This window comes from Lagopus leucura, unplaced genomic scaffold (genome assembly GCF_019238085.1).
Source record: "Lagopus leucura isolate 7727_CA_CO unplaced genomic scaffold, USGS_WTPT01 Super-Scaffold_100157, whole genome shotgun sequence".
Taxonomy (NCBI): Eukaryota; Metazoa; Chordata; class Aves; order Galliformes; family Phasianidae; genus Lagopus; species Lagopus leucura.
The window spans coordinates 35,156,829-35,219,890 of NW_024962334.1; the positions used below are offsets into that span (position 1 = coordinate 35,156,829).

At 41.6% G+C, this 63,062-nt stretch overlaps 4 protein-coding genes across 5 annotated transcripts in view; 2 read left to right on the forward strand and 2 right to left on the reverse strand.

The window, feature by feature from the left end:
* Positions 1-5,342, forward strand: part of ACBD5 (acyl-CoA binding domain containing 5) — a 27,314-nt gene extending 21,972 nt beyond the window's left edge. For both annotated transcript variants that reach the window (XM_042888129.1, XM_042888130.1), the window contains 3 exons: positions 331-381; positions 669-778; positions 3,409-5,342. In XM_042888129.1, the coding sequence (XP_042744063.1) occupies positions 331-381; positions 669-778; positions 3,409-3,421 (174 nt within the window). In that variant the 3' untranslated portion in view covers positions 3,422-5,342. The remainder of the gene's footprint in view (positions 1-330; positions 382-668; positions 779-3,408) is intronic.
* A 1,069-nt stretch (positions 5,343-6,411) lies between these two features.
* MASTL (microtubule associated serine/threonine kinase like) lies at positions 6,412-24,597 on the reverse strand. Its single transcript, XM_042888128.1, has 12 exons — positions 24,446-24,597; positions 23,416-23,553; positions 22,121-22,260; positions 20,761-20,849; positions 19,974-20,080; positions 19,464-19,599; positions 18,632-18,804; positions 16,273-17,490; positions 14,543-14,681; positions 10,943-11,056; positions 10,747-10,848; positions 6,412-8,831 (listed from the first exon to the last, which is right to left on the reverse strand). The coding sequence occupies exons 2-12, from the start codon at positions 23,548-23,550 to the stop codon at positions 8,674-8,676; spliced, it is 2,511 nt and encodes an 836-aa protein (XP_042744062.1). The 5' UTR covers positions 23,551-23,553; positions 24,446-24,597; the 3' UTR covers positions 6,412-8,673.
* Positions 24,598-27,528: 2,931 nt separating this feature from the next.
* YME1L1 (YME1 like 1 ATPase) lies at positions 27,529-47,610 on the forward strand. Its single transcript, XM_042888331.1, has 19 exons — positions 27,529-27,643; positions 30,521-30,652; positions 32,269-32,431; positions 33,858-33,956; positions 35,595-35,704; positions 36,637-36,787; positions 36,882-36,989; positions 37,737-37,819; positions 38,679-38,769; positions 39,243-39,395; positions 40,528-40,660; positions 41,104-41,166; positions 41,668-41,780; positions 42,143-42,298; positions 42,929-43,080; positions 43,856-43,982; positions 44,082-44,155; positions 44,613-44,699; positions 45,791-47,610. The coding sequence occupies exons 1-19, from the start codon at positions 27,614-27,616 to the stop codon at positions 45,932-45,934; spliced, it is 2,169 nt and encodes a 722-aa protein (XP_042744265.1). The 5' UTR covers positions 27,529-27,613; the 3' UTR covers positions 45,935-47,610.
* A 3,041-nt stretch (positions 47,611-50,651) lies between these two features.
* PTCHD3 (patched domain containing 3) lies at positions 50,652-59,831 on the reverse strand. The gene is made up of 4 exons (XM_042888330.1): positions 59,094-59,831; positions 58,874-58,995; positions 56,945-57,090; positions 50,652-52,609 (listed from the first exon to the last, which is right to left on the reverse strand). Exons 1-4 carry the CDS (start codon positions 59,829-59,831, stop codon positions 51,030-51,032), a joined length of 2,586 nt encoding a protein of 861 aa, XP_042744264.1. The 3' UTR covers positions 50,652-51,029.
* Between the last annotated feature and the right edge of the window lie 3,231 nt (positions 59,832-63,062).

The window sequence follows — 63,062 nt, forward strand, 5'->3', positions numbered from 1 at the left end:
GTTGCATAGGCAGGGGGAGCCTTGAAAAACTAGAGAGGTTCAGTCAGTGATACAGATTCATATTTTAACATACAGAAATGTGATAAAAATGCTCTGAAGTTTAATGGAAGCATGAGAGGTTAAGTTGGAAACCAAGTGATGGAAGGTGGGTTGCACTGAGTGTAGTACTGCTTTTAACAATGTCAAGGAAAAGCTTCCTTTCAAGAACTGTTCCTCAAGCTGTCAAACAGACTGCAAAGCCACCGTGAAGAACTAAATATTCTCATTTAGTGAAGCAGAAATAGTGTAATTGTTTTTTGACACTTATGAGGTCTTTCTTTGTATTTAAAGGCAAGATCTGCAACACTACAGTCAAATTATCCACCTGCCTCCTCTGTTAAGGTAAATCCCGTTTTTTCCATTTGCAAAAAGCAACGTGAAAGGATGAGATGAATGTTTTGTGTCTGGCTTTTTTTCTATGTGCTTTTCATGTTGTCTCTTCCTTGATGAAGTGATATAAAAATAAATTGTTCCTGAAAAGATTATTGAATAGACAAATATATTTCTTTTCTGGTCTTACCAGTTTTTTCTATTTGGTGTGGTAGCATTTGAAGCATTTGTGAAGTACAGATGTCGTGCTGTATACACACGTGCAGGTTGCTGACTGGACTCTCTTCTGTCTTCCTTAGAAACCATCATGGTGGCCCTTTGAAATTTCTCCTGGCGTTTTAGCTTTTGCTATTGTATGGCCGTTTATTGCCCAGTGGTTGGTGCACGTATATCTTCAAAGAAAGCGAAGGTAAAGATGTGCATTCAATGGCTCATATATACTTTCCTTCACCTGTTGATGATCAGTATGAAGTAGGTTATTTAGACATAAGAAAAACCTGCCTTCGCACGTAAGAATAATGCAAGAGCATGCATGTATATCTGAGCCATGAGTTCCGTGTCAGAACGGGGAGCTTAATGGGTCCTGTTTACTAAGTTGCTTTTTTCAGGACATCTTGCTTAATGTTTTCTTACCTGTATCGGGAACTCATGGCTCTGACAATAGAAAGCTAAAGCAGATTGTGCAGTAGAGTCTGTGATACGGTGACCTTCGGAAGGCGTGTGGTTTATTCCCCAAAACTCATGACAAATGCTCAAGGAGAGATGCTGGAAGCTAGCAGTGCCTTCCAGTAGCTGGGACTTACTTCTAGGAAGAGACACGAAGAGAAAATGTCTCAGTGTTAGAAACTGTTGGTTAATATGACTCTTTATGTAGTATGCTCAGTAGAGACGACTTAGGTTAAATCCATGAAGTGATGCAGAAGAGCAATTTCAGAGAGTGCACAAAAGTAGTCAAGGCTGGATACCTTGGAGGTGTGTCCATGACATTCTGTGACCCTGCCACTCCCAGTATCCTCCTGAGCCATTTTCTTGCTAGGCTCCCTACTTACCTTGTGCCATGAGACAGCTATGTCCTGTCAAATATGTTATGGAGTCTCATGTCACCTATTTCTTATTTTACATTTACAAGCAACTTGCAATGGTATTTTTGTAATGTCTACTTTGGCTTCCTTTAGATGAAGGACAGCTGTATTCTCACCTTACTTTTTCTCAACTTTTTAATCATCATAATATCAAATCAGTGTTCCCTGGTTACTACATACTTTGCACCTGATAATATTGAGTGCTCTTACCTTTTAGTCCTGAGCTTTTTCTTTTCTGCCACTCTGCAGTCTGCGATGTGTCCACCTTACTAGAATTAGCTTAAATTATAACTTCTTAATTATTGAAAGTTTTCGTGGCATAGTGTTCTCTTGAATGGTAAAATCACAGGATCCCAGCATGGCTGAGGCTGGCAGAGACCCCTGGGTCTGCCTGGTCCAACCCCTTTCAAGCAAGGACACCCACAGCAGGGTGCCCAGGCCCACATCCAGACTGCTTCTGAAGATCTTCAAGGAGGACACTCCACTGCCTCTGGGCAGCCCGTGCCAGAGCTGTGTCACCGTGACAGCAAAGGGCTGTATCCTGATGTTAGTGTGGAACATCTTGTGTTTTGCTTTATGCCTTGTCTTGGCGCTGGGCACCACTGAGGTGAGCCTGGCTCCACCCTCTTGGCATCCTCCCTTCAGATCTCCCCTGAGCCTCCTCTTCTCCAAGCTGAACAGTCCCAGCTTTCTCAGCCTTTCCTTATAGAACAGATGCTCCAGTCCCTTTCTCTTCTGTTTGTGAAGAAAGGTTCCTATGTTTGAGGACTGTTTCTGCATCACTTTTCCATCCGGAGTTTCATCTCCTGTAGCTAAGGGGAGGAGGTTGATCAGTACACTTGGAGACAAAATGAAACAAAATGCCTTCTCTGTTGTCACAGTGCCAGTTTCAGCATGTACTCTCTGAAGGTGTGTAAGCTTTTAGGCAATAGCTGTGTACACAGTGCATGTATTGACCATATCGTATACATTTGGTTTTAAAATACACATGCTGTCCTAGAGCAGATGCCAGGTGTCTCTGCTACTCTGTGAGGTAACTCAGCATTAAACTGTGGAGCAGATTCCATGGAAGGAGCAGTGAGAAAGCCTTCTCCAGTCTGCACAAGCTTTGTGCCTCGCTCGTACCCCTGGGGATATCTCAGCTTGCTCTCAGCACTTGGAAAGCAGCTCATGAATGCAAAGTGCTGATGTGGTCTGGTGCTGTCACCCTCCTTTACCACAAGCTCCTCTCCTGTACTCCAGGAGACAATAGTAATGAATGTAACCTGCAGGTCAGAATCCCTAGTGGTATTTTATATACTTTGTCTAAGTTCTGCCAGTTCTGTCAAATTATATGTTGTTCCCTAACTTAAGAATGCATCCAAAGAAAATGCACAAAAATGATGCAAGGGGTAGAACTGCTTCCCTATGAGAGCTGGGGCTGTGCAGCTTGGAGAGAAGGCTCCGGGGGAACCTGAGAGCAGCCTGTCAGTATCTAAAGGGGGCTGTAAGAAAGAAGGGAAAAGATTTTTTAGGAGGGACTGCTGTGATAGGACAAGGGGAAATGGTTTCAAACTTAAAGAGGGATGATTTGGATTGGATATAAGGAAGAGGTTTTTTTTCCACTAAGGGTGGTGAGGCACTGGCACAGGTTGCCCAGAGAGGTGGTGGATGCCCCATCCCTGGGGACATTTCACTGTCAGACTGGACGGGACTCTGAGCACCTGATGTAATGTAGGTGTCCCTGTTCACTGCAGGGGAGTTGGGCCCGGTGACCTTCAAGGGTCCTTTCCAACTCGAACCATTCTGTGATTCTGTGAATCTAAGGCAGACGTTCAGGAATCTTGAATCAGTGTTGTATTTTAAAGGACTGATAATCTTTCTTTCATGTGTGACCTTAATCAATTTCGGTATTTAGACAAATTAAAAACTGTTATGTGAGAGTACATTAACCTAGATTATTTGTTTCCTCTTCTAGAAAGCTGAACTGAGAATTCATGATGTTGTTTAAGACTGCTAGAAGAAGGTGGCCCTGGGAAGTAAAGGAATTCTGAATTCTTAAGAGAACCTCAGGATTTGGGATAATGTTCCTTCTGTTATAGTAATATTTGTTCTACCTTTGAGCTGAACATTTAAGGACTAACACCACTGATACTTGAATGATTTGCTGCTCCTAGGTTACAAATAAAATCTAATAATTTCATCCTTAAAACCACATGAACACTAATTATTTTGGAACCTGTTCGTGGATGGGCCTTTAGGAATTACTAGTCTTGCTGATGCCAGATAACAGAGAAAATGTCATCTTTGTAAAAGAAAAAGCAAAATACGTAAAGCTGTCACTTTAATATAGAAATAAGGTTACAATGAAAATATCCCTACCTGTTTTTCCACAGGTTTATGTACTATGAGATGAAAGCACTAATGAAGTATGAATTAATACATCGTGAACTGTTGAAAAATACAGTGTAGCTCTTAGGAATTCAACTGGTTATTTTTGCTGCTAAACCGATGTGGGACAACTTTCCTTGTAAACTGTTCAGCAGTGAAGTGGGAAGCTTCGGTTATCCTTCAGGATCGTAAATGAGGTATTACAAGTGGTAACATCCTGGAAGTTAGAGCCCTTAGTAACAGAGGACTGGGAAGTATGTATTTGTAAGTAGGTGTGATCCCTCCAAAGCAAGGGATCCATCTGAAAAGGCTGCACCTTATATTTTTAATGTTGATTGATAGCTATATTCTTGTTGGCTACAGCTTGTTGTAACTGAAACCCATACTTGAGGCACAAGGTGCTTTTAAGAAAGCAAGCTCTGTAAGTATATCTCTGAGATTTGACAAAGCTCTGTGCATTGCAAGTTTTCTTTTGTCAGTTTATGTCAAATTAAAATAAGAGCTCCTATCCCTCATCTGTTGTGCACTCTTCCCCACTCGCACTAGGAAAAATGTTGGGTTTGGTATTCCTTTCTCTCCTATCCTTCTGATTTCTTAGAGAACAAAACTTAAATTTTGGTGCCGATTCTTTTTCTTTTATGGAGGATTTATTAACCAAGATACAGCTAGAGATGTGCATGTGTAGGTAGGTAAACATGTATGTCAGTCTTATTTCTACAAAACGGAAGTGTACTAAAATTAATGAGAAAACAAAGACACTTCTTCACCTTAAAGAATTAAGTTATCTCACAACCTGTGCGTAAGATTTGAATCATAGAAATTCACCATATTATTGATGCACTTTCATTCTCCATCCACACCAAATATTACAGATTACTGAGGAAAGCTCTTTTCTGCCCTTCCTGGAAATCTTTTATCGTTTGAAAAGCATTTTTCATACAAGCTATATTGTAAAAAATGTAATCACAGAATTCAATGTTTGTCTTAACTGGGGCAATTTTAATCTTGTTTTAAGCCCCTTTTTTTTTTTTTTTCTTTTTTTTATGAATTATTTTTCCTTCTTATGATTTCCTTATTGTAAAGCTGAATTACAAAATAAAATGATCAGAACATCCTTGAAGACTGTAACAATCAGCTTCCATCTGACAGAGGTCAGTTTTGGCATGAGATGTACCAAAAACTCAGGTCTGAACAAATCTTATGCTGGAGGGGAAGTTCTACTGTGACCTGAAGCCACTGTGCCTGTAGCTTAAAGCCCTTAGAGTGCTTAATTTAATATAAAACAACAGAAAGGATTATACAGGAGCAACACTCTAGCTTGAAGGTAACTTCCAACCTACCCCAGCAGGACGGAGCACCGTGGAGTGCCTCTCCCTGCTGGTAACCATGTCCCATGTGGGTGGCTTCCTTTCAGAGATGGTACAGACATTCCCAAAGGTACCTGTTAACTTCCCACTGAAATAAGCATAGGCATGTGTTATGTGTTATTTATTAATGTTTCAATAAATCAATCCTTTAATATTTTGTATTTAATCTTGCACTTTCTTCATGTTAAGTAAATGCAGCATGCTGGGTGCGGAGGCTGCTCAGAACTTGTGGGCTGAAGCAGCTTCAACCTAAAGGCTGTAATACAAAGCACAGCTTCTACAGTGCTTACTGGTGCCTCCTGATGGGGCCTCAAAGTCCAAGACCAGAGCCTGATAGGACTCAAATTTCCAGTTAGCTGTTACCTCACCTTGAAGGAAAATCGCTGTCATTTGCCAGAGTACAAAGACAGCGCTAACTGGAAGGCAGTGTAAGGAGAACAGTGCTGCCGAGAACTGGCAGCCCCTCTTCCATCTGGGGCTCTCCTCACAAGGCCCTGCAGTCATCACGGGTTTGTGTGGCACTGCAAGCATCCATGGCACTTTTGAAGCAGTGAATCCACCTGCATCTCAGAGCACAGCTTTACAGTGGATGAAACAACAGGGAAGATGCTCCAACTGCAATGAGGTACTCAGCTCAGGGCACAAGAGAAGAGTTGTACTGTCTTTTCCAGACAGTAGCAGACAATACAGTGCAAAGTTGTATTTCTGCCTTCACGCTATTTCCCTTCTGGTAGCAGAGGAACCACTAAGGAGTGCCTTTGTGTAAAAAAAAACAAACACAAACAACACATAAATAAATACACAGGCCTTCCCCCAACACCAGATCAAACGCTCCAGCTGCAAGGGACCAACATCTTTGCCAGCATATGCAAATAGCTGTAGTCAATTACTAATGGGGAGGAAGCTTTAAATCGCTTTCAGTTCCCATGTTTGTAACTTTTTGTTTTTTTGCCTGTAGTATTTCCAGTCAAAAAGTATCCAGGGAAAAGCTGTGGTATGCAGGGTAATAAGGTATCTCTGGGAGATGATTCACGTTGAAGAATGCGGCCAGGATTGATAGCTTTAAACAAAAACCCACACACAGAACAGTCCCTGTCAACTCCGTTTGCCAAGATCAGGATAAATACAAGGTACCAAAGAGAATGGGCTGTTACTTATCCACAGTGCTAACTGTGCAGAGTGTTAACAGTTACAGACAGCCACATACACACAGTGCAGGGACAATGGTTTGCATTAAACACACTGGTTTGTCAGCAGATTCATGGTTCTACAGCATCTGTAGGTTTTGTGCTGCATTATATAACCCATTAAAAGAACCATCGGACGTTAATACAACTCTGTGCCTGGCAGCTGCCCACACCATCCTCTCTCACTCTATGTAATTGCAAAAGCTTTGTATTACCTCAAAGTCAGCTGAACCTTGGGTAGTTCTACAGCTCCTTCAATTGGTTTGGAAAAGCTTAGCAGCTCCTGTGGCGCTGGCAGCTGACTGAGAATGATTTCAAGGAGTTAGAAGCTGTTTATCTTCAAGATGTCAGCCACTGTAACTATCCACCCTCCCCCATGATAGGGAGCACTTCATAACCATTTATAAGGTACTGTACACAACAGCTGCAGTGTTTTATTTGCATCATTTCTGAACACACTTTTATAGAATAGCTTTCTTAGCATGAAACTGATATTCATTCCTGTAAGATCAGTTCTCTTAAACAAGAGTGCAAATAAAGAAAAAGGAATTGTACAGTGAGTGTTTTTTGTTTTAATTTCTATTTTCCAAAGTTCGCAGAGTAAAAATTTGCATTTTTATTAAATTAGTATGGTAAAGAATCTCTGATCATACTCAGTGTTGTCTATGGAAGTGGATTCAATAACTTCACATTTAATTCCTTGCACATTGCTCATGTAACATTGCTTTCCATAAGAATCAACAGTTTAGAAGTCTTCAGAAACTGAAGTCTGTGTCAAACAGAGTGAGGGTCACAGAGTGAGGGTCACTGTGTGTTTTGCAGCTTCCCAAGGTTCTATTCCACCATGAAATGTACCAGCTCTAACAGGGACAAATGTTCTGAGTTAATAAGAATCAGCCCTTCCGTCCCTTCAGAACCTTCCTTTCTCCTACAATACCTTTCCCAAGCTACCTGGAAGGAAAGCACAAGGCCTAGCCAAGTGTTCTCTCAGAACTGCATTGCTAAGACTCATGCCTAGGGCATGGGAGCAGGGCAATGAAGGGACAGCTTCGTTCCCTACATGAAATGCAGAAGTCCCTTAACAGGACCCATCAGCAAAGTGCTCAGCTTCAGGACATGGCCACTAGCTGGAGCCACTGTCTAGCACAAGTGACATCTAGCTAAGCACAAACCTGAAAAATAAAAATCTGCAGCAAGTTGGCTGAGGATATCACAGCTATGCAAGAAAAAAATACTAAAAAAGATAGTTTAACAATTACCCACAAGTAAACCTTTAAGATCTAGCAAACGCAAGCTGTATTGCAGTTTTAAAATACATTTAAATATACTTTCCCCATAATTAGAACACATAATACTGAATGCACATTTGTAACAAATTCCAAACTCTAAAATCTGGCTGTGAATTTACAAAACAACTGTTTCTTTGCAATACATTGTAGTCTTTAGTACATAGCAGCTTCGGTGCTAATGATACCTCCTGCATCAGCCAGCACTCGGGTGTATTTTACTTTCTACCACTGAAAGTTTTACCATTGAAATCTGACACGGCTGAGCACAGACACCCAGCATTTTCTATTTAGAAGCAGTAACCACTGGGATGCAGGCACACTGGTTGGTCTCCTCACAGTGTGAGTGCTTACAATGCAACAATTCAAACACTACATGTCTAGCACAACTGATCCCAGTATACATCCCTGCACCAATGGTCTCCCAGAAGAATTACAGCCAGTCTTTCCTACATTAATGGGCCTTACACAGCAGAGATAATTTGGAAAACCACTGTCTTAAACCTTAAGATGAACAGCATTGCACTGTTTTAATGCTGCATTAAGATTTGTTTTCCACTGTGAATGAAAACATCAGTTTTGCACAGTGGTCAGAAAGGATTATTCCGAAACAAGACAGTCAGTACACTGAACCACCTCTACATGCAGCGAGCATGGACTTTCACCTTTCCCTATTATGTTTAACTATAAAACAACTTCCCACCTGCTAGCTCAATTTGCTCATTGATACTAAGCCCTATTTTTTATTTTTTATTTTTTGCCATGGCAAGTGTCACCTCCTTTAAGAAATACAACACTGGCTCCAGTAAGGTGCAGTACGTGAAATAAGAGTAGCATGAATGCAGCTAAATTTCATACAGTAGTCTCACCTCAGAGTAAAGGATACAATAATAAAAGCAGACTGGGAACTTAAAACATGTTAAATCTGGCAAGGAATCTTCAGAGCGTGTTAGTGTTGTAGAACAACCTGCAGCTGTGCAAAAAACACATCTTGATGTTTTTCATCTTGATGCTATAGGCTAAATCCAGACACAGTCAGGTGCTGTGCATTATTCCTAGCTTCAAAGTAAGAGGTATCAGTTTCATCATCTGGCTGTGGTATGAAAGGCATAGGCTGATTCTGTAGATTATCCCAGTCTACACCATGAAAGAGGGGGTGATGCTTCAGTTCTGCAACAGAAATTGATGCAGAAAGCATTATTACATAAGCATTCAAAACTTACTTCTGTTCATATGTATTTTTTAATTCACAAAAAGGCAAATTGCAATTGTTTTGAGTACACTCAACATCAGTGGGATCAAGCTAGTGCCATGCAAGCTTTCTTCCCCAAGCTGGAGGAATGGTTCCACACAAGACACAAGACAAGACACAAGGAATGGTTCCACACACAGCAGGTCAGATGCTCCTTGGGGGTGAAACAAAGCATTGCTTCAATCTCAGTGTCTAGATATGCCAAAATCCTACACTGCCCTAGACCACCTGTCTTACACTAGCTCATGGAACAGCCTTCTGCTTCATACAGCCCCCAGATCATCTTCCTCCCACTTGGATTTAAGTTTCTATACAGAATCCAAGTCACCTCTACAGCCAAGTTACCACAGACCACCAGATTCCTCTTCCCCAACCTTTTCCCAGGGGAAACCAAGCTACAAGACTCCACAACTTATCTGCTCAGTCTCTTTAGCACGAGGCAAATAAAGACTGATAACCCAGGAACACCAATCCCTGATGGAAGTGGCTTTATTGCTTTGAGATATCACACACGTTAAAAGCTAACAGGAAAAAAATAAACTGGGACAGGCAAGAATCATATCTAGAAGGAAGCAGAAGTTTGTCCAAGGCACCACCACAAATGTAAATGCAAACTGCCTAACACTAAAAGCATGAGGTAAAACATTAACACTTGCTTATTGTTCTTACATTGCCAGATTAAATGACGTAGCACAGTATTAAAGAACAAATAATTATTTTAGACAAAATGAAAGGCAGTTTGTCTTCCAACTCCTCCTAGCCACTTCAACTACTACATGTGCAGCAGGACCACCATATCAGAACTGTATGTGGCTCTGCTCATGGAGTTCCCATGTACTTGGCTGTCTCCAGATGAAAAGATGAGCAGAATGTGTCATCTTCTACAGGAAAGGAAAAACTGTACCATGTTGTAGGTCCTGACAAAGAAGGAATTTTCAAGAACCTCAGAAGGAAATGAACGATTATCACATCTAAGTTTATGTTTATATGCTTTACAGGCAATTAGATTTCACCCTATTATCTAGGATAAAGACTATAATTTGTGTTAAGTAAAACATTAGATGTTTTTCAAGAGACATTAGAAGTCAGAAGTCCCTGTTGCTATCACGATTTTCACTTACAAATCTGTGCCTTCTCTGATTTGAACTGGCTGTGAGCTTCTAACTTTACTCTCAGGGTACCATTTCTGTAATAATTCCTTCCCCAGCAGTTCCTTAAGCAATTCTTCAAGATTTCTTCCCCTTTCTAAAACATCTTACCTCATAGGTTTCCTTCTTTATTATCAAATTTATATGAAATATAGCCCTGCTATAGTAGGAACTATTTAAGACCCCATAAAGGGGAAAAAAAGGATAGACTTTGTAAAGTGTATATTGTAGGTAATTCCTACAAATATTCCCCATACATTCAGCAAAGGCAGACTGATTCTTATGAATAAACTCCTTGGAATTACCGTGTGAAGGAAACTTCTCTCGCAAACTACAGAAACCTTGATTAAAAGCCTATAAATCACTTCTGCCTAGGTCCCCTAAGTACCTGTTACAGCACTCAGTAACAGTGAACTTGACTATGTCAGATGTTAAACACAGAATATTCATAGCAAAACAACATTAAAGCAAAAAAAATTAATAGAAAAACACTTCAACTTCCACCAGAACTCTCCTCATTCAGAAGGGCAAAACTCCTGAGGAAACAGAAGAGACCTTCAACATGCCAGATGTCCCAGCACTATATATAGACCATAAGTAGATTAATAAATTACAATGCCTATGTTTCAAGAGCAGATCAATATCACCTTGGTTGTAATGAACGCAAAAGAAGTTTAATACCAACCCTTCAGTCCAGCTCTCTTTGCACTGTCAAAGGTTAGAAGAATATCTATTGCATTTTGGGCACTGTCAGACAGCTTTTCTTCACCCTCTGGCCAGGGAATATCTATAGACAATGATGCAGATGAGTCAATAAATCAAACCATAAAGCCAACTTTGGGAAAGAAACTCACATTTTCCTTTATTACTGAAATAATTACCTCTTTTCAAAATATTCTGGAAGACTTGTGCTGGTGTTTCATCATTAAAAGGTGGAATTCCTGTTAGAAACTCAAACAGGCAAACTCCAAGAGCCCACCAGTCCACAGCAGAACCTGAGTAAAAAACCCAGACCATTATTATTAAAAACATTACTTCAGTGTATGTGCAAACATACGAGAAAACAATTTGAAAGTGTTTTAATCCTGCAAAACTTCTTGGAAACTAAATGCAAATATGTTGTGCCTGACAATCACACAGAAGACAAAAAATACTGAAGGGCTTTTTTCAAAGTCATCTTGTTCCTTACTTCTATCTTCTACTGACAGAAGAAGGGAGCTATTTCAGTCATCAGCTCCTCTCACAAAGAATCCAGGAGCTCAATTCTCCAAGGGCTTGTTTTTCTTTTTGACAGGAGATGACTGTCTTTAACACATTCTCTACTATCTGGACAAATACTCCACCTTGCCATCCTGTATCTTTCTCTCCCTCAGGTCTTTGAGAATACCCAAAGAACTCACACTTAGAACTTCATTTACCAAAATGTGTGCCAAAAATACTCAAGACAGCCTGCAGAGAGCATCCAGCATGTGAAAAACTGGAATTACTTTCCATGTCATTGAAGCTGATGAGGGCTTCAGTGTAGTTAACAGCGCTCACAACTTTGCTATTTTCATTTTTCCAAGTTTTGGATTTTGCAAAATCTTATTAAACCCCTTAAAAACAAGCAGGCAAAGCAGTCTCAAACACCACTGCATGCACTCTAAACTTTCTTCATCTTCAAGCTATGCCTGTGCCACCGAATAAAGAACAGATGCCACACACTGCAAAAAAGAATTTTGAAACAAAAGGAAATGGTAATTTTTAAGGGTTTTTTAGTATTGAAAAATAAAAGTGTTCCCAGCCATTTCAAAAGGACTATTTAACCAACTTCAGAAAAGCTGCAAGCTGTATAGCTAGTATAATGCACTTATAGCAACCTCTAACAGCAGTAGAGTGCCCCACCAAGCTAAGCATATCAGAGCAGTGAAATCACATCCATCGCTGTTAGAAGTGTTTGGATGCTCAAGTCAAGAACTCCCAGCTTCAGTCAAAATCTAATTAGATCACAACTCCAAACAAAGCAGGAACACAGGGCTCTGCAGCAATTTTAAACCCCTCTCACCTCAAGTTTAACTGAAGTTAACTCCAACCACATCCTGACCAAGTCGGGTCTATCAGTACTTGGAGACCAAGGCAGAAATACCCAGCCTTAAACATCTGACTCTCCTTCACATACACAAACTGATTCAGACTGATTGCATGAAGCAGAAATGAACCAGTAAGGAAAAAAAGCATCTGCATTCCTACTACATATGGCTTTTAAGAACACCAACAGTATCTTGGTGTGCACCAAAATCAGGACAAGGGAGGGCACTGTCCCTCTCCACTCTGCCCTCCTGAGGTCCCACCTAGCACGCTGCATCCAGATCTGCCCCAAGCACGTGGAAGATGCAAAGCCGCTGGAGTGGGTCCAGAGAAGGGTCACAAGGACACTCAGGACTGCAGCACCTCTCCTATGAAGACAAGTTGGGTTTATTCCACCCGGAGAAGTGCTCCAGAGCCTTCACTTACTTAATACTTACTTCACTTACTTAATACTTAAAGGGAACTTATAAACTGGAGGGAAATACACTTTTTACACAGGTAGATAGTGACAGGACAAAAGGAAATGGTTTTATACTAAGAGAGGAGGTGTAAATTAGATATCAAAGGGAACTCTTTCACCAAGAGGGTGATGAAGTCCTGGCACAGGCTGCCCAGAGAAGTTGTGGATGCCCCAGCCCTGGAGGCATTCAAAGCCAGGTTGGTGAGACCCTGGGCATCCTGATCTAGTGGTGGACAACTCCGCCCATGGCAAGGGAGTTGGAATTAGAGAACTAGATGATCTCTGAGGTCCCTTCCAACCCAAGCCATTCTGTGATTCTATTACTCTGATGTCTGATAGCCTCATCAATACTGGTATTTCCTGAATCTCTTGTGGAAGCCCCACATTATTATGTGGAATACACGTTGCACATCTCTTTCTATATAGGCTCTGCTCATCCAAGAGTTCTCATGAATTGTGATCTAATTATACTTTGATTGCTTGCAGTTATGCTGAGCACTCTTTTCTATGCCGTACACAGCAAACTCACCAGAGATCAGAGTCCCTGTATGTGAAGAGACAACGAAGCAAGAAAGCATTACAATTATTGCAAAACCCCTTAACAAATATAAACATTAACAGATACCAAATGTAACTCTGGAAGTACAGGAATACAGATATGTTAAAATCTGGCAACTCAACAGTAAAAATAAAATGGTGCTGTTAAAGCCTAAGCTACTAATAGAACTATAGCTGTGTTACAGAACTACTTTAAGGTCACAGCATTTACAAGTAATTTAACGCCACCAGGAATATTTAGGGAAGGAAAGTTGAGTTTTGAAGCCAGCAAACCCTGGCTTCAATGAAGGTAAAGGGAGCTTTTCCATTTACTGACAGAAAACCCAGATCCTTTGCAAGTTATTAATGAAGGCCTGAAATCCCTCAATAATTGCATGGAAATCATCTTGAAACACAGCAAAATTTGGTTGGAGTACGATTGGTAATATTTTCAGCCACTATCCAATTTTAATATCTGCCAAATAACCATGACTCTTCTAGAGAGGTGAGAACTACCACATCGTTTTGGTAATGTTAGTCCAGTTACACTCAAATTTGTTATGTCTGTTAAACTGTTTCCATGCAGTTAACTGCAGACCAAAGAACTTTACTGTTCTACAGATTAGTCATCATTATTTCTCAATGGATATTTAATAGTAGCATCAATACAATCCTCCTAAGACTATTTACTTTATAATTTTACTTTACAAAAACCTAAAAGTTGTTTTTTGAAATAAAATGTAACTATAAATACAAGGGGTACACTGACTTTTGCTGTCTGAAAATTAACAGGAAAATGTTGGTCTTTCTGTAGAGCTTTTCTTTTGAAGAGCTCAGTATTAGAGTCAAAGAAGTTTACACACTTCAACATCGAGTTGTTTCATTTTATTATAGTATTCTCAACAAGTATTTGATGGCTACCATCCAGTTTTATTGAGGAACCTGTGAGAAATCTCAATTTAAGAATCACTAGTTTTAACGCAGCTTTATAAACTTGTCTTCCTGCGTGCAACACTTCAGCAGATGTGAAATTCATTGAGAACTGGAAGCTTGACCCTTTCATACTGGTTTCATCTCTCTTTTTTTTTTTTTTTTTTTGAATGAGTCTTTATGGAAACTTATAATGAGCAATTTGTGATTCCCAAGCAACAGGAAGGTCCCGGGCTGCCTAAGCACTGTTCCCAATGCATTAGGTTAACAAGTGAGACTACATCAGAGAGCCCAAACCTTGTGAAAAAGTAAATGGAGGGAGCTGCTGAGGCAAGCAGCCATGAGTGCAGGCAGCAGACAAAACCAGGTGTTTAACAAAAAAAAAATAAAAAATCTTGCCTACTTGAGGGGCTGAGGGCTCTAAGCACATTTAAGAGGTAACTAATCTACATTTCTAAGCATTTACAAACTCCATAGTTTGTCTTACCATGAGGCTTTGTCAAAAGCAGCTCAGGTGCCAAGTAGTCTGGAGTCCCCAGGATGCGTTCAGCTTCCACTGGGGCAGCTCCTCTTCTTACACTCTTTGGGGTCCTGTATGGTGTGCCAGCATCCCCCTGACAAGGTGTCTTCAAGTAAGCAACAAAAACGTTAAAGTCAAACCAAACTTCTCAACTCCAAGTTCTCTTCCAGTATCAAATCCATAAATAATGTTTCAAAATTAAACTCCTCTTAAATTTTAATCTGAAAAAAAAAAATTTACTAAGTATATTGTCTAAACCTCCAATTTTCCCCCACAGTTCTTTACACTAGCTAATGAAAAACAAGCGTCTCAAATATCTAAAATAACACACGATTTATTACATACCATGTGTACTCAAAACATGCTGAATTAGTCATTGATTCTTCAACCCACACGCTATGTGACACACAATGCCTGCAGATGAAATTCTCCTCAGGTTAGACTTGGTGACTGCTAACAGCTACACAAACCTAGTGAAAATCATTTGGGATGTAATTTGAAGGAAATACACATCTGTGGGGTTTTCTTGTGAGCCTGTAAGGCTGACTGCAGTGAAAGATTTCCATTTAAGGTCTAGAGAGATCACTGAAGTATCTTACAGAGACTCTTACTCTATATTTTTCAATATGCTCTTAATTCTTATCTATCTGGTATACTTTTTTTTCCAGTTTTGTTTTCAATACAATAGAGATCAATTAATTGTAATTTTAACATATGGTTGGGCTACAAAATCTACCTTCTTTCTGTTTTAGTAGTAATCATTTTGCTATGCAAGTTACAGAAATATAACACCAGTCATTTCTCAGAGAAGCACACAGTACACTGACTGTTTCATTGAACACAAGTTCCATAGTAAATTAAGTCTTATGCTGAAACACAAGCAAGCAATCCAGAATCAGAAGGGAGTCCTTCCCCAAAACACCATTCGAAATGTCTGCTCCTGGTGCAACTTCATTCAACGCACTGCCAACAAATGGCTTTGTCACTCTGTCAGGAGTCTTTAAATACTCCCAGCTGCTTAAGGAATTAGAAAAGATCTGTAAAGCTGTACCAAAATAGATCAGGAAATGCAGACTGACATATGTTTACTTTTCCCACATTTCCAAGGCTCTAATTGACTGTAAAACATTTTTATTTACCATCAGTTGGATTAACAGTCAAAAGAAAAGTGTCATCATCCACAGCAGGTGTTACTGTTTGCTTAAGTCTTAATAATATCCTTCTAATTGTTACTTGACAGTAAATCCATTTTCCTATGATGAAAAAAGCAGCAAGCACAATAGCAATTCCTAGCAGCATAACAGCATTTCCAGACTGCCTTGGTTGATGTGCAACAAGAAAGTCAAAGACATCCCACTACATCAGAAAAGCTAGAATAGCTCACAGGACACACTACACTCTGAGAGAGAGATGAGATAAAGTATCACAGGTTTTCTTCACTAGCTTGCTGTAAGAGCAAAGGATTTTTCAGAGGAAGGCAGACAACATATTGAATTATAGGCAAGTCAGGGAACATACATCGACTGCTAAGCTCTTACAGAAACAGTGTCAGCCACACAAATGCAGTAAGTGAAAGAATGCCAGCAAAAGTTATTTTGACAGATAATTCAAGCTACTCCAAGTTTTCCTAACTAACACCTGAAAGAAAAGTTTCAGGTCAACAGCACCCAACGCAGATCCCACGTCCCCTTACATACCTGAAAGGCTCTGTATGGTCTTCCTTTCTGCAGTGGAGTAATAGCTGTTGGGTAGGAGCCACTACAAGCAGGTGAAAGATCCGTTATGTCTAAAGAAGCCATGCTACATGGATCTGATGCGTTAGATATATTAATTGGACTATTGTAACTTCGAAAAACAACATTATTTTTTCTGAAGAGATTAACTGTTCCCATAATCTTTTCAGAAGGAGACGATGTGGTGTCAGGGTAAGTTTCTTCAGGGTGTTTTTGATGATTATCCTGCTCACAACATAGCATCCTGCAGTTCTGAACAACATCTGTTTCCCCTCCATTTTGTGAAGCATCTTGGCAGTCAGGTGATGCTGTTAGCAAGTCTTCTGCTTTAGGTTCCTCAAAGGAGAGGTCTTTAACACCTTTATCCAAATCTAGGAGCTGCTTTTCTAAATGACTTTCTGGAACAGACATTTCAGGAAATGAAAGGTCAGAATCTGCACTCAGGGCTCCTAAAGGTTTTTCATCATCAGCGCACAAAAGACTTGAGTTCATGTACTCTCTTTTATCCTTTTCATGATCCGCATCCAGATCACACAAAAGATTTTTGGCTACAACTGGAACAATTGTTTTTTCTGTTTGTTGCCTATCAATACATCCCATAACTTCTTTGCTTTCACAGGTCTCACCACAAAGCATTAAGGATTGAATTTCAGTTGTCAAACCTGTACTTTTGCTTGCTGAAAATTCTGAGATCCGACAACCACGTTTATATTCTGCATTTGTTTTTTTAACATGGTTAAATTCCTGACAAGGACTCGTATCAACAAGTTCAAAGCTTCTTTTTACACCTGGCTTTTCAAAACTTTCTTCTTCTTTGATTGGCTTGACAGAACCTTTCAGGAACAAAGGTGATTGTTGGGAACTGGCAGTTTCTGACATCTCACTGGTCATCTCTCTATTTGCAATGACTTTTTCTTCCCAGATCTTGTTTTCTGAGAGGCATTTTCTTACTACTCCTTTCATATCCAGTGTAGTCACTGGAGTATCTGTTATTTCAGAACGTTCGGTTCCCAGCTTCTGCCTGCTACCAGAATCATTGCTACTGATGGGAGAAATAGCAGATTCTAGTTCTTTTTTCTTTAGAACTTTAGGATCTTTGCTATTTAGTAATTCTCTACTAGAAGAGAGAGCTGGCCTGCTGTTACTTGTGCCCGTAGTAGAACATATCTCATCTTCAGTTTGCTGCAAGTGAGCACATTGTGTTTTGAGTATTGAGAAAAATAAAATTACAGCATTACAGAAACGTGTCCTTGAAAATATCCTATTTCTACTTCAGTGGTAAACTGCAAGTTGCAAGCACTACTTATTCTTTATAATCACCAGTAGTGATAAAAAGGAATACATACTATGTTCAAAATAACCCAAGAACTAAACTGGGGAGCAGCTTTGATAATTAGACTTTAACAAGAAAAAAAGTTTACAATAATACAGAAGAAAAAGTAATCTTAGGAGTGTAAGGATGAAGAAATTGTGGTTAAAGTTGTTTTACTCACAACAATTTTACGTTAAGAAGATAAGCTACAGAAGTTTGCAGTTAATAAAAACACCACAACAACCACCAAAACCAAGGAACCCTACTACACTATCCTGATTGCTCTGCAGCACGTTTTACTCTAGAGACGAAAGGAAAATGCAACACCACTCTTGTTTTGATAACATAACACAGAAACAAGGCCTTAAGGAATGGACAGAAAATGTTTTAAACAATGCATAATTCTTTGCCTTGTGTGATCTAAGTTGGAATTGCAGCAAATGACCAAACAGAAAAGTAACATTTCATTAACAGTCTAAAATAAGAAAGGACTTTATGCCAGCTATGACTAACTCCTGACTGGACCAGTTGGTACAAAACTCCTCAGTACTACAAGTGGTAACAGCTGAAACATTGGTGGGATTCTTTTCTATGTTTTTGGGTTTTTTCCTTCTCCAAGTTCTGACTTTGGAGGGAATTCTTCAGTCTGCACGCTGAGCTAACAGAACTGCAGGGATAAAGTTCAGCTCCCAGAAAGCTTCGGCACTGAACACCTTACAGAGAACAGAGGCAAACCACTGTTGCCTTCTTCTGCTGCTTTGCAGCAGGTAGATGACATTTGCTTTTTCTGCACGTTGCACAGAATTACCATTTGTGTGAGGATGACAGTAACACCACTAGGCTGATTCAAAATTCCTGTTCAACACTGATTACAATCTCTGTTCTTTGTCCAGTAAGAAGGCCTCTCTAAATCTGCAATAACTGGGAGAAGGAAATAAAGATACCTACAATCATGCATACAGAAGTGCAAGCTAATATTAATTTGTAGTAGAAAAATGAAACAGTCCTGACCTCTACATCCTTCTCCCACCTGGGGCTGCTGCAGCATTCTGATTCCATACTGGACAAATACATATGAGACTGACTACTGGCAGTGGAGGTACCAAACCTTTCCCTTGACTTAAGCAGAGCAGGAGTTAAACTCCTCATGGGCATAACAGGAGTTAATGGAGAAGTATCCAGACCTGGAGAGAGAAAAAGATTTAGACAGATAAATGTAGGCAGGTGTATACATGCGTATATATTTTTTTAAACTAATAAATCAAAAATAAAAATTCAAATGTTGATCCCCACATGCAGCATATATTATATTAACCAGCTTCACATTAGGCCAAGCTTTCACACTAAAGGAAGTTACAGGAAGCTGTGTGATATCAAGTTTTCATATCCTTTTCTGCATGGTAAATCAACATTTTTTTTTTTCCTCTCCCTGAGGTGGGCACTTGCCAAGAGCTTAAAAGCAACATTACTAATAGCAACATAATTACTTACTTTTGCATTTCTGGTTAGAAAAAAAAAAAAAAAAAATCAGACAATTGAAATGAGAGCACATATTGCTATATTAAACCATTTTCATATAAAAGTTGGTACCATTTCTGTAAAACCCCAAAGAGTAATTTTGAATTCAGTAGTTATTCACTCAAAAGAAATCCAAACACTACATCAGTAACTGAGCTGAAGGAGTGTCAGTGCTGAAGTATGGAAGAATGGTAAATAGCAAGACTGTAAACAACTTTCATCCAGTGGGTTCAAGTTCCTCATAACATTCAAAAGATATATAAAACAGAAGAAGGACAATGGTACAGAGTAGGGTATTTCTCAGTACAAGGTTTTGTATACTCACCTGTTTTGAATAATTTAGTTGAAAGAGGAGTGTTTTCCTTCTCAATCATAGGTAAGGGTGAAATCACTTCATGCAGACTGTCAGATGCTCCGCCTGAATTGGGATTGATCGGCATTTTCATTCCAACAGGAGTATACTATCAGACAGGAAGAAGCATACACAGAAGTTAACAGAGCCTGAACAAAGAATCACAGAATCACCCGGGTTGGAAGGGACCTCAAGGATCATGTAGTTCCAACCCCCCTGCCTGGCAGGGCCACCAAACATACACATTTAGATCAGGGAACAAAGAACAAAGAACCTGAGATACTGAGTGTAACTTCACACATTCCTTATTAAATTTGCACTGGAGATAGAGCATAACTTTTTTTTTGTTTGTTTTAAATCAGAATTGGCAGTCAGCATTTGGAAATGCTGTCAGAAGGAGTGTAAGAATAGCCTTATAATTCCTACTAAAGATAAGGAGAATAAAATAACCAGGTACTTAAAAAAACAGTAGAAATTACTTACAAAACCCAGAGAGCTGATAAGAGACAACAGTTGTCCTGGAGTACGTGAGTAGTCATGTTTTGGCTTTGCCATCGATGGTGTAGTAAGGATATCTATCATGTTTATATCTACAAACATTGAAAAAGAAGCAGGTAAAGTTCAGGTTGACTATTCAGCTACACATTTCTGCTACTTGAAAACAGCATGTTCAGATTTATCTTTCATTAGGCTTAAGTTCACATCTTCAACCTGCTCTTGCACCCTCCAGTTTATGTGGGGAGGGTCCCAGTTCAAGCTGGAAATGAATATACACAAAGACAGAAAAGAAAGCAGTGAAGGATAGAAATGATCAGAGGCACAATAAGAAAAATAATTACCTATTCACTCTTCAAATTCCCTTACAAGATTCCACAATAAACTTTGAAATTCATTTCCCTTAGGAGAAATAACTCATTTTTCACACATCCTGCCCCAAAGAATAAATAAGTATGCTTTGAAAGTGCACAGCACAGAACAGCTCCCTTGCTAGCAGGCACTTAATCAGTACTTTGTAGAAATCAGGTGCTAGTGCAGTATTTGGGCTTATTTAAATGGAAGATGCCTGTTACAAGGAAGTAAAGCATTCAAAAAATACAGAGGCATGTCCAAAAAAACATGGATGGGGCTGGATGGGGCTTTGAGTAACCTAGAGGTCTAGAGGGAGGTGTCTCTGCCTACAGCAGAGGGGTTGGAACTAGGTGATCTTAAAGCTCCCTTTCAACACAAACTATTCTATGATTCTAGGAAGTAAGACACAGGAAACACTTACCTCTATTCAGAGTAACTCTGGAAAGCCCAAAATCTGTCAGCTTTATGTGGCCCTGATTAGAAATGAGCATATTGTCTGGCTTCAGATCCCTGAAGACACAAACACAGTTGCAGTCAGCAAAAAGATAGATAACTGGACAACATTACAGAAACTACCCGAACAGAAACATACAGTGCAAAACAACTGGCAATAATGCTGATTGTCAGTAGTAAGGTCTCTTGCTACGACAGAAGATTCCAGTTGCAGAAATACACCAAAACACTCAGACAAATCTAGAACTAGATGTTGTACAGACATCTGGAGCCAAGTAACATCACCACGCACATCACAACTTGCACATTCTATGATATGGAGGCTTTAATAAGTGCTCTTGAGTACTACTGCCACAAAATTTACCGATGTGTAGCTGAGAACATGACAACAAGCATGATAAGCAAACCTCAACTAAAAAGAGCTTACGTGTGTTCTTTGTATGCTGCTACAAGCAGCAGAGAACACAGTCATTAAGAGTAGTAAACATCTCATTGTCCTGCTATTCTGCTCACAGTATTCAGAGGATTCTGGAACTTGCACTCATTTAACAGCCTTGTCTGTACAGCACTTCCTGGGACAGGAAGGGAAGAGGAAAATAGCATGTTTTTCTGCTAACTTACATGGATATATTCTATTTTTGGTGCTTCATGACATAGTTGCAGCATACAAATGCAAAAAGAGCTTCTGGAAACTATCAAATGGGGTAACTGTTACTATGGAATGGCTGTTGGCATTTGAGGGGAAGCTGGAGAAAAAATCCAATGAAATTAAGTTCTTGCCTGCAAAAACCCAACTGTGCTCCACCCGGTTATAGTTGCTTTGCAGAAGTTTTCCCAAAATAATCATAATTCCGTCATGATCAATAAATGGTTTTTCCTTTAGTGAACAGAAAATAGCAGTCTAAATGCAGAATCAGCCTGTTCTGCACACCAGTACTTAGTTAACAAAGAAGATAGGTATGTGATGTCAGCCAGAAAGCCACCACAGGCAACACAAGCCAGTAACCCCATACACTGCCTGAACAGCAGCGGGTTGCTGTCCTTTCATAGGCACTTTACAAAGAACTGACCTACAGGTGGCATGCCACACGTCTGGGCATAAGATGCACATATAATGTTACCTAATAAATAAAACATACAGGCATCGTGAACACATATGGTCCTTAGTAAAGGCCGCATCGCGAGCACATGATTAAGGCAAATATATTTGTTTCACAAAATGTAAATTCCTAGAAGGCTAAAAAAAAAAAAACCACAAAAAAAAAAACAAAAAAAACCACAACCCTAAGCTACCAAGTCATTTTTTATAGTAAGAAAGTAGGTTTTACCTGTGGATTATCCCATGTCTGTGAAGATAGTCAAGAGCCAGTGCTGCCTCAGAAATATACTTGACAGCCATTTCTTCATCAAAATATCCATAAATATGGAGTAGAGACTTGACATCACCACCAATAAGGTACTCCATCACCTGCCATTCAAAGATTTTATGGTAATTTAAAATACATTTCAAATTTGTAAGTCTAAAAGCTTTTACATCCAAGAAAATATCATTTCAAAGAGTAAAGAACTGCAGAATCTTCCTTGTGGTAGTTTACTTCGTTTTCCCACACAATGCTTTTCACTTGTATAAAATAAATGAAAGTGGATATTAAGCATGTTCTGTTCACAGGCATTAGTGCCTTCCATTTTTTGCCTATACTACTTTCTGGAATAGGTGTCAGCTTCCAAAAATGTATGCATCATAAAAAATGAATTGTTACACTCCTCTGTGAAACTCAAGGCCTGAAAGCAACCACTGACATTTTGATTTGTTCAAAAACAATTATCTAAATTATTTCATCTTGCAAGTGTTCGTACAACATGAAATTCTGACCCAAGCCTTATGAAATAATGGTGAGTTTACAGAAATATAGGGTAGAGTGAGAGCACTTCACATGTGAAAGCAGTTAAAAGAGATGCACATTTAAAAAAAACACATAAAACCATATTACTACACCCATGTAACATTCTTCAATGGTAAAAAAAATCTTTTTGTCAAGAAGCCTCATCAGTATTTAGATATTAACATACAACATATTAATGCATGTAGAGGTGTACATGTATATATGACTCAGGCATCTACTTGATGAGCAGTGATTAACAGAGCCCAAAAAAGGAATACCTTTCATACACAAACTGTACTGTAATCAGCACACTATATGTCTACAGCAAACCAGATGTGCCAGACCTTTTGCAGGCAACCTTAAACCATGCTCTTTCTATGTACAGGCAGGTGACAAAGGCATGCTTAAGCCCTGCTGCATTCCACAAATTGCCACACTGATCAGCGCTTCCTTCTGCCACCCACTTACCCCCTCACCACCCAGGCCAACTGCCTTAATGCATTTTGAGGGCAGGCAACAAATAACAGACTTCTACATTAGTGAGCCTCAGAATCTTTTCAATGACCCTTCTTCTCTGTTTGAACAGAATGATTTCTTGTTTTGTTTTCCAAAAGACTTCTCTACATCTTCCTAAAACAGACTAGCCACTAGAAAAGACTTTCCTATTTTCAGACATTACTAAAGTTTTGCACTCCATTTTCAGTGCTGTAATGGAAGACCCGTGCCGCTCAGTTACTCACCAGATAGACATTATTGGCTGACTGAAGTGAGTAGTATAAGTGCACAATAAAAGGACTTTTGCTGAGAGCCAAAGCATCCCTCTCTGCCTGGACCTGGTGAACCATGTTCTTATTGATCATGTCTGCTTTTTTCATCACCTGAAGGAGGGAGAAAAAAAAACCCAGCAGATATACATTCTTTTCCTATGCACACAACCTACAGTTGCTCTTCATCCATCTCTATACTGTAAACTTGCACGCATGTGCAATATAAATATATGTATAATAGTTTTAGGAACAGAGCTCTACGTAACAAGCAGATCCTAAATCACACATTACTGGAGACCCCTTTTCACTTGATCACAGCCATGCACAGCTGACAGGCAGTTAGCACACACTGCACACTCACTGGAAGCTCACCAACCTCCAGCACCTGTGTCCTGGTGATGCTGAAGTCAGTTTGATTCACATGCTCTACTCACAACACACCTTGAAAGCTGGGCACACAGCTACCTGGCCATAACTGTAAAAATGTTCAGCGCCTTTTATAGCAGTAAACAACCCTTCAGCTGCATAGCATTAGAATCACAGAATTACAGAATCACAGAATGGCCAGGGTTGGAAGGGACCTCAAGGATCATGAATCTCCAACCCCTCTGCCACATGCAGGGCCACCAACCTCCCCATTTAATACCAGACCAGGCTGCGCAGGGCCCCATCCAACGTGGCTTTGAACACCTCCAGGGACGGGGCATCCACAGCCTCTCTGGGCAGCCTGTTCCAGCACCTCATCACTCCCTCTGTAAAGAATTTCCCCCTGACGTCCTTAGGATAAAGGACTTTATACAAAGCTCCAGAGGTGGCAGCGCTCACAACAAAGCCATATAAGCGCATACAGCTTTGAACGCCAGCGTTTACCTCATCTTTTTCACGCCACCTCCGAACCCGGCCGCAGCCCCCCGCCATCCCCGCTCCGGATGCGCCCAGCGCCGGGAGCTGATGGAGCTCATGGAGCTGACGGGGCTTCAGAGTCCCCGCCCCGCGGCCTCACCTTCACGGCGTACAGCCGGCCCGCCTTACGGCCCAGGTACACCTTCCCGAAGGCACCGCGGCTGATGGGCTTCACGATGGTGAACTCCTCGATGGAAGGCGGCCGGGGCACCTCGATACGCCTCGGGCCGGCAGCACCACCCTCGCCCGACCGCGGCTCCACCGTGCCCATATCGCGCCGCCGCCCCGCGCCCCGCGCCAGTTCAAAGCGGCGCTCCGCCCCGAGACGTCACGGGCGCCGCACAGGGAAAGGCGGCACTCTCGCGAGCACTTGCGGCCGTTAAGGCCGTTGGGAGCTGTGATGGCGGGTGGTGGGTGTGGCGGTGCCGAGCGGCTTATGGTGCGGCTATGTTGGGCTACCGCCCAGCCTGGTGGCCGTGTCTGCTTCTTGAAGGCTTATACAATTTTTGTGCGTAACCACGCAGAACTAAGTGGTTGTTGTTGACAGAAGTGGACTGAAGTTCACCGCAGCTTTCCCAGTGCGTGAATGCTGCCCCAGCGCCCGCGCTTTGCGTTGATGGCGTCCTGTCATCTCTGCTGCACCGCAGCTCCTCCTCGTGGCCTGACTGGGAGCGCTCCCTGATCATTTACTCCCTCTGTCATCCACAGCAGCTAAAAACAGCCTTTTTGGGGGGGGGGGGGCTATTTTTTTAGTGATAACTGGTGATGATGTTACAGAAGATGTTGCTGTTGTTCTGACTGACTACCTAAGAATTTGTCATCTAGATTTCTTGCTCAAAAGAAAGTTGACAGTTGCAGCCTCTGTGCTTCTGTGGGATGCCTGAAGGTTCAGGAATTTAATAGAATGCAGTGCGACACAGGAAGGAATGGGAAGGTAATACTTAGGAAGAAAGGACTGATTTTGGTCCCCCATACTTATTTTCAGGTATGCTTCATGCACACGTCTTCCCCTACCTGTATACTTAAAAGTAGCAAAATCAAGGATTGCATAGCCAGGCTTGGATTCCTGTGGATTGGAGTTGACAAACTGCTTTCTGAGCAGCTCTTGTGATGAGGAACTAGTGTGATGTGATCTGTTAAAGAGACAGTTGCTGGAGTAGGTACAGAGGAAGGCTGTGAAGGTGATCAGAGGACCATGAAGATGATCAGAGGGCTGGTGCACCTCTCCAGTGAAAAAAGGCTGAGGGAGCTGGGCTTATTCAGCCTTGAAAAGAGAAGGCTGCAGGGAGACCTCACTGAAGTCTTCCAGAACATAAAGAGAGGTTATGAAGGGGAGACAGATCAACTTTTTATGTGGTCTGATAGGGCAAAAAGGAATTTCAGTTCAATTAAAATTTTCAGTTTTAAACTGAAAAATAGACCATTTAGATTAGATGCTGGGAGAAAAATCTTCTCTTGGGGTGGTGAGGGGCTGGAACAAGTTGCTCAGACAAGCTGTGAATGCCCCATCCCTGGAAGTGTTCATGACCAGGTTGGATGGGACACCCTAGTGAGTGGCAGCTGTACCCCTGGCAGGAGGTTGGAATGGGGTGGGCTGTAAGGTCTGTTCCATCCCAAGCCATGCTGTGGTTCAAAGATTCCGTGAACTTTTGCCCCTCCAGTTCTTACTTCAGTCTCTGTTTGTCTTAGGCCAGGTTGCTGTGTGTTTTCTTTATTCAGTTGGTGTATCTCTACAGCTACAGTCTGTATTCCTGTTGTAACAGCAGGAAGGAGAATGGCACATGCAATGCAAGTAACCTTGTTGCTATCTTCCCGTTACCAAACCATGGCCTTGCGACAAACCATCTGTGATACAGCCCTATTAGAGTGGAGGCCTTCAGTGGAGGCTCTCAGTTTTAGGGCCCTCAGTGTTTACCAGTTTTACAGCTCTCAGCTGTTCTCCTGGTCTTTATTTTTTAATATCCCTCACCTGTTGTTTTTATCTTGCTTTTCTGTATACATTGCTGTCAATAATTCATTCCAACCAGTTTTAATTGCCTTGCTGCCGTCTCTATGTTAGCAGAGAGCTGTCTCTCTAGAGGTCAGTGCAGACCTATGGTCTTCAGTAACTCAGTAAGACAGTGTCATCAGACTTCTGTTTTGTTTTAGGGCACGTACTTTGCTTACAATTTGACACTGCCAGTGGAAGTTTTGCTTGTTAATGTGCCAACGTAGGAAACAATGTTGTAAATAAGCTTTCTCAAATGAAGTCAGCTTATCAATGGCTGTTTCTCATTTAACTCTTCAGCACTAGTTCAGCTGTTGCCTTTTGTCAGCAGCAGTTTAAGGAGAAAAGCACAGCTGACAGCAGGAAGGATGGCCTTTCGGTGGCATCGCACTCTCAGATCAGTGTAACCTGGCAGCCTGTGTAACCAGGCAGTCCATCAGCATAATGCTTGGATGCAACATCAGCGGTATGGAAAACTTCACCGGGTGGATCCTGGGCAACGCTAATTGCCTCTTTGTACTGCTGTGTGAAGATTCTGCCAAATTAGCTGACTGACCCACATTGTGGTCATTGTGTTGGTGCTTGTGGAAGGCAGCAGGAAGATGCATGAAGGCAATGCTGATTTGGATTTGTGAAAACTGGTGTTTTTGGTGAAGGAAGGAACGACGGTGAACAACAGCAGTCAGGTGAAAGAAAGAAAATGATTATAAACATCCAAAAGTAATTTTTGGGCATGTGGAAAGACAGCTCAAAGCAAGGAGAAAAGATGAATATCGAAGACCAGTTTCTGCTATGCACAGGTATACGTGCCCATTCTATCATTTAGATTACATTGTAACTGAACGTGAGTAACAGCATTTAGGTTATCGATGCTGATCATGGATATGCCGGTACATGAGGCTTAGACGGAGCCCTCGGCCGCAAACCACTCCCACCAGCCTCGCTGCTTTCCGTTCCCGCGCGGGCGGGAACCTCAGCGCGTGCCCCAGCTCTCGACGTAGAAGGCGCGGTGCTGAGGGAGAAATGGGTTGCTGAGCAACCTGGCGCGGGGCGGGGCGGGGCGGGGCGGGGCGGACGGTAGGTGGCGGATCCGGAAGCTCTTCCACCGCTTCCGGGCTCGCTCCGGGCCTGGTGGCGGCCGGCCGCAGGGGGCGGCCATTTTCCCGGCCGGCGGGGTCCTCCTGCTCGCGGCGGCTGCTACAGCGGCCGGGCGGCGGGAGGGCACGGCTTTCTCTCGTGGGCCGGGAAGCGGGGCGGCGCCCCGTGCTCGCTGCTGGGAGAATGTTTTCCTTTTCCACCGTGCAGCCTCAGGTAAGGAGTCTGGCGGTGCGCAGTTCGCGGCGTTCGGGGCCCTTCCGCACGGGACGGCTCTCGGGGGCTCCTCTGGGCCTCGGACGGGGTGCTGGGCCGGCGGCGGGGGTCCCTGCGGGGCTGCGGCCGTTTGGCGTTCTGGGGCGGGGGAGAACAGAGGAACAGAACGTGGCAGTGGAGGAGGGAGCGGGGTACGGCTGAAGCAGGTAACCTGCAGGAGGCATTTCTTATTGTTTGTGTCTGTCGTGGAAGCGGGGGCTGCTCTATTCGCACAGCTGGAGTTGTGCAGTGGGCTGTCACGGGGCGTTATGGCAGTGAGAAAGAAGCGGCTTAAGCAGTTGTGCAGGAGAAGTCCTTTAATTATCTTACGTAAAACAATTTGGATGCAGTTGGAAGGGAGGACACCGTTTGTGAACTAGCGTGCAGGATGTCACTTGTGGGTTGTGTGGGCTTTCATCTGAACCAGTGCTTTTATCCTTGAGTTTTGCGTTGGTGGAATTACTGTGTTACAGTGGGCTTTGCGTTAATTGCTTTTGTTGATGTTACGAAGTGAGAGCAGTGATGTTGTTTTTGTGAATGCATCATTCCACGTTTATGTGTTGCGAAATGCAAGGGGGAAGGTTGGTAAGCGGTTTGCGTGCCAACTTTGACCATTGGAGCCTTTATAATCTTACTGCAAACTTCTGGAGTTTATCTTGGAGCAGTTACTTCTGAGGGAGTTCTCACATTGTGCATCGCAGTCTTTCTGTACCTTCTGTCTAGTCAAAACACGTGGAAGTTCTTGAAGAGCTTAAGCAGGGGCTTAATCAGCAGTCGCAAGGAGGTGTTCACACAGCGGGAGCTGCAGCCCAACTCCTCCCTGCCTAGCGATACATGCTGGCACTGGGGCGTTTCAGAAGTGTTGAAATGATTTGTACTGTGTATTCATGGCAGCCGTGGTCATGATGGAGCAGGAGCCCAGGGCATACCAATTCACAAAATGGTGTCACTGAAATGGCTGAGGGCTGCTGAACTGCAGAATTAACTGTGCTGTGTGTGTATGCTTTGTATAGGCTGGTGTGATACTCAGAGAGGTTGCTAAAATGGGATCCTAAGGAAGAAAATGTAAACTTAAAAACTCTACAGAACAGGAAAAAAAGTGCTTCAAGTCATAGAAGTATCACTTTATGGAGGAAAAGAGGTGTGTTATTTATTTTAACAATGCTAGAGCCCACAGTATTTACAAATAAGTTCCTTTGAAGTATTAAGATTTTGATTAAATCCCCATGATTAAACACTGTTTACCCATGGGGTTTGAATAGCTTCAAGTAAAATCAGCTTGATGAGATCTACTATCAAGGTAATATGTCCACGGGTAATCCAGAGTTTTCTGTGTTATTATAGTCCATCTTAGTATCTGAAGTTAAGTCCTGGTCACTGGTGAGAGGAGTGATCTCATTTACCTTTCTTTTTCTGTTACTTTTGCTTGAAGAGTATTCTCTTCTGCAGCTACATCGTGAAGTCTACTAGACAGGTGATCTTTATGCTTAGTTTTGTCCTGACACCAAGATGGCCTCAGAAATACCATGTAAAAAGAGTTCCTGAAAGGCAGTAACTGTAAATAAACAGCATTTGAACATTTCAAGAGGTGGTGTCAACTTGCAGATTTTTTTTCAGTGTGGAAATAGTTTTGCTATTGCTTTACCTCTGTCTCTCCAAAGGTCTGTGTTTCCTTTTTGTGTGCTTGTATGTTTCTATTCGGGAGGTAATTTAACTAACTGCGGTCACAGAATGGCTTGGGTTGGAGGGGACCTCAAGGATCATCGAGTTCCAAGCACCCTGTTACAGACAGGGTTGCCAGCTGCTAGATCAAGTTCTAGACCAGGCTGCACAGGGCCCTTTACAACTTGGCCTTGAACCTCCACGGATGGGACATCTACAGCTTCTCTGGGCCAGCACCTCAACAGTCAGTCAAAAAACTCCCTGACATCCAATCTAAATCTGCCCTCCTTTAGTTTAAAACCGTTTCCCCTAGTCCTAACACTGGCTACCTGCATAAAAAAAATTGATTCCCCTTGTGTTCATCATCTTCCTTTAAATATTGGAAAGCTGCAGTGAGGTCTCCCTGCGGCCTTCTCTTTAATGGGCTGAACAAGCCCAGCTCTTTCAGCCTGTCTTCATAGGAGAAGTGCTCCAGCCCTCTAATTGCCTTCATGGCTGCCTTCTGGACCTTCTCCAAAAGCTGTACATCTTTCCTGTGGATAGAAGCTTAATTCCTATAAGGGAAAATCACATTTAGTTTCAATCATTTCATACAAATAAGATACAAAATTGTGGAGTGTTTGTCAAAGATACCAACAAATTATATTGTTCTGTTATCTAGCTGTAACAGCACTTTTGTAGTACAACAAATAAATCATACTTGGAGGAAAAACAGTCCTGAAATTCATTATGGAAGTATTAATTGTAACAGTAACCTTGTTTTCATACTCAGCAAGCATCCATAAGTTGTGTTAGTTTTCTAACTAAATGTTTAGGTGGGAACTGAGGGCTGTCTTTGTGTTGCCTAAATGTTGATAATTTGTACCTGTTTCTGTATTTGAAAATGTAGCGATTGCTTTCTAGAATCCACGTTATGTCTGAAAAGTAACAGGAAATGTAGCTGTTTTTCTCATCCAAACTTTGTGATCTTCTATTCTGTTGTACATACTTAAATTTTTTTCTGTAATTTGAGCTACCAACTCACCGTGTTGTGTTGAAATGAAGTACGTGTGATTTGTTATGCAATTCTCTGTTAAAAGGCAATGTACAAGATACTTTCAGCCATGGTTTGGAAGGGAGACTTGTTTAAATTGTTGAAGACAGCTTAAAGTGTTTTGTTTTTTTTTTTTCTTACAGGCTACTGTTCCTTTGAGTCACCTTATCAATGCCTTTCATTCTCCAAAACCCTCCACTAAAACTCCCAGCACAACATCTGTACAGCCTGCCCAGAGGGACACCACCTCAGAGCACGATGCTCAGAGCAGTGAGGTACTGGAAACTTTTAGAAAATGGGTCTTTTGCTTATAACTTAGTTCAACATTTGACTCGTTTTATAAAATGATGTAATGGGAATAGGAATGGATGGAATGCAACTTTCTTTTGACAGAACTTCAGTAAGTCAGTGTCTTGTTAGTCCTACAAAAATACAGTACTTCATTTATAAGAAAAAAATGCAGCTGGTACCTGTCTCAGTAATAATTCCCTGAGATGAAGAGAACCTGTTTCTGCTTAATTCAGCTTTGAATGCAGTGATAACTGTGGATACATCCAGGAGACTTTTAAAATGACTTCAGCTTTGATGTTTTATTCATGTATGTCTTACTGAGCATCTAGTTTCACCTCAAAAATACAACATAAAGTTTATGTTAAAATGATTTAGGAAAAATGAAAATACAACCCATAATGTTCTAACAATAAAAAAACGTAATTTATGTGCAAATACATTTTGGATAGCTTGGCATACATTTGCTTCTTGGTTAAGAAAATAATAACTCTAGTGAAAAGCTCTCTTGAGAGGCTAATATATATTTTGAAGGGTCAAAGCCAATAGGAAAAAAATGTTTTTGTAGTTGAGCATGTTTAAAAGATACCCACCTGTAAAATACAAGATTACATTTACGTAAATCAGGATTGCTTCTTCGATAACTCACGTGGATGCACCTTTTGCTTTTCTCATAGTATCTTCAATTTTCTGTGTAAGAAATTACAGATCTTAGTTCTTATGCTCCTCTAAATACAAACTTTTTCCTTTCATTGTGTCCATTCACCTCATACCTTTCTTTTCATACAAAAATGATTTTTATTTTCAGATTTTTATTTGAATTCTGGATATAGTTTTTAAATATCCAGTCTTCATGTTGCTGCTAAACTTGCTTTATCGAAGTTTTTCTGTAAAAGCTTGGCCAAAAAGCAAAGGAGAAAGTGGGATTTTGTCCCTTTCCCACGTGAATGAAATAAAATGGTTGGATATTGCTGTACATCATCCCCTCACACCCTCTGCTCACTCAGTCATGAAAGTCAGAAAGAATTGGAAAAGAGCATTTTTTTTTCACGTCTACTGCAATCATAGAACTGTTTGGGTTGGAAGGGGCCCTTACAGGCCCAGCTCCCCTGGGATGGAAAAACTGGGGCACCCACACTGGGTGCTCGTAGCCTGATCCAGCCTGACCTTAAATGTCCACTGCTGCTCTGGGCACCCTGTGCCACCGCCTCACCACCCTTATTGTGGAAAAAAAAGTTTAAAAAAGAAAAAAATAATTCCTTATATCCAAATTCAATCTCTTTACTTTGATACCATTTCCCCTTGTCCTATCAGGACTTTCTATCGTGAAAGGTATTAAAAAAGAAGACTGAATTGGGAAGAAAATTTGCTTACAGTAAGTGTACCCTGATAATGAAAATATCAGCGTGTGCATATGGAGAAGCTGTTTTGTGTTGACAGTAGCAAATACTCTTAAACTGTGTCCTTTCATTTCTTTCTCATTGCTTATTTTTTTTTGTCTGAACTTTTCGTCTCAATGCAGCACCTATATTTTGCGATTAACATGGCTAATTTCAAGTTATTAACAACACAAAGTAAATTCTGAACACTTCTTTTTTTCCAGTCTGTACTTAATTTCAGAGATCTGGGATTGTCTGATTTGAAACCTCACCAGTACAAAGAGCTCATGAACAGGTTGCTTCCTGGGTACTATCCCGATAACAAAGCCTCGTCGCGGTGGCACACGTCCTACGTCTCTGCTGAGTCGTTCTTTGAAAATAAGCATGGTATGTTTTAGAGTGAAGTGCTGATGAACACGAGCTGAGTTAAATTGTGAAAGAGCTGTGTTCTTCTTGTGTTGTAGATAACTCATAGTTTTAAAATGTCTAGTATGTTTCTTAATGAAACCGTTAATATCTTGTTTATTTGAATCATGGGGTTGTTCTTTTATGTTTTAGATATCTAAATCCAGTTTTGAGCTCATACTTGAAGTTGGTGATTGTTGAACTTGTCTGAACTCAGTTGTAGCATGAGTACATGTTGTCTTAATGACGAGACTGAGCTAGAAATTTAATCACCACGTTATTCCACCAAATAAAATGGATTTTGCTCACTTACTAGTGTAACACATGTGAAAATCCCTAGTTTACATAAGGCTGTTCCATTTTTTTTTGTTTGAAGCAGTGTTATGTGAGGACTAAATAAAAGGGAGTTCAGGGTAACAAACTGTTAACAGGACGAGTAGAGTATTTCCTTGCTGGGGGGAAAAAAACAACAAAGCAAGAGTGTTTCCTTAAATATGTTTTGTTGGGATTGGCCTTAAATGTGTGAAGAAGAGAAGGATCTGGGGGTGTTGGTTGATGCTCGGCTGAACATGAGCCAACAGTGTGCCCAGGTGGCCAAGAGGGCCAACGGCATCCTGGCCAGACTAGAAATAGTGTGGCCAGCAGGAGCAGGGAGGTGATCATCCCCCTGTACTCAGCTCTGGTGAGGCCGCACCTCGAGCACTGTGTTCAGTTTTGGGCCCCTCACTACAGGAAAGATGTTGAGGTCCTGGAGCGTGTCCAGAGAAGGGCAATGAAACTGGTGAGGGGTCTGGAGCACAGGGCTGATGAGGAGCGGCTGAGGGAGCTGGGGTTGTTCAGCGTGGAGAAGAGGAGGCTCAGGGGAGACCTCACTGCACTGTACAACCTCCTGAAGGGAGGCTGTGGTGAAGAGGGATTTGGCCTCTTCTCCCAGGCAACGAGCAGGACGCGGGGTAATGGCCGCAAGCTGTATCAGAGGAGGTTTAGGTTGGACATAAGGAGTAACTTTTTCTCTCAGAGAGTGGTCAGGCACTGGAATGGCTGCCCAGGGAGGTGGTGGAGTCGCCGTCCCTGGCGGTGTTCAAGAGGCGTCTGGATGACGTGCTGTGTGATGTGGTTTAGTGCTGGTGGAGGCAATGGTGATGAGGAGACGGTTGGACTGGATGATCTTGTAGGTCGTTTCCAACCTTGTGAGTCTATGATTCTATAAATGCAGGAAGTGAAGGTGTTATAAAGATGTACAGTGATGTGTTGGGGAAAGAAGCATGTAAACAACGTCTCGATTGTCAGAGAAGGATGGGGGAACTAGTAAAGTGGAATTCATGTTTAAGAAAGGGAAAAGCAACGGGAGGTAATATTTAATTACCATTTAACCTGTGTTTATGTTCTGTTATATCAATTCTTACAGGGTTTGTGGACATCTTTAGTGCTTTACGCTCATCATGTTTGTACAGACAGACTCCTCATCCCCTCCAACACTTCTGTTCCGAGCTCAGGTGTTGGCCAGGTATGAAACAGTGAACTGCACTTTGCTTTTAATTTTCATTACGTTTTCATTTTGAAAGGTCTTTTTTTAGAAGAGGTCATGCAGGAAACATTGGTAAACTCCCAGGAAGAGCCTTTAAATTGATACTAGCACAGTAATTTTGAGACTATTCTTGCATTTGAGCAGTATGTTTTCAGATTTACGTTAGTAAATGTGCTGTAACAAGAATATTGTTCAAAGGTGTTAGTATTTGTGTATAATATTATTAAAAGACAACAGAAGATTTATTTTAAACCCATAAATCTGTTGAATGTAATGGTCTTTCTAAGGTTTCATGATTTGTTTAAACTGCTCCTGGATACATGATGTGTAAAAGCAAGGTAATAACAGGGCTGTTTTAGCAAGGAAGTAATTAGGAGCTCAGTGAGTTCAAATACTGACATCTGTTTTTTCTGAGGCTGCATCTGGATACTGTATCTGGTTTGTGTCCCTCAGTTACAAGAGAAGTGTTGACAAAGTAGAGGCAGCCCAGCACTGGAAGAGTACAGAGTGTAATGCACCTACAGTATGGTGGCAGCTGAAAGATTGGAGCTTTTGAAGTCAGCAGAAGAGAGGGCAGGATGGGATCTAATTGCTGGTGGTGCCAAATTAGTTACCTTTCTCTCCTGCACCTTGAAGGAGAGGCAGCAGTTGCAAGTAATCACAAAGGAAATTTGTGCTGGGGAGTTTTCACAGTGAGAATGATGAAGTTCTGGAAGAATTTTTTTGGTGAAGTTGTGACTGAACTGCCTGATCTGATGTTGAAGTTTGCCCTCTTTTGAACAGAGGTTGGAGTGGGTGAACTGCAGAAGTTCTTTTTCTGTGGTGCTGTTCTGTGATAAAACAAGTCCCACGTAACAACTGACCTTTAGACTGCTGTTGATTATCTTAGAATGCTTTAGTGAAAGAAGTTTAACACTCCTGGCTTTTGTACTTTGTGATTAAAATCTCCACCACGAGGTTTCTGTTGTCATGAAGGAAGACCTGCAGTGTTATAAACTCCTTGTATTCCAACTGTCTGATTTCTTTTGTCACTTTCTACATTAATAATGCATCACAGTCATTCAGGATCTCTTCAGGGCAGCTTTTTAGCTGAGCTTTTGAATAGATCTTGTCTTAAAGCATGAATTTTCATTCCCATCCTTTCTGGATGAGATTTCAAATATGAAAGATTTGTCAGAGTGCCCAGATTTAATTGATCTGTTTGTTTCTGCTGTTCTCAGAGATGACGATAGAGCTGATCCATTTTCCTTAAAAATTATTATGGAAAAAATGTATTGTAAAACACAGCATAGCATACTTGAAACTGAAAGCTTGGATTACAGCTGTTGTTCAGGGCTGCCTAACAATGCGCTTACCATTACAATGTTTTATTTATTTATGCTGTTTATTCCTAGCAGATCCAAAAGTGCCTTCAGACAACTTCACATTTTTTTTGGCTGGAAATGGGCTGCGGTTCTCTTTGCTTTTTAACTTGATTATTTTGGGGAGGTTATATTTGCTCCATATATTTTTCATTTAATAAATTGAAATTACCTGTGTTTTTAATCACAGTGTGGTAGTAAGGGATAGTTCTAAATTTTCCATTTTTCGTAATTCCTTTTTGTTTTCAAACCCAAGTCTACATGCAGACCCGGAGCTTCAAGACGTTACGGTCGAAATCGAGGCGTTTGCAGTCAACCACTGAACAACTCACTGAAACAAAGAGTTCTTTTCCTTCACTTTTGAAGGTAACTACAGATGACTTTAGGAAGTTGTGCTTCTTAAGTAAATCTTTGTAATTTACCAAGAGCGCTCTAAGATTTTTTTACATTAGTAATTGTAAATTCTGAACTAAATGGCAACGTGCTGGTTTTCTCAGTAATGCACAGATTTGTTTAATATGTTATGACTAGGGATTATTTTAATCTTTAGGGAGATAATTTCAAATCGAGAAACTGGTTTTAAGTTTTGGAAATAAAACTGTCTATTCTGTTTTTGTGGTTTTGTTTAAAATAGCTTGGAGTCAGTTAAGTATTTAAAGCAGAGAGTTAACATAAAACCTTTTTCTTAAATTTTTTTTCCCTAGTGATTCAGAGTGTTATTGATGCTTTGAGAATAGACTTATTTATAATAGTTATCTTTTATTAAGATGCAGAAACTTTATACTTGATGTTTCTATGGGTTTAAAAACTTGTCTGCTCTTAATTCTCTTAATTCAGTAGAGAATTCAGTAGAGGCTTGGGGTGGCCAGGCACTTACCAAGACAAAGTTGATTTTGATACTCTTTGCTCCTAACTGGTTATGTGGAAGTCAGGCTAATTATAGCATTGGTTCTTATTTTATGTGTAAATTAGCTCTGAACTTTCCAATTTGTCTAGGCATGTGTGGTTTACTTAATCTATGGACTAAATTTTCTATGGATGGAGATGCACCAGAGTTAGCTCCATGTGGTGGTGGTGGTCTTTGATTTGAGAGGCCTGATCTGCTCAGAGCAAAAATCAAGATGGCTCCTGCTTCTACCTTTGTGATCTCACACTTAGCCTACTGGTTTATATTGTCTAACCCCGCAGCATCTGAATTCTAAGCTTTTGTTTTTCCCTTTCCCTCACCATGGTACCAAAGAAGTTAACTGTGTATCAGAACTTAGCATAGGCTAACATTCTTGTGGAATGTGTTTTAGGGCTTTTTACTGAGAAAACGAAGAATTGATGTTGAGAACTTGGATGCACTAATGAAAACAAAAAACATCCCAGAAGCACACCAGGATGCTTTTAAAACTGGTTTTGCAGAGGGCTTTTTGAAAGCACAGGTATTCCTGCAGAAGACACTCGGTAAGTTGTTTTAGTCCATGGTTGTTTTTTTTTTTGCTTTCAGAATGTAGTTTATTTTCGCCTATTTAATATTTTACTTTGTTTTCTTTTACAGATTCCTTAAGAAGATCCCGTTTGCTTTCCTTCTTTCTCTTCGTCTTGTGTTTTTATCTTGCTGTATATTCCTCATTTTTACCTGGGAAAGGCTCCTTTTCAGATGCTGGTTAGTTATGTTTTTGAAACTATTTTACTTTCTTTATTCCTTCCAGCATGTTTAGCTCAAACTAAAAGTTTAGCTCAAACTAAAAGTGTTTTTATATGATTGTTTTTAGGATAATATCTCAATGTACTAGTGAGAGATAGTTACTGCTTTTGACTACAGTCTTTTAAACACTAATGCTACAGAACATTTTCAAGAACAGCTTTGGTTTTTTATTTTTTCCTGATTATTTCAGTGAAATGGTTGTGTGGAAACTAATATAGAAGTAGTTTCTTCATAGACTGTGTTAGTCTTTGAATTTAAATGATGTGACATCTAAGTTGTCAGCAATAGGGAATAGGATTCAGTTTTTCAACTTCTATTTATGGTCACAACCTAATTTACAGTGAGTAGGTACTTGCATGGCCAACTGCCTTCATGAAAAATCCTTTGGAAATGGCAGAATGAACAAAGGCTGAGCTCAGATAAGTGGAGAATTTCACCTTCGTGTTGAAGGAAAGCTTGTGTTTCTGTGTATCTGCTTTTGGATGCAAAGCTTTCTATACCTAAAAGAGCTTACCACTGAATTAACTGAAAATATTTTAAATATTTTTTTAGTGTTTTTTATTCTTGCTGCACACTTGTAAATGGAAACATTGCTTTTTAAAAGGCTGTGTGTAAAGGTGATGGCTTAACATTGTATGGATTTGGAGTGCAAGGTATGCTCTTGGAACAAAGTAACTGCATAAATTTTGCCTTTTCTGCTGTCAGTACGCTTTAGAACATCAAGTATCTTTGATGCAGCAGTGGATCCAATCCAGCTGAAAAATGTCACCTTTGAACATGTAAAAGGGGTAAGTTCAAAAGTTCTGAACTCAAAAGTCAATTCAGAAATTTGTTAAGTCTTTGAGTAAGCACTGTGAGCCTGGAGAACATCTTGCTATGTTAAAGGAACTGCTTCTTATGGCCTGTTTTAAAAGAAACAGATCTTTCTCATATTTGGATAAGCTTAAGGCATTAAAACTGAAGTGAATGAAGACTATGAATGATTGAACTACATTTCCTATTTCTGTGAAGTAGAGGAGCAGTGCAGTCTGCAGTAACTGGCCTCATTTCTTTGCTCCTCTCCTTCCTCCAAAACTTTATCAATATATTGGAATCTAAGCAGAGCTTCATACTGACTTCAAGTTAGAATCTGTGGTTTTGACTTCACACACTTATTTTTATGTTTGAAAGACATGATGATTGCATTTTCACATATTTATTGGAGATACGGAGATTCCTAGGAACAACTGGGCCTGGCACTGCTGGTGGGATAACTTTATTATTTTTGCTCTTCATCTGTTCCTTGGCTGTGTGTTGCAAAATGAGGGCTTCCCCTTGCCTGAATAGCTTGATCTTTTTAACTGATTAAGTTGATATCTTGACATAGTTTGTGATTCCATATTTGTCTTGGAGGTCAGATCTGGTCCTGAACTGTTTGGTTATCCCTTAGTTTTGTGAACTTCAGTGTTACTGATTCATGTAAACAATTCTAGGAAATAGGCTTGGTATCAATACAAAAGTTTTGTGATACTCTTATCTCCTTCCCTTCCATTTTATATTTCTGTTCAAATAAACTTATCTAAGCCTGTAGTACAAAGTTTATCTACGAAAAGATGCAATATTTTATGAGTGCTTATTGACTCTTTGTGACATGCTTTTAATGTATAGGTTGAAGAAGCTAAACAGGAATTGCAGGAAGTTGTAGAATTCCTGAAAAACCCACATAAATTTACTGTACTTGGAGGTAAACTTCCAAAAGGTAAGAATCATTGCTCACAGAAGTGAGAACTGTATGTAGACATAGCCATATTTTGTAGCTTTGTTCCATGTTGAATGACTGATTTACAGACTAATCCTTGAATATTTTTTCCTTTGGTTTTGGAGTCAAAAAGGTGCATGATCAAAATGATACTAAATACCACAGTTCCATTTTGTTTATATTTGAGATAAATAGTAAAACAATGTTAGGCATTTGTAGTGGATTTCACCATTTTGTCCTGTTTCAGCTTTTATTTGATAGTCTTACAAACCTTTTTTTTGTGGTTGTTTAAATGTGGATCAGACTCCAGATCTTTTAAAGGGGCCTCTTCATACATATCTGAAATAGGATAGCACAGCTTTTTGAAGCCAAATGTAAATTCCTTTAATGCACAGAAAGCACAGCTGGACAATAAGGCTGTATGGATTTGTCCTTGTTGGGTGGTTTTTCTTCTATATTTTCTTTCCTTTCAGGTATTCTGTTGGTTGGACCACCTGGTACTGGCAAAACTCTTCTTGCTCGAGCTGTAGCTGGTGAAGCTGATGTGCCATTTTATTACGCTTCTGGGTCAGAGTTTGATGAGATGTTTGTTGGTGTGGGAGCGAGCCGCATCCGAAGCCTATTCAGTAAGTTGAGCAGTTGTGTTTTTGAAATCTTTCAGTGTGCAACATGAGTATTCAGTATTGCTTACAGATAGTGAAAGTATGATAAGGTACAACTTTGGTTACTGGAAAATAGCACCGTCTCAGGATAACAAAGCTGTAAGTGTTTAAGTGTCTCAGATTTCCATGAGCAGCAATTGGTTGTAGACACTTGGTGGTCAAAATGAAATTGTAGCAAAATTATAACTGATGTTACAGCATGCCAGTGAGAGTAGAAGTTATTTAATCAAAGACGCAGTGTTCTGTAAGTAAAAATAATATTTCAATTTGTAATTGTATGACCATAAAATGTAAAGCTTGCTCCCTTCAATGGGACTAGAGGAAAGGGCTTTAGAATGAAACTGTTACATTTTTAGGTTTAGCACAAGAGAGGCTTTCTTTAACTATGGAAATAAATTAAATATTACAGAGGGTGTTGAGGGGGAAATGAACTTATCTTTTGCATGTACGATTGATAGTGTTGTGCATCGGCACTGTAAGAGGTGATTTGCATTTGTAGAAGAGAGGTCACTTCCTTTTAGAAGGGGAACAAAGCGTGCCTTTCTTTCTGTGGGTTATGGAAGCTTAGATAAGTACAGGTCAGCTTAACATTGACACTACTTGTATGTTCAGCTGGATGGCATGAACTGCATCCTGGTATGCATGTATAAAACGTATCTTAAAGTTTATTACTGTATTTTATTTTGTTCTCATTACCTGTATGCTTGAGGGTGATGTCTTTCACCATTAAAAGGCAGGCTCTGTAAAAATGACATTATTTTTACTTAATAGATTAATGTTTTGTACCCGAGCCTGAGAAATAAACTGTTGTATGGAGCTGATAGAGGATAGGGTGAATTTCTTAATCTGCTGCACTTGTAATTTTTTGTAGCATGATAAGAATATAGAAGCTGGTGTAGAGATGAAAAACTTGCTGCTCTGTTGCTTCAAGAATGAAATATATTTTTTGAAATGGAGGCTAAAATTGTGACAGTTTAGGTGATGATACAATGTTCCAATGCAAGGCTAATAGAAATAGGAGAATCCTGAATTGCATCATATGCTTTCTGTTAGTTTGTGTGGTTGAAGTGTCCTTCAGCTATTTTTCTTTTGTCAGGGGAAGCAAAAGCAAATGCACCATGTGTTATATTTATTGATGAGTTGGACTCCGTTGGTGGGAAGAGAATTGAATCCCCAATGCATCCATATTCAAGGCAGACCATTAATCAACTTCTTGCTGAAATGGATGGGTAAATATCTGGATTCTGAGGGTATAGAAGGTGTTGACTAGTATTTTGAATATTTGGATTAATTTTTCTCCTTACAGTTTGGTTGTCTTATCCTTAAAAGTATTTTTAAAAGTTATAAATCTCTATGATACTATGATAATGCTCTTATGTTACTGTTGGCAGTAGTAGAAAGTCATCATTAATGGCCTTAAGTAACACAGAAGCTTTTAAGTTACAGTAATGTAGTATCTACAGTTACCTGAAATCATTTCTTATCAGATCTCAACTCTGACATCAGGGCATGATTTTCAACCAGTTACTGCGATAAATGTAGTCATTAGTGGATCAAATGTGAGTTGAGATGACTGGTCAGTTGAAGTCATCCCTAATAAGAAATAGAAATTGTTTAAAAATAAGTGTAAATTCTGTATAAAAATGCATTTTTGTCTTTTTTTTTAATACAGCTTTAAACCTAATGAAGGTGTTGTTATTATCGGTGCGACAAACTTCCCTGAAGCATTAGATAAGTGAGTATAACTCATTCATCACTTCCATGGCATGTTTTTCTTTTTTTTAAATACAGCAACTAAAGCTTGCTTTGGTAATTTTCAGTTATTACAGTATTATAGTGGGAAGTATTTGCAGCTAAAGAGGTTTGTAAATTGAAGAGTTACTTAAATTGAAGAGGCACTTAAAAGGTTGTTAAGCTAAGTATTAAAAAATAAGTAATCTACTTCTAAATAACTAAAACTTCTGCAAGGTTTTTGACTTGACTGACTGTGCTTCTTGTTTGCAGTGCAGTTTAGTAGTAGTTAGCAATACTATCTTACTGTATTTACAAGTAAAAAAACATTAAAAATTGGTTGGCAACGTATCTTTTATCTGACTTTAGCCACAAATAAGAAATGAAATGTGGTTTATGTAGATGTCTTTAGAAGGGTCAGGTACATTTGTCTTGCTCATATCTCTTGGGAAAAGTTTACTGCAGCCTTTTTGAGTCAGTGTATTAAATGATCTTCTCCCTGCAGTGCTCTAATTCGTCCTGGTCGCTTTGACATGCAAGTTACTGTTCCCAAGCCTGATGTAAGAGGTCGCACGGAAATTCTGAAATGGTATCTTAATAAAATCAAGTATGATCAATGTAAGTAAATACCTTTTTACAGTATCTTTTGACATAACTGTTCATATTCAGCCAGCCCATTGATATCTCAGCCCTTTATTCCAACAGCAGCAGTATCTCTACCTCATACCTAAAAATAAACAAGACAATAATACACAATGTTACAGAGTGTTAAGACAGTTTTCTGAGGCAGTGTTTCTTACCTCCTCTGAATAGTGTCTTTAAGCATTAGCACTCATTTCTTTGAGCACTTCTGTTGAATGCAGTGTTCTTAATAGAACGTGGTTCTTGCTCATAATTTGATCACTTCTTGGTATCTGTTCATGGTGGAAGATTTTTCAGGAGCAATGTGGACCTGAACGACTTTCTTTTTTTCCCCACAGCTGTTGATCCAGAAATAATTGCACGAGGCACAGTTGGTTTTTCTGGAGCAGAGCTTGAGAATCTTGTAAATCAAGCTGCCTTGAAGGCAGCTGTTGATGGAAAAGATATGGTAACCATGAAGGAGTTGGAATTCTCCAAGGACAAAATCCTAATGGGTAGGACACAATATACATAACACATAGTATATGTTAAAGCAGTTTTCTGTGTGTGTGTGATTTACACTTTCATAGAATAAGAGAGGGTTTTTGTTTTTATACAAATACATCTTCTGTTTAGTTAATTCTGAATAGAATTTGAGACCAGAGAATAATGTTAAATCCAGTGTAGAAAACATTCTTTAAGAGTGCTCTATCAGAAATTCTGTTTTATACTTGAACGCGGAGGAAGGTGCAGGTTTGATTTCCTCCTACCCTCCGTTTAGGAATAGGTAACTAGAAACCCGGAACTCCTTTCTATTAACTGTCATATGGTAACACAACACAAACACCTGTGACATATAGACTTAAGGTCTACTCTAATCAAACTCGAGAGGAAGTGCAGTTTCATCAGATAGGCAGGTTCATGATTCATTTTAGTCTATTCCTTTAGAGGCAGCTTTGCTGTTAATTACAGGTAGGTCAATTTTGGACGCTAATTAATGCTCATTAAATGCAGAGTATTTACAAATAGTATTTTAGTTATGCTTGTATACTGTTCGACTGCTACTTTGTACCCTGAGTATGCATATTCCACATGTACCACGGCTGCCAGCTGTACAGGCAAGTTTAATTTTCCTTCCTTTGCAGGACCTGAGCGCAGAAGTGTAGAGATTGATGAAAAAAACAAAACCATCACTGCTTACCACGAGTCTGGACATGCCATCATTGCATACTATACCAAGGATGCAATGCCGATCAACAAGGCTACCATCATGACACGAGGAACAACCCTGGGGCATGTGAGTATTTTTTATAATTCTTTGTTGGTTTACTGATAATTCTAAAAAGTATTTTGGCAGCAGTGCTATTTGTTGTCCTTGTATTATAATGTGTATTGAGATTTGCTGTTTCAGCAGTCTCTTGGCAAGCTGGTTGTCTCTTATGTGGTACAAATATTCTTCATTCCGAAATACAGTAGCTCTTGCTCATATACTGATTTGATTCTGCTACAGTTAAAATAGCACTCAAGTGCAGCACTCAGAAGAATGTCTGAAGGATCAGAGAGTAGCAGTGCTGCTTAGCTGCACTTTTAATACACACATACTTAATCTGGTTGTTTTGTGTCTTGCGTGACTTTTTCTAAACCACATTAGTTAATTACCTTGTTTCTCTACTATAGATATTCTCTCTGTGTAAGTGCATGGTAGCTCCTGGTAGAAAAGAAAAAGTGTAGTTCCAGTCTTTCTGTTTCTGCAGAACTTCTGTGCAAGTTAATGTGTTCAGATAAATAAAGTAATCGGTGTGAACCATCCAGGAAGTTGATCAGTCCAAATGTAGAAAATAAGAAATGGATAGAATAGATTGTTCTGTTTCTGGTCCTACCTGTAAGCTTCTGTTATTAATTTTTTTGAGGTGGCTCAAAGGAAGCTATTTCAGCTGGCGAGGGCATAGTCCAGAAGGAGGCCCAGAGCACTCACATAGTTGTGTAAAGCCATTACTCCCCTTTGGATTTAAACAAGATTACTTTTCAGATTATTTCAGTTTGTTACCTGACTGTGTTTCTTTATCTTCCAGGTGTCTTTGCTCCCAGAAAATGACAGATGGAGTGAAACTAGATCCCAGTTACTTGCACAGATGGATGTCTGCATGGGAGGACGAGTAGCAGAAGAGCTCATATTTGGAAGTGATCACATCACAACAGGTCAAGTCATCAATAGTTAGAAGAATTTGTGATTAGAGTTCATGGACAGGCGTATTTAACTTGATTTCAGTAATTAATTTAAATTTGTTTGCTATCCAGGTGCTTCCAGTGATTTTGACAACGCTACTAAAATTGCAAAACTCATGGTGACTAGATTTGGAATGAGTGAGAAGGTAGTGTATCATCAGTGCTTAAATATTTACGTGCTACACAGAAATGTTCTGTAATGGCTGTCAGTTGTGATAGGCAGAGTAGTTCTGCCAAAAAGGAAGGCTTTACATTTGGCCCTGCTATAGGAAACTGAATTAGAAAACCTGTGTACACCCTAGTTTAAAAATCAACTTGCAAGATCTTCTCCTCATCAGTGACCTCAAAAGTTACTAAGGTCTGCAGGGGAAAAAAAAAGTATTGGGCAGGGTAAAGGAGTTTTGTAAACTTCTAAAGAAACTTCCTTCATTATCACTGTTGCGTCAGTAGTCTTTTTTGTTTTCCTTTTAAATGAAATACTTTGGGTTCTGTAGTGTGATCTATGGGAACAGAACTCTGCAGTGACTACATAGGTAACGGAGAGGCTTCTTGTTTTGCTGCTTTTGTTTGAAATTCTTTTTGTGAACAATTTTGTTTGTTTAGCTTGGTGTTATGACCTATACCGACACCGGTAAAGTTAGCCCTGAAACTCAATCTGCAATTGAACAAGAAGTAAGAACACTTTTACGGGTAAGAATCTTCCTTTTGCTGTAATATGCTTGTTTTGAGATGAGTTGAGCATCAGTTTAGTTTTGTGATGTATATCAGTGAAAATACGTAGGCTGTTGAAAGCATTCCCAATATTTCACATAGCAACAATTTGGAATATTTGCATGTTAAAACTTCTTGTATATATTCCTTCGCAAGCAGTGGATAACATGTTGATGGCATTGGGTTTTTAATGTTCTTTAACACTTCCTCTTGCATTACATCAGGGTTTGTATGTTGTGTAATCATAGAAAAAAAATAGTGCTGTAAAGTGTTATGGGACACACAACAGCTGCGTGTTGCTCCCACATCTCGTAACTTGCTGCTAACTCGTTTTGTGCAGAAATGGCCATTGGATGAGATCAGAGTCATTTGGTCAGGGGTTCTGTTTCTCACGGGGATCAGAATCAGATGCTTAGGGAAGGTTGTAACAGTTGATTGTCACCAAACTTCCAGATCTGTTCTGGTATTCTGATTTAGTTTCCTACAGGCATAAGAACTATTTATATCTAGTGATATTTAAACTCTAACAACTATTGCTGAAACTGTTTCTGAACTGACTGGTGAGCTAAAAAGCTGTCAATGTAGAACTGAAAGTTAAAATTGAAGCTGGTACTGCTGGCAGTTCTACTTGCAGCAACAGGAAATTTGCTGGGTAGCCGTTCACCTTTCAGGATGTACATTTTTTGAGAGCTCAATGTCTGAAGAACTTTACACCTTGAGGAACATCTTGAATGCTGCAACAGTGTCCATTATGTAAAATCAAATATTTCATAAGGTCTTTACAGACGTAGAAATGCTTTCTAAGTCATACTAGGCTTGTCTGTGGATTTTGTTTTCAGTTGTACTTCTGCAAAATGGGGAGGTGGCATAAAGCTATGTTTTGTTGAGCAGTTATGCCAGCAGCTCTTAAATCTTGGTGAGACAGGAGCTGTGCGAGCTGTGATGTGTGTGGCATGACTTTAAGTACATGTTTCAAGCTGCATTTACCTAGAAACAATTTTAAAAAGCTGTTACTTTTGTTCAGATGTCTTAAATTCCTACTACTTTTTTGTTTGTTTGTTTAATACTAGGACTCATATGAGCGAGCGAAGAACATCTTGAAGACTCATGCAAAAGAACACAAGAATTTAGCAGAAGCTCTCTTGAAATACGAGACTTTGGATGCCAAAGAAATCCAAATCGTTCTAGAGGGGAAAAAACTAGAAGTAAGATGATAACTTCTGGGATGCAGTTACTGATAATCTGAAGAATGTACATCTAGCAGTGCAGTAGTCTACGCAGCATAGCTTTTTTCCCTTTCTGATGTGTGTATGGCATTAGTGACATGTTATGATTAATTCTGTTTCTTGTGAGCTTCTGTTGTTTATCTGTTTGTTGTGTCTCATTGGAATAAGACACGAGAATAAAAAATGCTCTTCATCTTCTGCTCTTCCCACAAGAAGTTATTCAGAAAGACAAATCTCAGGGTTGAATTCAGTGTTCTGGTTTAGTCAGTCGTGTTGAAGCTGAGAAGAAAAATGTGCAGATGTACTGTGGTGTGTTTTGGCATCGCTTCCTGAGTCGTGCTGCTACGTGTGCGTTTGAAGTGATACCCCATAATATGCACTATAGAGTTTTTTATGGGTAGTGACAAATTGACATGTAAAGCAGTATGTAGTCTAATGCTCATACTCTGTTTGAAGGTAGGGATCACTTTTAAAGAAGATATATTTGGAAATGCAACAAAGCACATGTATGAACGAAGCAGCTACAGAGTGCATCTCTAAAGAGAATTATGAGAGCTTCATGTAAAACAAAAATATTACAGATTTATCTTCTCAGTGTTCCTGGAGTTAAAATACACACATACAGAGCTGGGAGAGAGATCTTAACGTGAACACCAGTAGCAGGCTAAACATGTCCAATCTCTTTGGACTGTGTTTTGGGCAGTACCATGGCAGGGATAAGAGAAACACCTGTGACCTCTGATGTGCTGCTGACAAGACTCCTAATTTGTTTTATTACTGCAGTAGACGGATATGATTTGATAAGTGCTTTTATACTGCTGGAGATCCTATATAATTAGTTTGTGCTAATACTATGTATAGCATTTGATAATCCAACAAAGAATTTCTTCAAAGTGGACACTACTTTTTTTGCTAAAAAGCAGTAGTTCAGAAAATATTTGAGGCGTGTGTTTCAAATAACATTCCCAGTCCTGTTCAATACAGCTAGGAAAGCTGGTTGTTTGTTGTGAGTTTTTTTCCCCCCTCCTCTTCTTCATCCAACTTTTACAGAAGCTCCTGGAAATTCTGGGTTCTTGCAAAAATCAGTTTCCAACCAAGTAGAAATGATTGCTAGCAATTGTATGCCAGTATTCTGCTGTTCTCATGGAACTGGTTTTTAGGAATAACACAGCTTTATTATAATCTTCTGCACAATTAATGGTAGACTCTTGGGACTGTAAACTTCTGTTGCAGAAAAGGCCTTCATTATTGTGTTAATGTGGAATGTTTGACATGGTTGGAGATGAAGATAGTTGGGTTGGTGCCAATAAATGTGAATGACGATTGATAACCACATTTAAAGCTAACTTTAAATTGCTTTAGAGTTTTCTGAGTGTAATACCTGTTTTTGTTTTGTTTTTTTTTTTTTTCCAGTAAGATCACATGCATTCTTTTTTTCTTCTGAAACTAGGATAACTTTCTATTTGCTTATTTTTCCATTGTCAGCTATGATAGTGACATCCCAGCATGGGAGAACTTGAAAATGTTAAAAAAACAGTATACCAAATGCCTAGGCTGACTAGTTACAGTTGTACATGTATTTTAGAAATATGCCAATGGAAACAGAAATATACTGCATATTTGCATCTGTTTTTGGAATAATAAAGGTTCAATTTAATTATGGACATTGGCTCTTCCTTTTACTTACCACTGTAAAAAGCTACGGAATGTAATACAGAGTTCCTGTTACGTAAATGGAATATACAAAACATTTGAACTTGTAAATAAATTTAGTAGTTACAGGAAAAATGTATACTAATTATATTTCTAGGGGATGTTCTCCCTAGGAATTCAGACCTGTTCTTCAATTCCTGCTTTCACCAATGGGACTTTGACAGAAATGTTTCCAGTGGAATAATGCCAATCTGTTATTAAAAGCAAAAGCAGAAAACTTTGACTTCAAAAGTAAAAATATCTACTGAATGATCTGTTTTGTGGGGTGAGTCCTGTGGTGTAACATCGTTATTTTGAACGCTTCTTGGTATACACAAAGAAGAGCCAAGTGCGGTTTCTTTTGGGTATAAAGTATATATTTGCCTTCTGGCCAGCTCATAGAGCTGTGCTGCTGAACGCTTGCTTTTCCTCAGGGGGTGGTGTGCATGTATCATGTATGTGCTTTCAACCAAACTCGCATGGAATCATAGAGGGACTTGCATTTAAAAGGGACTTAAAGATCATCTAGCTCCACCCTCTCTGCTGGGGGCAGGGACACCTCCCACTAGGTCAGGTTGTTTAGGACTGTATCCAACCTGGCCTTGAACACCTCCTGAGAGAGGGCATCCACAGCTTCTCTGGGCACTCTGGTCTGTGCTTTGCTCACCCCCCTCAGGTGGAAGAATTTCTTCCTAATAATTGATGCAAATCCCCTTCAGTTTAAAAACAATTTCCCCTTGTCCTGTCACTGCACTCCCTTACAGAGTCCCCCCATCTTTCCTTTCAGCCCCGTCTATGTATTGGAAGGCTGCTGTAAAATCTCCTCAGGGCTTTCTCTTCTATAGACTGAACAACCCTGGAGAGGAGCTCCAGATGTCTGATGACTTTTATGGCCCTGCTCTAGCAGGTCCATCTTCTCTTGTGCTGAGGGCCTCACATGAAAGTCGAGACATATGAAATCAGTGGCTCTTCCCTTGTGCACTGATGCAGTGACACCATCACAGAAGGCCACTGAGTTAGTCAAGCAGGATTTGCCCTTAGTGAAGCCACACTGGCTCTCCTGTATCGCCTGCCTTCCATGTGCCTTACCATAACTTCCTAGAAGACTTGTTCCATGATCTTCCCTGGCACAGAGATGAAACTGGCATGCCAGTTCCTAGGGTCATCCTTTTACCCTTTCTAAAAATGGGAGTGATATTTCCTTTTTTCCAGCTACCAGGGACTTTACCTAATTGCCACGACCTTTGAAATATTATAGAGAGTGGCTGGGCAACCACATCAGACAGTTCCGTTCAGATTCTGGGACGCATCTCATCGGGACCCACAGACTTGTGGATGTTCAACTTCCTCAGGTGGTCGCAAACCTGATCCTTGCTTAAAGTGGGAGGATATTGCTTCCCCAGTCCCCTCCTACCAAACTGAATGTTTGAGGGCTGTGTGGTGAGGAGTTAGCAGAGAAGACCGAGGCAAAAAAATTGTTGAGTACTTCAGCCTTCTTGTCTGTTGTAACCAGTTTGCTTGTGTCACTCATAGAGGCGGTACGCCTTGCTGGACTTCCCATTTCTGGTTGAAGGTACCTGTAGAAGCCTGTCTTGTTCTTTTTGGCATCCCTAGCCAAGTTCAGTTCTAGCTTGGACTTGGCTTTCCCGACCCCATCCCTACACAGACTAGCAGCTTTCCTATATTCTTTCCACAGTCCTGTTCCCATTTCCATTGTCTCTGCATTCTTGCTGTTCAGTTTGACTAGTTGGTCCCAGTTCAGCCATGCTGGTCTCTTGTCTTCTTTTCCTGACTTGCTACACCTGGGGATGGAAAGCTCTCGCACACTGAAGAAAGCGTCCTTAAAGATCTGCCAGCTCTGCTCTTCACCCTTATCCACGAGGACAGTTTCCCAGGGCATTTTGTTGACTAACTACTTGAAGAGCTGGAAGTTAGCTTTCCTAAAGTTTAGCTTCTTAATTGTACTCTTCACCTGTCACATGTCCCTCCAGAGTGTGGATTCAACCTCAGCATGGTCACTACAGCCCAGGCAGCCTCCCATCCTGATGTCACTGATCAGTTCATTTCACTGGTGAGCACAGGTCCAGTATTGCACCCCCAAATTACTTGACTTGGGAAGTCATCCTCAGTGCATTCCAGGAGCCTCCTGGATTGCCTGCAACTCGCTGTGCTACTTTTCCAGCAGATGTCTGGATGTAATCTTATGGAATTGGCCCCAAATCCAGGTGGAACAGGGGCTTTGCCACACTGGCTGCAGCTTTCACAAGAAATGCTCCTCAGCTGTAGATTTGAACTGTGTAGCTTTATACCTCCTGGACTCCCTTTTTTCCTAAATTACAAATGTTATTTGCCACTACTCAGCAGATTTCTGACAGGTAGCTCAATAAATTGGTGACAAATAATGTATTGGCTCTTAATCCAGATTTTGTCCCTACAAGCTAAAGCCCTTCATTTATTATCAGTACTTCAGTGAAAGTTCTTCTGCTCCATTGATGCATCAAAAGTTGGATTGTTACAGACAAACACAGTGGAACTTGTGGCTTTAGCTTTAGAACTGAATGGCTTAAACCTGCGTTGCTTTTTGACTTTGTCCTCAATTAGATGTGATGCTTTCTAGGAAATTCCAGCTCTGTCATGCCATGGCATGCCATTTAGCACTATGGTCACTCAGATGGTCCACAGAAGATCAGTCTACAGTACGTATCCATTTGGAAACTGCAGCCAACAAAACAAATACAGTCGTCTTAAAGCTACATGTTTGATCATAGAAAAGATTCATTAGAACAAAAAATGTGAGTCAGTCTTCCCTATGGGCTTTTTGTGCTGCATTAGGAACCTAAGCAGACTAAGTCTCCCAAACATTTATGAACCACTGCAGCATGAGGCAGTACTCTCCCGTTGATCATCTCACTATAAAACCCCAAGGTTCAAGCATCTTGGGGAAACTGCCTTCAGGCTCAGTGTTGAGTGACTGTGTCAAGGTAAATAGCCAGGAAATGCACAAAACCAACAGTTGCTGTAGCTTCTTCTATATATTTCCTGACTGAACTATAACAGCCCACAATGCTGGGACAATCTGTAGTGTTTATAATAATTGCAGTTTCAATACATTCAGTAAACAACTAACACACACACCAAAAAAAAGGTTTAACAATATTAAAGTTACAAAGTCAAGAACACAAAAAAGGAGGAAACAAATCAGTTCTGTGCACTTTCACTTCTGTTAATTAATGCCTGGCTTTTCTTTACTCTTTGCCTCTCTGTCATATTATTCCATCCTTCCCATCATTCATTTCTTACATCCCCTGGAAGTTGCTGCATTTGAATCTCCATATAATATATACATAACTGTAAACATTTAAATTAGTCACGCATGGTCTTTGTCATTTCTCTACCTAAGGTCTAGCATTTTAGTTTCAGTGATGGGGAGTGATTTGCCCAAGTATCCAAAAAAGGTTAGAAATACTGGAATAAACACAAGACCATGAAGAGCCCCAAACAATATAACAAGAAACATGATCTTAAAAAACGTTCTGAAGATGTAGGTTTTTGCTGCAGCCAGGACAACTACTCCTAACACAGTAGATACTGCTCCTTGTAACACTGGGTAACCAAGCTGGTGCAGAGCTCCTATTGCCTTCTCATTGGCTGATGACTCTCCACTCGTAACAAAGGCATAGGAAATATGTGCGGAAAAGTCTACAGAAAATCCAATGCAAATGACCAGGTTAATCATGGATATGGAGTCGAGGCTGATGTCCCAAAATGTCATGAAACCAGCAACACCAACGATAACAGAAGCTATAGCAAAAGTCACCCACAAGCAACACAGTGGGCTGGGAATAAGCACAAGAGAGACCACGAGCATCGCCCCAGCAGCGATGACAACATTCTGAATGGTGTTCTGCACTATGACCAGGTACTGGTCGTAGTAGATGAATGCTGGATGGTACACCATGAGTGGAACTACGCACTGCTTGGCTCTGTCTCTTAACTGATTTAGCAGATTTTTCTCGTCAACGGCTGAGGTCACATTCACTGTCTGGATGAAGAAACGAGAAGCTGCTATTCCTTCTGCAGTCTCGTTAATGTCCCACTCAAAACTGGGAAAGAACCGGAATAGTACAGCTAAGTTATTAATGAAAAGATCCTTAGTGCTTATATTTATTAAAACACTGCCAGCAATTTCTGTGTATACTCTCAGCCATGACAGCGAGAGGTTCCTGTCTACATAGTTAATGCTCTCTAGATCCTGTAGGCAAGCCTCAATGTCATTACGAACAAACTCGTCCCAGTAGTTTACGCTGTCAGTAACGACGACCATGACCCTGGGTCCGTATTCTGAGAAGTATTTGTCATCGTCGTCATAGTAGGCAATAACGTAAGAGTCATCACTAGCCAGATTTCGAAGATCTATGCCCTCCTTCATCTGGGTGCAGCCATAAACACTGCCACCCAAATACGCTCCGTACAGCAACACCACAAGAAGCTTGATCCATTTACCTGTCAAGAAAGGACCATAATACTTCTTGAAGAATATGCTCATGGGATGCTCGCTTTCTGTCCCACTGGTTTCTGGCTCCGGCAGCTCACTAGAACAGCTGCCTAAACAACACGCGTTGTACAAGCAGGATTTCTTCCCTACTTTCACTTGCACACACGTTAACCAGTGTCGGTTTCCGTTCACCCTTTTATGATTTAGCACGATAACTGCCCCAAAGAAGGTAATGACATAGACATAGCAGAAGACAAAGGCGGTGCCGGTATAGAGGCAGAACGACCTCACAGAAGGAAAAGAAGTCCAGGTGCCAATGAAGAAGGCCAAGACATCTGTGAGAGTGGTGATTGTCACAGAAAGCGCTGCTTCTCTGTAAGTCTCGGCCAGCCGAGATTTGGTGTCTGATTTGTCTGCCTTGCTTGAGCTTTGTTCCCAGGAAGAGATCATGATAAACATGTCATCCACGCCAACTCCTGCAAGAGGAGAAAAAGTTAACTCTGCATGGCACAAGGCAGCTTCCACCGACACCCAGCAAAAGTACCAAAAAACAAAAGCAGCATTTAAGGCTACACAGAATTTTCCAAAAGCAAGCGAGGCTACTTGCTTTAGTGCTGACGTGAGTTTAAGATACAAGAAAACACGTCCTTTGGATGCACTTGGCTCTACTACCTTTCAAAAACTCACAGTGACTTGTCACATCATTGATCCTTCACCCAGCCCTGCTGGAGGACTGAGCACACCTCACCCATCTCTGACAAGTGTTTTGTGTCTGCTGTTCAAGTACCCACTGATATAGATGACAGAGATACAGATACACTGCTTATTCTGACACTTCTCTATTCTCATCTTTAGAAGCACTCCCGCTATCCCTGGAATCTGCGGCAAATTAGTCCAATTATTTCTAGCTCAGTCTTCTGCAGACAAAGAGAAGGCATTGATGTTTGCAAGTCACTCCCATTCCATCTTCAGTCTTCCCTGTTTTTCCCAGTAAAAAGAATTTACTCGTGATCTCTCTAAATGACTAATTTTTGAAATTTGTATTATTTGTTGAGCTTCACTTTCATCATGATTCTTAAATTGCTTTCTTATATTAATTAGGCTTCACATTTTTACAGATATGCTATCATGTACTGCTCATCAGAATCTGGAAGACCATGCCAGGAAATCTCTGGGTCCTGGATTGCAGTTTTCGCCAAGGCATGAGAGAAAGTAAGCAGAAGCTAGATGTGGAAGTTACGGATGAATAGAGATGCAATTGATGATACTGCTAAGCAGAACAGACGAAATCACTATATGCTGTATCCACAACTGATCAGCTGTAAGAAGTCAATTATGAATTATTTGTAAAACTAAGTACTTATCTTGATCACGAGCATTGACAAGACTTAGTGTTAGTCAATATTTGAATCAATACAACAACAAAAAAGAACTTATGTTCCCAGTTGTAGCTGGGAAGGGTTACAAGTGTTCCCAGAGGTATAATCAATTCACAGGAAGTTTGGTGAACTGAAGAAATACTAACATAATGGCTTTCAGAATTACAGCAGATCAGTGAAAGAAAAAGCAACAAACACAAAGAACTGCATATAGAAAACATAGAAAATAATTGCCTATGTAGTTGAAACAGATCTGGGTTAAGGGAAGGACAGGAAATACAGTGCAATCATCCAAAGAAGGCAAGAACACAGAAAGCAAGAATAATATATAGACGAGTGCTGGTCTCGTGAATACAGGTACTACAGTGGCAAGTAGTTGAAAGCACCCTGATCTTCCCCAGGCCTTTCACAGAAAGTGCATTTTGCAAAGCAGGCACAGCTGAATGTAACAGCTGGTGAATTTAAACTGAACTTGGAGTTACCCTACATCTGGCTTCAAAAACTACAGCAAGTCAGATCCCTCTGCTATCAGCAAGTTTGTGTCCAGAAGGAGGTGCAGCAGACACATAAGGTTGTAATGTAGTCCACTGAGGGGAAAAAAAAAAAAAAAAAAAAAAAGAGGAGTACGAGCAATGGGTTCATATTTTCAAACAACTGATCACAAATATGTGAAAAATGATGCAAAAGAAACAATTGTCCACAAATATGCCAAATATGATAACACACTGATGTCACAGGATCACAAAGTTTGGAAGAGACCTCTGTATCAAGTCCAACCTCCCACTAAAGCAGGTTCCATAAGTAGGTTATACAGGAAAGTGTCCAGGTGGGTTTTGAGTATCTCCAGAGAGGAGACTTCACAACCTCTCTGGGCAACCTGTTCCAGTGCTCTTGTCACCTCCAGAGTAAGTTTCACCTCATGTTCACATGGAACTTCCTGTTTGTGCCCACTGCTCCTTGTTCCATTGCTGCAGACCACCAAAAACAGGCTGGCCCATCCGCTTGATTCCCACCCATTAGATATTTGTAACCTTTAGATAGATCCCCACTCAGTCTCCTCCAGGCCCCTCATCTTCTTTTGTGGCCCCCGCTGGACTCTCTCCAGCAGCTCCCTGTCTTTCTTAAACTGGGGAGCCCAGAACTGGACATAGTACTCCAGATGTGGCTCAACAGGGCAGAGTAGAGGGGGAGGATTACCTCCTTCTACCTGCTGGCCATGCTCTTTTTAATGCACCCCAGGACATCATCGGCTTTTCTTGGCCACAAGGGCACACTGCTGCTCATTGGCCAACCTGTTCCCCAAAAGGACACGCAGGTCCTTCTTTACAGAGCTCCTCTTCAGCAGTTCATCACCTAAACTCTACTGATGCATGCAGTTATTCCTCCCCAGCTGTAGGACTCTACACTTGGTCTTGTTGAACCTCATCAGATTCCTCTCTTTCCAACTCCCCAGCCTGTCAAGGTCTTGCTGGAAGGCGGCACAGCCTTCTGGTGTGTCAGAAACTCCTCCCAGCTTTGTACCAACAGCAAACTTGCTGAGAGTGGACCTTATGCCTTCGTGCAGGTCACTGATGAGGCTGCTGAACAAGACCAAACCCAGCACCAACCCCTGGGGAACACTGCTAGTTACAGACCTGCAAATGGACTCTGTACTACCAATCACAACCCTCTGAGCTCTGCCAGGCAGCTACTCCTCTACCCATTTCACTGTCCACTTGTCTATCCCGCGCTTCCTAACGTTACCTACAAAGATGTTTTGCAAGACAGCATCAAAAGCATTATTGAAGTCAACAAGAAAGGACGTGTACTGTAAAAGACCAGTAAGATTATTAAGAGCTAATTACATTCTAAAATATACACTCATAAGCATGGAAATGAAATTACACTCAGCAGCTATCTCCTCCCAGATTTAGAATCTTCTAGCCCCACAATGTACATGACCAGCAAAGACAAATTACAGTAATCAATTAAAACTGAAATACTGAAAACTGGGATAGGCACTCATCTCTCTGAGCATCAGCTAGAAACCCAGGAAAGGATGAGCCAGAAGGGGGTGCTGCATGGTGTTGAGGCACACAGCTGCTGGCAGTCAGGCAGATTTGAAAGCAATTCTTTTAAAATCAAGATTATTTGTTTGCCTTAATCCAAAAACCAAATTCATCATGTCTATAAAGATCTATATCTGTATCTATAAAGATCTGAAGAGACTGTGCGCACAAATGTGTGCAAGAACTTCTTTACAGTGAGGTGACGGAGCACTGGAACAGGCTGCCCAGGGAGGTGGTGGAGTCTCCTTCTCTGGAGATGTTCAAGACCTGCCTGGATGCCTACCTGTGCGACCTACTGTAGGGAACCTGCTTTGGCAGGGGGGTTGGACTCAATGATCTCTGGAGGTCCCTTCCAACCCCTACGATTCTGTGATTCTGTGACTGCTTTCAGACATTTTTCAGCTTCATGAGAGGTTCTTTGTTAAATTTGGAGCTTTTGCATCCAGGGAACAAACATACAAATACCAAACAAATTTGAATCATGGAGGAAACAAAGAAAAGTCCTGCCTCCTACTTGCATTAGACACCCAACACAACCTTGCACAGGCATCCAAACTTTTGGCTTCTCTGGGCAACACTGAGTAAAGAGGAATTATCTTGGGTCACATGTAAAGGACATAATATAGTTAATGTGTGTGTATATATATCTTCCACAACAGAAAAATCACCCATAGACCTGAGGCCTTCTCAGTCAGCCTTCTCCTGGTGTTGTCCCTGTCCTGTCCCTTATAGAAGTAGGGCTGGAGAACATCCCAGCACTGCCAGGCTAGGAGTTAAGAGCCTATATATATATATATATATATATATATGTATATATACACACACACACACACACAAGCTCTGTTACTTATATAAGATATTTACTAAAAAAAAAAAAAAGAGGGCAACAAAAACATAAAAAATAAAACATAAAATTAGTGGGTTGGACACATGAGACCTGCCTGCAGCCTCTAACAGCCCAGGAGGCCCATGAGCTTTCATCAGCAAGGGATTAAGACCAAGAAAACCTCACATGAATATATCACATAGGAGGAACAAGCATCACGTCAGTGTTAAACCAAAATGACGCTGCTTGAAGTCATTACACTGCACAGGAAATTTCAGATCTTATCAAAACAAGACGAACTTTGAAACTGCAGACTGCCCTGATACGCACAGGCCTGATTTTATCTAATCAAAGACCCTAGTAACTTAATTTGCATATTCAGATGATAATAAATGTACTGGCTTTAGTCTCTGCAGGTTTGCTGAAGTTGTGCACATATTCCTTACTGCTCGCTGCTGAGCTAAGTGTGAACCAATTCCCACAGGAGTAACACTGTCAAGTTGTTTTAATTCCAGCTTTTCTCTTCATACTGGAGCCCAACACACTTTTTCTACTTACCAAGAATAAGAAATGGAGCATTTGCTACAGTTGCCACAAATGGTACTCCACAGTACATCATCAATCCAAAGCTGCTTAATACAGCTAAACCGGAGGAAAGCACTCCACAGCATGCAAGCCAGATGTTATTCCTTACACAGCTCAGCCTGAAAACGTTTTAAGGAACAGCTTAGTTACACGTCAAGTATTTCACCAAGGCATCTGGCACGACAACTGAATTCTCTGCAGAGATACGGATTGTGTCCCATCCTTGAAGAGAACCTGGTGAAAGTTGCTATTTGCTAAGATTACTCCCAAGTGTCAGCATTAAGACAAAATGAATTTATATGGCAGGTGCTAGATACATTATTACTGCTGGCCGGTTACAGAGAAATGCACCTGAGAGTAAAATATGCACACTGATCTTTGTACCAATAAGCAATAACTACAGTGAAGATAAGTACCTTTGAGAGTTTAGACTTAGCATGTTCAAACAGGTCATTCATTTTTAGAGGCTCTGTCCAGGTCCTTAGGGTAGTGTCAGTATAGCATGAATGTATCTCCTGGGCTGCAAACACTGTGCTGTAGATAAGCTTTATAGCAGACAGACCTGCTACTGGCCATTTGCCAAGATGCCTGCAAGGACTGGATTGAGGATTTCGCATGGAAAACTCCCAAGGGGAGACTTTGCATGTGGTAGCGCTGCAATGGGACAGTAGAGCTACCTTGTGCCCCATTAGAAGTATCCTCCAAGCTCTAGAACATTTCCAAACTTTAAGAGAACCTCTTGGTTCTGAGCAAGATAAATCTGGTAAGCTACCATGTCCAATTCAAGTTGCTCCTCTTTTGGGTAAGCCATGATTTTTACATACATAAAAAGCTGCGTAGGCTGGAACTTCATCAGCAGAAACCTACCAGACTCCAATATGAGAAGCACATCACAGCTGCCTAATTCATGGGAGGTCAGTGCAGTACAGAGTAATTCAATGGGTGTACAGATGTGACTTGGTGGAACTACCCTTACTTGGGCTGTGCTCCCAACTGATGATGCCTGAGATGGCTGATAGCCAAAATTGCATGTCTTAGCATGGTGCATTGCACAAGATCTAGTTAAAGCAGCCCACCCTCTGAGCAGAACTTTATGCCTCAAGCACAGCATACAAACTCTTCCCTATAGCTGGCAAATGTAGGACAGCTCACCTTCCACTTGAAAAAGAGAGGGCAGCCTAAGTTCTCTGTGAAGGCAGGCAAGGCTCAGGATTCTCTGAGCAAGCAGAATGCTTAGGGACTTACACAGACTTGCAGCAATTTGTGAAGTTACCGTTGATTCAACTGTTCCACAATTGAGGTGACAGAAAAACAGTGCAACGAGACCTGAAAACAGAATACTTCCTCCACGCTTTCTGGCTTCCTTCCATTTTTGGACTTGTCTTTACAAAGTGTTAGCAGAGCTCTGTGCTGCACAGAGCAGCCAGCAGCTCCCGGCCCCCTTCATGAGTAAGGTCAAGTAGGACCTGGTGGGTGTGCCTTTTCGTGCCACACTTAGAGTACTCTGACTGCTAAGAGTATGGTTTGTTGTGATTCTTGACATAGCTGCAACACATGCAAACATACCATTAACAAAAAAATGATTTTTATGAGATGAGGACCACATAAGTGATCGATGTCTTCACAGGATGGTCTGCTGGATATGAACATTCAGGCTGCGCACGACTGAACAGAAGCCCTGTTCAGGGATTCACCTGGTGCTCTGCAAGAACCCCACTTAAGCACATGGGAAGCATGCTCACATTGGAGTGAAAGTGAAAAAATGCTTTTTGCCAAAGGTTACATTTCACGAGGGCGGCGTCTTCAGAACCACTTCGCTCAGCAGCAGCCGAAGGAGCCCAGACCCCGCCGGAGCCGGAGCGGAAGCGCGGAGGCGGCTGCTCGCAGCCCCAGGTACTTTACCTCAGGCAAGAGACGACCGAAAAGGTGATCGTCAGGAAGTACGTGATGGAAAAGAGCGGGATCACGCTCTTGGTGTTTCCCTCAAACTCCTCTTGTCTGGACAACGAGGTGAAGTAAGTCACCTGGAGCGAAAACAGCGCCAAGTCAGAGCACGCCTTTCCGCCCCGCGCGCCGCTCGGCCCCGCTCCGCCGCAGCCGCAGCCCCCCGCCCCGGCGCTACCTCGACGGCCGTGAGGTTCAGCTCCTGCAGCTTCGCCGGGAAGACGCGCAGGAACGTCTCCAGCCACGCCCGGCTCTCGCCCGCCGCGCCGCCGTCCTCCCGCAGGTAATACATCAGCTTCATTGCTCGCGCCCGCTCCACGCGCCCGCTGCCGTCCGTCTGCACGCCGCCCAGCGCGGTGCCCAGGAACGCGTCGCCGCCGCCGCCGCCGCCGGGGAAGGGCAGTTCGGGCAGGGCGCTGCCGTTGGCCAGCAGCGGCAGCAGCGGGTTGGCGCTGGCGCAGGCGTCGCCGATGCGGGCGCAGAGCCGCTCGTAGCCGAGGGCGCGCACCGCGCCGTCCAGCAGCAGCACTTCGTCCCGCGCCGGCCGGTCGAGCACCGAGGCGTCCCCCGCGGCCACGGCGATGAGCGCCGCGTAGGCGCCCTCCGTGGGCAGCCGCTCGGCGGAGAAGCTCTCCGAATCGTTGGTGGGGAAGTACCGCCGCACGAAGTCGCGCTCGGCCTTGGCGGGCCCGCCCGTCGGCGTGAACTGGCCCTCGATGTCGTTCGTCTGCAGGTCCGGCAGGAAGACGAAGCCGGCGCCCAGCCCGGCCGATAGCAGCGGCGGCAGCAGCACGAAGGGCCAGGGGCAGGCGGCCACGACGCGCCCCAGCGCTTCGAAGAGCCGCGTCAGGGGCCGCTCCACGCAGTTGGTGTTGCTGCAGGAGCAGCGCTCGCGGGGGGACCGCGGCTGCCCCATGGCCGAGGCGGCGGTACGGGCCGGCGGCCGCCGCTTACCCTCAGCGTAACGCTTTCGCTCTGCGGGAGGAACGCCTCCCACCACCCGGCGTAACCGAAGCACTGAGCGCTCCCCAACTGCGCCGCTATAGGCCGTCCCCACGCTGACTCACCGCGCCCGCCGTCCCCTCAAGCCCAGCACGCAGGCGGGATGTTGCACGGGCAGGACGCCGCCCCGCTGCCGGGGCTGCCGGTATCTGCTGATGGTAACGCCTGGAAACTCCCGCGCCCCCTCCAGCGGTTCTACAGTCGTTCCACCTTTCCCCGTTCTGGCCGATGCCGCGGCTGTCTCTAATGCTGCCAAAGGCCAGAACCGCGAAGTGCTCTTCGGAAGGCGAACCAAAGCGCCGTGTTGGGGCGCTTTTTTTTTTTTTTTTTTTGCCTGCCTGGGAGCGAATATATAACCCGCTGATGTGCTTTGTACTGCGTCTCCACTTTGGGTGAACAAGTTTACAAAACAGGAATGAGAACGGAAGAAATGAAGGACTTGGAAACAGTATTTAGTGACTGGAATGGGCAAGCGACTAAAATCACGGTGTTACAATACATGGCAGCTTTGTACAGTAACAATGATAGAAAGCATCTTTCCGAGCCCACAGTGTAGCCGGCAGGCTGCTGATCATCGCTCTTTTAAGTGATGTTGATTCGAGTGCCCTCTGGCTGAGAACAAAATTAACCACGGATGTGATGCTTTTGAGTGTCCTGCCAATTACCTCAGACAGGTGCTTCTTCTTGCACTTCTTTCAAAAATAGCAGCTCTTTCTTAACAGTGCTTCCAGGGAAAAGTTATTTGATGTCGTGGAGGCCCTTGGTAAATTACTGGCAAGGAGTTCTGGCAACAGCTAGAAATGGCAGCCTGTTTTCTGTGGAAATCATTGCAGAGGAAAACAGATGTATGCACAAATCAACATCAGCTATGCCCGTCCCCACAGCAAGACACTAAGAAGACTGTGAGGATGTTCTGGCAGTGGACCTGTTTGTGGACAGTCCATTGAACTTGTAGCAGACATGAAGAGAAAGTATTCACCTGACTGCTTAAACAGTAAAAATAGTCTTAAAGAGTGAACAATTATTTTAGGCTCATTGAGAAAGAAAATAAAAGTCAGTGGCTTGTTGTGGCTCTAGGAGTTTGTGTGTCCCCAGGCAAGTGCTGGAGTTTGTTTGTGGCTCCTCTAGAGCAGGGTATGAGCTCTGGTAATGGTCTGGAGGCAGGAAATGGGCTGTTAGATGGAGTTGCGCAGTCAGGGTACCCGGCACACTCAGCACAGGCTGGTGCCTGTGGGTTAACTCTTTCTGAGTCTTGGGTGTTTGACAAAGGCTCCACCAACACTCATCTCACAGCAGTTTTCAAGCAGAAGGTAATCATCACCACTCTACTAGAATTTGGATTCTCCTCCACATCCTCAGGCCTACTAACATATTTTATATGAACATCTAATTGGAAGAAATCTGCAGTACTTCACAGGGTAAGGCTAGGGAACTGCACAAGAGGATTTCCCACTCCCAGTAGGCTATGGTTTTCCTTTCTTTGTGGCTGAAAGCAAAACCTTGCTACTGATGTTTCTTGCATTGGCAGAAGCTAAGACTACTCAAACTGAAGTGGAATCTGAGCACAGCTCTTCCTTTCAGTAGACAAATGTTTTCTTTGCTATACTGTTAGGTAAAAATAGAGACGATATAGGGAACTTTGGCTGCTAGAGTTTGCAAAGAAAGCAACTGCTGCTCCTATCCTTTCTGTTTACAGCTGTGATTAAGAAAGACATTGCTCTTCAATTGAAATTTGTGTTGTATGTTGGCTGTAAACTTTCTGTCAATCTGTTAGCCTTCTCTGTTAAAGTAAGAAAACATAACCAAACTTATTATTTGCTTGAATTTGCATACCTGATAAATAGGGGTTGAAAGTACCTCATAGGGACTGCAAGGTAATGCAGCCACATTGACAGTGGTTATGATTGATACAAGATCAGCAGAAATCCTATCTTCAGCTGATGATGTGAACGTGACTAATACTAGCCAATAGAGAGATAACTGAATTCTGAAGAATAATCCACTGGCAATATCCCAGGTGCATGATAAGCATACGCTCACAGCAACTGCTGGCTGTCAGCTCGAACAACGCCTCGCCAGTCCCTGAGCAGCAGCAGCCCCTCGGCAAACCCCATGTGTGACTGCTCAGCAGTACATCCCATGGCATGGGATATCACTTTAACATTTTGGGTTGGCTTGCTGGCTGTGTCCTCTGTCAGCTTTTTGTGCTCCCCAGGCTCCTTGCTGGCAGGGCAGCACAATTAGCTGGAAAGTCACAGGCTCCATGTAAGTATGGTTCAAAGTCATCTAAAACTCTGTGCTGGCCAGCTGGAGACCTGATGATCATCAGCTCAGTGCAGGTGTGTTCCATTAGGAGTTGTGGCACATGGGGGGCGGGGGGAAGGTTCCTAAAAGGCAGCTTCAGGGAGCAGCACAGGCAGTCAGGCCTTGGCACGGCTCCTGGCACGGAGGGCTCCGTCGCTCTGCTGCTCCCAGTGGCCGTTGCCGCTCACGCACGAGGAGCTCCAGTCGCGGCATCCACTTGGCAGAAAGCTGCGTCCTCTGCGTCCCCTTTGTCTCTGCAGCAAACAGGAGCCAATGCAGCTACCAAAACGGATCTCCAAAGGGAACGTGCAGCCATGCAGGTCTCAAGGTTTCTGTCAGGGTCTGATGGCAGCATTGAATGCACCTGTGGCACAAGGACTGCTAGTCTGGTGACAGAGCTCTGTGAGGAGCCGAGGGCATCAGGGAATCAGAGAAGAAAATTGACTGCTGCAATCACACCTTACTATCCTCGCGATAGACATTCTGCCTCCTCAAGAAGTTCACATCCACGTGTAGATAAAAAAGTGTAGAGATACAGGTAGATCAAAGCAAGTGGACTACATGTGTTTTTATGCGTTACCGCTCCGATAGACAGGGGCACCTGCAACCAAAAAGACATGCCAGCAGAGCCTGGACAGACATGATGGGAACGATGCTGCTTCTCTACCATCCTGCTGGCACAAGAGCAAAGGTTCACAATGTCAGTGATTACTCTGTATTTAGCAGACATCCTTTTTCTCCAGGAAGTAAGAAATTCTGGTATCAGAGGATGATTGTTCAGTGAATGAAAGGAGGAAGAGATGTAATAAATTGAACAATGTGATTTCATCCTGTGTATATA

Bases quoted from the DNA above. Each gene is read 5' to 3' on its own strand.
- YME1L1 (XM_042888331.1), top strand. From the start codon at position 27,614: ATGTTTTCCTTTTCCACCGTGCAGCCTCAG. The intron at 33,957-35,594 runs GTATGAAACAGT...TTCAAACCCAAG, and splicing joins CGAGCTCAGGTGTTGGCCAG to TCTACATGCAGACCCGGAGC. The intron at 37,820-38,678 runs GTAAGTTCAAAA...TTTAATGTATAG, and splicing joins CCTTTGAACATGTAAAAGGG to GTTGAAGAAGCTAAACAGGA.
- MASTL (XM_042888128.1), bottom strand. From the start codon at position 23,550: ATGAAAAAAGCAGACATGATCAATAAGAACATGGTTCACCAGGTCCAG. The intron at 22,261-23,415 runs GTGAGTAACTGA...TTTGAATGGCAG, and splicing joins CAGCCAATAATGTCTATCTG to GTGATGGAGTACCTTATTGG. The intron at 11,057-14,542 runs GTAAGACAAACT...TTTTTTACTCAG, and splicing joins GCTTTTGACAAAGCCTCATG to GTTCTGCTGTGGACTGGTGG.
- PTCHD3 (XM_042888330.1), bottom strand. From the start codon at position 59,831: ATGGGGCAGCCGCGGTCCCCCCGCGAGCGCTGCTCCTGCAGCAACACC. The intron at 57,091-58,873 runs GTAAAGTACCTG...AAACGTTTTCAG, and splicing joins TCGGTCGTCTCTTGCCTGAG to GCTGAGCTGTGTAAGGAATA. The intron at 52,610-56,944 runs GTAAGTAGAAAA...CTCCTCTTGCAG, and splicing joins TGCTCCATTTCTTATTCTTG to GAGTTGGCGTGGATGACATG.